Here is a 72,089-nt window from a genome sequence, read left to right on the forward strand (position 1 = left end):
AGATGTGTGTGTGCGCATGTGTGTGTAGATGTGTGTGTGTGCGCATGTGTGTGCATGTGTGTGTAGATGTGTGTGTGCATGTGTGTGTAGATGTGTGTGTAGATGTGTGTGTGCATGTGTGTGTAGATGTGTGTGTAGATGTGTGTGTAGATGTGTGTGTAGATGTGTGTGTAGATGTGTGTGTGCATGTGTGTGTAGATGTGTGTGTAGATGTGTGTGTAGATGTGTGTGTAGATGTGTGTGCATATGTGTGTGTAGATGTGTGTGTGTGCGCATGTGTGTGTAGATGTGTGTGTAGATGTGTGTGTAGATGTGTGTGTGGATGTGTGTGTGCATATGTGTGTGTAGATGTGTGTGTGCATGTGTGTGTAGATGTGTGTGCATGTGTGTGTAGATGTGTGTGTAGATGTGTGTGTAGATGTGTGTGTGCATGTGTGTGTAGATGTGTGTGTAGATGTGTGTGTAGATGTGTGTGTAGATGTGTGTGTGCGCATGTGTGTGTAGATGTGTGTGTGTAGATGTGTGTGTGCATGTGTGTGTAGATGTGTGTGTAGATGTGTGTGTGTGCATGTGTGTGTAGATGTGTGTGTAGATGTGTGTGTAGATGTGTGTGTAGATGTGTGTGTGCATGTGTGTGTAGATGTGTGTGTGCATGTGTGTGTAGATGTGTGTGTAGATGTGTGTGTGCATGTGTGTGTAGATGTGTGTGTAGATGTGTGTGTAGATGTGTGTGTAGATGTGTGTGTGCATGTGTGTGTGCATGTGTGTGTAGATGTGTGTGTGCATGTGTGTGTAGATGTGTGTGTAGATGTGTGTGTGCATGTGTGTGTAGATGTGTGTGTGCATGTGTGTATTTCTTTCTTGTTGTCTTTTTCCTTCACATTTATGCTTCATGGTCTGGCCCACCTTTGCTTACGGCATGCAATGACTTGTCCCTGCAGAGCGCAAATGTTGTTTTCTCTGCATGTGCAAATGTGTGATACTGAGTGGAAGACAACAAAGTAAGAGAACGAGAAATGTGTGTGTGTGAGAGAGAGAGACAGAGAGAGAGAGAGAGAGAGAGAGAGAGAACACTCAGAGGAAACTCTTTCTGCTATCTGAGGTATTTTACTAACTGGAATGCAAAAGACATGAGAAAAGCAGCACTGAACTGAATGTGCAAGCCTGGAAGTAACTTTTTTGTTGTTATTGTTGTGCTGATCTTGGAAAACTATGGCAGGGCCTGACCAGCCGTCTATATCAGTGTTTCTCAAAGTGTGGTCCGGGGACCACTGGTGGTCCGCAAGCTATCCCAAGTGGTCCGTGAGCAGACGTGGTCAAATATAATATAGATGAGTTGTTTGCAATATTAAACCAACTTGTATGTAAATCTAAACAGTTCTACAACACTGTCTATGTAAGATATGCCAGTTTAAATCATAGGAGTCCTCTGACACAATAAGCAAAGTGCAAAGACAATAAGCAAGGTAGTTCAGTGAGTAGGCCTATTGTGAAGGCTTATATACTGTTGAAGTAGGTCTAATTTTTTTTTTTAGGTGGTCCGTGCGTTTCTTTTTTATTGGTTAAGTGGTCCTTCATCTGAAAAGGTTTGAGAAACACTGATCTGACTAATACTACTACTATTAATAATAATACTATGAAACTATGGTTTCGTGTTGTTCAATGTATTTTATTTCATGACATCATATTGTCCACCAAGTGAACTCAAAGTTATAAGTAAAAATGATATGTCAAATCACATGCATTGGACTCAAACATCTATGATCCATCCCACAGGCTTGATAGTACCCATATTGGCTTGTGTTTCTCTGTTACAGGGAAGCTACATCAGGAGTGTAACTGAAGCATTCTGTTTGCAACTCGTAAAAAAAAACATTTTAGAAGACTGGTCTATTTTCTTTTAACATACACGCCGCTATCACGTCTGGTGTAGCTACTTCCATTGATTATAGTGTTGTTAATTCTTGCTGCAGATGCAACGTAACCCGAACGCTTCAGGTACTTCAGACCTGGTGTAGCTTCCCTGTTAGTGCGAATCAGCATTGCATCTGAGCCACTGAACCACAAGAGCTCAGCAAACCCACCAGCAGGCCCCTCATGCCCCCCCCCCCCCCCCGCTCTACCTCAAACCTCAAGCGCCAGTGCTGCAAAGGACAGGAAACACTGTAAAGATGCATTCTAAGAAGAAAGGTAAATTCAACTCACTTACTACTACTGTTTTATATATATTTATTATACGGCTCTTCACAATGCAAGTAGAATGCTGCAATGACTTGAATGGGATTTCCGAAAGTTCTAGCTGTCATTATTTCTTGGGAAAGGACCTCTGAAAACAAGAATGACCGCTGTCAATGGCAACGGAGTTTGTGCTTGGAACTTCATTCAAAAGTGAAAGCAGCCGGTTGATCAGCTGTGTTCTAAAGAATGTTTGATTCAAGTTCAGCGTGTGTTGCGAACTATTTGTTTCTCAGCAAAAGCCACAACGAAACGGTAACAAATAAGTGTAAAGAGACATATCATGGAGTTTATTTTTTCGTTGTGGCAAGTAGCCGTATAATAAGCGGGATAATGTATAGAACGCCGGTCATCATGGGAAAATAAGTCCCTTCAGGGCGAAACAAGACCCCTCCGCTGGCGCGTCGGGGTCCGGTTCGCCCTGTCGGGACTTATTTTCCCCATAATGACCGGCGTTCTATCCCTTACATAAATATATATAACAGTATTATTATAAATATGACTAATACTACTACTAATAATAATAATAATAATAATAATAATAATAGTACATCATCATAGTCAGGTAGTAAGAATAGAGAGAGATAGAGTTTGTGTCTCTGTGTGTGTCACGTCTGTCTGGCCCACTTGCTGAGTGATAAACTTGTGCAGTGTGAGGTCTGCTTGTGATGGAATGTCATTTTTTTTCTCTGCTTGTGACACTATCTGTGAGACAACTAAGTGGGCTTTCCACAGTTAACCTTTTTGGTAAGACACTGTGACATGTAACCACGTTTCCTGAAGTTAAATGTCAAGCTAAAAGGAAATTCAGATTAAAAGAAGTGACTGGTCCTGCTCTCTATTAAGATTATTGCAGAAGCTTGACCAACTGAGAGCTAGTTAATACAAGTAGCCATGGCAGTATTGTATCATATCACTCATCTCTCCTCAAGGGATGAAAAGGAACCATTACAGTTAGTTCATGCTAATTATGTGAGGATGTGGTGTTTTGTTGATATAATTGTTCATCAACATACATGTATGTACTTCCCATTGACTCACAGTCTTGTAAAGTCTTGTACAGTACAGTCTAGCTTGACTTTATGTAAACATTACATGTAGCTTGCAGAACCCAAAAGATAGCCCTTCAGGGAAAAGGCCTAGCAGTGATCAGAGAGCGGCAGCTACAGTCAGATGTCGTGTGGCTGGGTGTAAAATCTAGAGCAGTCAGTGGTCACTCTGGTCACTCAGTTCAGACTGATTATAGATAAATCATCATATATAGATGATTGTAGTTCATTTAGAGAAGTTTTTGTCAGAACATGGTAGCCTTTGCTGAAACACACAAATCCGACTGTTAGATCAATTAAATGACATAGCCTACTGACATAGGCCTTTATTACAGCAGCCTACAGGCAGCTGAAGCAGGGCTGTTCACTTCCTGTTGGCAGGCAAACCACAGGTGTTCCTAAAAACATTAACGAGGCCTCTGGTTGAAGTAACTGTGGCCGAATCTGACACTTAATTAGAAACAACTTTGCTCACACAGAAACAGGGCTGTTCACTTCCTATTTCGGCTGCCATGATAAAGGCCTATTGCAGTTTCTCAATGCCAACCTATTAAAATAATAATAACTAGATGAAAATATGACTGACTAAGTCCTGTACATATGTGACGGGTGGGAAAGGGATAAGCTGTTGATGCACCTGGCGTCATTGCGATCAGTTTAGGGAGTCACGTGACGTTTCAGCTCAGGTGACCAGATGTAATGCAGGTAGAATAGTAGGCCTACCTAGCAGTCACTCTTTCTTTTCAAACCAGATGGTGCGTCTAATGCAGTGGTGAGGGCACTGTTTGTCGCGTTTGAACTTTGCCGGCGGTGATCCAACACGAAGCGGGTAAGGAAAGCGTTTTTGGTTTAATTGTTTGAGGCAGACGTCAACTATTACAGGCCATAAGCTTACAAACTTTTTGATGTGTTTTGATAGATAGTGTTTCAGTCGTCCGGTGCCTGGTCATCATCGGCTGTGGTACATGTAGGGGGCGTCGACATTCAGGTATTAAATGATTTTATTGTCCGTCCATTTAGCGCAGCTTTGCTATAACTAATGTGTATTTATATTGTAGCTTCCTCATTTGTGTTGTGTCCAGACAGGGTGGCTGGCTAGCTGCACGAATGTTTGTTGAATATTCTATTAGCTTAAATGTTATGTATATTAAAGTGTAACCCGTTAATCTTAAGAGGAGAAAAGTACATGCTGTTGTGTGTTGAATATGCACTCATTGTCTTTAGTGTCATGTGGAAATGTTGGTTGAATGTGCATGGATTAAGGTAATCTTTTGTTATTTTCAGGAGCAAGTTGTAGCCACTGTTTTCCCCTTATGTAAAACATGACATGTCAGTGGGTTAAAGTTATGCTGTAGGTAGATGTAGCTTTTATACGTGTGTAAAACCACCTCCAAGTTTGTGTTTATTTATTCTTTTGCTGTGTAGGGCGAGGCCTGCTCTTTTCCTTTTATTCCTTTGTCAGCTGGGGCGGGGAGAACACAGAGGGTAGCATACTCTGCTCTGCCTCCAGCCTAGTCAGTGTTGCTGCAGTGAGGCCTGTACTTAGTCTGTGTGTGTAGTGACATTATTTGTTGTGTTGCAGTTTGTAGTGGATTGTTGCCTGTGCGGGGTATATTTGAACTAATTGTAGCACTCCTAGTAGTATATAGCTACCTGTGTGTAGTGATGCTAATTATATTCTTAGGGATAGTATGTAGCTAACTGCTGTGTGAATGTGGCTAGGCCAGTTACATCCTTGCTAGGGTAGGCTATGAAATTGTCCTCTGGATGATTCCATCCTCAGCTGGCACCTCTTTATCCCTCGCCCTTATTGAAGTGATTGTGCCCTCTTTTGGGGTGATTATATTTATTCTGTTTCTTTTCTTATTTGGTAGCAAGCATAGTAGCCTATCTGCAGTGTGTGCACATTGATATAACGCTATGTATATTGTATGTGGAAATATTTAAGAACACTGGTTATGTAACAACTCCTCCTCTACTTCAACTAAAGTATTTATAAATATCTATATATTTCTGCTACAAACAAATCAGACATTAAAGTGCAGTATTTTTGTACACTGGCTACTCCCTCATTCATTCAATTGAATCCCGATAGTGGGGAACACTGGGTTTCCATATTGATCTATTAACTTTGACCCCTAGTGGTGGTGCTAGTGTGGTTAGGTTACACATTCTCTCCGCAAAAATAAATCACGCTTGTCAATTTGTCTCCATCTACTACTCGATCCCCTACTCTGCATGTGTGTGTTTGCTTTTGTCTATATATGTGTTTCTCTGTGTGTGAGTTTTCACTTGTGAGTGTGTGTGTGGGGAAATGGTGTGTGCGCGTGTGTGTGTGTCTGTGCGCTTGTCTGCTTGCCTGCATTTGTGTGTGTCTGTTTTATATGTCTGTGCATGTGTGGGAGTGTGTGTGTGTGTGTTTGTATGTTCGCTTGTGAGTGGGTGTGTGTGGGGTAATGGTGTGTGTGTGTGTTTGTGTGTGTGTGTGTGTGTGTGTGTGCGCATGTGTGTGTGTGTGTGCGCATGCGTGGGTAATGGCGGACACTGGCCCGACGCTGGCCCACAGTAAACACTAAAAACATATTGCCCGTCGTAACTGTCGCCGGAAACGCCGAAAAAAGATGTTTAATATGCAGCTAAGATTACTCTTCATAATGTGCTTAATAACAACTCTGAAGGTGAACCTGAAAAAAGCCCGAATTGGTAGCCTCTACATATGGAGGCGTAGGTGCCACCTTTACCCCTAATGTGCATAATGGACTGGATATTGGCTGCTGTTGTACACCTTTCTATCAAATTTGGATTATGCCATGATATATGCTTATCTTCTAATCCAAATAAAACATTTAAATGTGTCTGTGTGTGCCTGCTTGCCTGTATTTGTGTGTTTTTATGTGTGTGTGTGTGGTTATGTATGTGTGTTTGCGTGTTTGTGCATGTGTGCATGTACGTGCTTGTGTTTATGTGTGTGTGCGTGTGAGTTGTGCTAGAAGCAACAGAGATAGAGAACGACTTCAACTTCTTAAGCAAGTGTCAACATTGAATGACAAAACAGTAGGTAAATTCCTCTACACTAAATTCGGTTTAATGCTGACGTGCATGGGTAAATGTAAGTTGCTAGCAGACGTCTAGCTTGTTGAAAATATGTTATTTTACCTTCATTTATTAACGTGTTTTGTTCTTTCATAGCTCATATGATGTCTTCATACCTTGAATTAGCGGTTACTTGCCTACTACTTACCCACTGAGGCTAGTAAAGTGGACCTTGGTTAGTTGCGTAAGATAATTCTCTATTTAAATCAAGCTTTACATTGAGGTAAAATCAATTGTAATTTCCAAGGAGATGAACTCCATAGCCTAGGTGTCCATTCTCATTTTATCTTGAATAAATTATTGTGCCCTTTTGAAATTTGTTTGGCATAGATCCTGTGTTGTTTTTATATTATGCACAAGAGGGTCTGATGTAGCTAAGCCTACATAACATCAGTGAAACCTGTGGATGGAAACATAAAAAGAGCCAAGTAGCCTAGGCTAAATAGTACATAGTATTTGAATTTGATTTTAATTGGTTAGTAATTTTTTTACATTCTGTTATTTCATATTTTTGGTTTGATAAATGTAGTTTCATCTGAGAACCCTGATACTACGTATGTTAATGAAACTAGGATTTGATTTTATTCACAGAGACACTATGAGGAAAAGGAAAGGGCACACAGACATCAGGCACTTTTTTGGTGCTAAAAGAGTAAGCAGGAAATATTAGCGCTAAGATCTACAAACAATTACATTAAAGGTGTGTGTGCGTGTGTGTGTGTGTGTGTGTGTATGTACAGTGTATATGTGTGTATCATGTGCGTGTGTTTGCATGTGTTCATGATTGTGTGTGTAGTGTACAGTCACTAAATGTACACATATATTCATTTATTGTATGGTCCCCCATGAATGGAATTCCATGAAACTTGGCATGCATTTAGGGGGTGTCATAATGATCCTACACTTCAAATCCTGTGCAGTTCCGTCAGCCAAAGATACCTGTGATTACAATGCATTGTTTTTGCTTTTTCATTTTTAACTATGTGACGCTATACATCAAATGAGTGGATATGGGATGGATTGACATGGCTCCGGAGGCCAACATGGTCATCCTAGGCCATACGTTTCTTGACATATTCTCAGAAAACTGTGTTCGGCCATCTACAGGCCAGTTGGTGTACAGTCAGTATACACATAAATTAATTTACAAAATTCCATGAAACTTGGCTTGCATTTAGAGGGTATCGTAATGATCCTATACCTCCAATTTCGTGCAGTTTTGACGATGTCAGCCAGAGATATCTGCGATTACAACACCTCATTTTTGCTTTTTTATTTTTAACTTGGTGGCACTATAGAGTGGTTATGGGATGGCTTGACATGGCTTCTTCAGAGCAACATACCAAAAATGGGACTCCTAGGCCCTACGATTCTCGAGATATTCACAGAAAACTGTGTCCACCCTACCCTCCTTTAGGGGATCCAGTCGGGCAGGTGTGTGTGGGGGGGGACGGATCAAAACAAAAAACAATGATTCCGTGTCCTCCTTCTGGGGCTACATGCCCACCAAGTTCCGTGCACCCCGGTCTTTCAGTGTCCCGGGAATCATTGATACGAAATCACTGAAGAAAAAAAACGAAAACGAAAAAAAAAACATCTGACCCCACATTATAACAGCCCTCACATCTGACCCCACATTATAACAGCCCTCACATCTGACCCCACATTATAACAGCCCTCACATCTGACCCCACATTATAACAGTCCTCACATCTGACCCCACATTATAACAGCCCCAAACTCACATCTGACCCCACATTATAACAGTCCTCACATCTGACCCCACATTATAACAGCCCCAAACTCACATCTGACCCCACATTATAACAGTCCTCACATCTGACCCCACATTATAACAGTTCTCACATCTGACCCCACATTATAACAGTCCTCACATCTGACCCCACATTATAACAGCCCCAAACTCACATCTGACCCTACATTATAACAGTCCTCACATCTGACCCCACATTATAACAGTCCTCACATCTGACCCCACATTATAACAGCCCTCACATCTGACCCCACATTATAACAGTCCTCACATCTGACCCCACATTATAACAGCCCCAAACTCACATCTGACCCCACATTATAACAGTCCTCACATCTGACCCCACATTATAACAGTCCTCACATCTGACCCCACATTATAACAGCCCCAAACTCACATCTGACCCCACATTATAACAGTCCTCACATCTGACCCCACATTATAACAGCCCCAAACTCACATCTGACCCCACATTATAACAGCCCCAAACTCACATCTGACCCCACAGTATAACAGTCCTCACATCTGACCCCACATTATAACAGTCCTCACATCTGACCCCACATTATAACAGCCCCAAACTCACATCTGACCCCACATTATAACAGCCCTCACATCTGACCCCACATTATAACAGTCTTCACATCTGACCCCACATTATAACAGCCCCAAACTCACATCTGACCCCACATTATAACAGTCCTCACATCTGACCCCACATTATAACAGTCCTTACATCTGACCCCACATTATAACAGCCCTCACATCTGACCCCACATTATAACAGCCCCAAACTCACATCTGACCCCACATTATAACAGTCCTCACATCTGACCCCACATTATAACGCTCAGGCTCAGTGGCCTGGTGTGGGCACTGACTGGGACTGGAGACTGAGAGAGAAAGAAAAGGAAAGTTGGCTGAAGTTTAGACATGATCTATAAGTGACATACTACTATGGTCCAACCCACAGGCTTGATAGGGCACACTTGTGTTTCTCTATAAGTGACAATCAGCATTGCATCTGAGCCACTGGACCACTAGAGCACTTACCAGCAGGCCCCCTCATGCCCTCCCCCTCTGCTCTACCTCAAACCTCAAGCGCCAGTGCTGTAACAGACAGGAAACACTATAAAGATGCATTCAGAAGCAGTTTAAATTACAACTCACTTATCAACTACTTTTGATAAAAATCCATGTTATAACAAATATGACTAATGCTTAGTAGTAGTAGTAGTAGTAGTTGTAGTAGTAGTAATAATAATAATAATAATAATGATGATAATAATACATCGAGAGAGAGAGAGACAGAGAGAGAGATGGAGAGAGAGAGAGTTTGTGCATGTACGTGCTTGTGTTTATGTGTGTTTGTGCATGTGTGTGTGTACATGCTTGTGTTTATGTGTGTTTGTGCATGTGTGTGTGTACGTGCTTGTGTTTATGTGTGTTTGTGCATGTGTGTGTGTATGTGCTTGTGTTTATGTGTGTGTGTACGTGCATGTGCTTGTGTGCGTGCCTGTGTGTGTTTATGCGTGTGAGTCTGTGCATGCATACCTGTGTGTGTGCATGTGCCTGTATGCGTGTGTCTTTATGTGTGTTTAGACAAGTTTAGACATGTTGAGAAGTTGATCTCTGCATCTGTGAGAAAATGGTTAGTGCTGCATGATAGCAACCTCAGACTCGCCTACTTTTAGGTCACACTAGGCAGAGATGGGTTTTGAAACTGGCCTCGGTTTGTTAAAAAAAAAAAAGTAATGACATCATAGAGTCCACCAATAATACTAATAATAATGCTAATAATTATAATTATAATACATAATTTAGTAACAGTACTCTTTGTCTGTGTGTGTGTATGAGAGAGAGAGGGATAGAGAGAGAAAGAGAGAGAGAGAGAGAGAGAGACAAAGACAAGACCAGCCACCTAACCCTGGGTATAATTAGAATGATAAACCACCCATTTTTCTTTTCCCTTTGGCACTGAACTGGTCAGAACAGATACTATTTGTGCTGTCTCGCAGTGTGTAGAGATAGAGTTTGTGTGTCTGTGTTTCACACACCATGATCAAACCACAAGCGGATGTAACACAGAAACAGGCATTCTATTCTATTTGTGTCCCACCTGTTTTACACAAGATGCTTTCCATGAGTATTGATCTTCTACTCTGGCTACGGAAAATAAAAAGTGTGCTACACTCTGCGAGCATTTTCAAAATCATTCTCCCTTTGCTCATGAACACATGCTTCAGGTTTCTTTTCCCCTGGTCTTCTTCTGGTGGTGAAAACTGATGCTCAGGGTCTTTTGTTATTTCTAGTACGTCCATTCACTTTGAGGATCTGAGTAGTTGTGGTCTCAAAGGCCAGTGGATATGAGAGCACAAACACACACACACACACACACACACACACTGTCTCACTAAATTGCATTATCCACACTCAATTCTCACTGGTACCAAAAAACAAGTACCAAAACATGATTAGTTCATATGTATATCATATTTCACATGTAAAATTAATTTTATACAACCCCACCTCCATCTTGCCTGTTCATAATTCTGAGAAATTCTTGATTGTTTGTGTTATGTTATGTGTGTGGGTGTGTGTGTGTGTGAGTGTGTGTGTGTGTGTGTGTGTGTGTGTGTGTGCGTGCTTGTGTGTGTGCCTGCGTATGTGCCTGTGCATGCAAGCATACATATGTCTACTGTGTGAGTATGTGTCATACGTATGATTACTGTGAATGTATGTGTGTGTGTATCTGTTTGTGCACATGTGTGCACATGAAATGGGTTAACATGACCCCTGGAGGCAAACATACGGAAAAGAACTGTGTCTGCCCTACCCTCCTTTCGGGGGGTCCAGTCCAGCGGGGGGGCTACAGATCAAAATGAAAAACCACGGTTCCATGCTATCCATGTGGGGTTACATGCCCACCAAGTTTTGTGGTCTTTCAGTGTCCCGGGAATCCTTGTTGGTGTACGTCACTAAATGTACACATAAATTATTTTATTGTAAGGCCCCCCATGAACGAAAGTACAGAAAACTTGGCATGCATTCGGAGGGTGTCATAATGATCCTACACTTTTAATTTTGTGCAGTTTTGACCTTGTCAGCCAGAGATATTGTGATGAAAACACCTAATTTTTTGTTTTTTAATTTTTAACTAGGTGGCGCTATACATGAAATAAGTGGTAATGGGATGGGTTGACATGCCCCCTTAAGACCAACATACATAACAAAGGTGGACCTCCTAGGCCCTACGGTTCTCGAGATAGTCACAGAAAACTGTCTTCGGCCACCTACAGGCCAGTTGGTGTATAGTAACATAAATTAATTTATTGTGTGGCCCCCCATGAACCGAATTCCATGAAACTTGGCGTGCATACAGAGGGTGTTATAATGATCCTACACTTCCAATTTCGTGCAGTTTTGACTATGTTAGGTCACAGATACCTACGATTACAACACCTCATTTTTACTTTTTTGTGTTTAACTAGGTGGCGCTATACATGAAATGAGTGGTTATGGAATGGGTTGACATGGCCCCTTGAGATCAACATACAAAAAAATGGTCCTCCTAATGGTTCGGCCATCTACAGGCCAGTTGGTGTACAGTCAGTATACACATAAATTAATTTACAAAATTCCATGAAACTTGGCTTGCATTTAGAGGGTATCGTAATGATCCTATACCTCCAATTTCGTGCAGTTTTGACGATGTCAGCCAGAGATATCTGCGATTACAACACCTCATTTTTGCTTTTTTATTTTTAACTTGGTGGCACTATAGAGTGGTTATGGGATGGCTTGACATGGCTTCTTCAGAGCAACATACCAAAAATGGGACTCCTAGGCCCTACGATTCTCGAGATATTCACAGAAAACTGTGTCCACCCTACCCTCCTTTAGGGGATCCAGTCGGGCAGGTGTGTGTGGGGGGGGACGGATCAAAACAAAAAACAATGATTCCGTGTCCTCCTTCTGGGGCTACATGCCCACCAAGTTCCGTGCACCCCGGTCTTTCAGTGTCCCGGGAATCATTGATACGAAATCACTGAAGAAAAAAAACGAAAACGAAAAAAAAAACATCTGACCCCACATTATAACAGCCCTCACATCTGACCCCACATTATAACAGCCCTCACATCTGACCCCACATTATAACAGCCCTCACATCTGACCCCACATTATAACAGTCCTCACATCTGACCCCACATTATAACAGCCCCAAACTCACATCTGACCCCACATTATAACAGTCCTCACATCTGACCCCACATTATAACAGCCCCAAACTCACATCTGACCCCACATTATAACAGTCCTCACATCTGACCCCACATTATAACAGTTCTCACATCTGACCCCACATTATAACAGTCCTCACATCTGACCCCACATTATAACAGCCCCAAACTCACATCTGACCCTACATTATAACAGTCCTCACATCTGACCCCACATTATAACAGTCCTCACATCTGACCCCACATTATAACAGCCCTCACATCTGACCCCACATTATAACAGTCCTCACATCTGACCCCACATTATAACAGCCCCAAACTCACATCTGACCCCACATTATAACAGTCCTCACATCTGACCCCACATTATAACAGTCCTCACATCTGACCCCACATTATAACAGCCCCAAACTCACATCTGACCCCACATTATAACAGTCCTCACATCTGACCCCACATTATAACAGCCCCAAACTCACATCTGACCCCACATTATAACAGCCCCAAACTCACATCTGACCCCACAGTATAACAGTCCTCACATCTGACCCCACATTATAACAGTCCTCACATCTGACCCCACATTATAACAGCCCCAAACTCACATCTGACCCCACATTATAACAGCCCTCACATCTGACCCCACATTATAACAGTCTTCACATCTGACCCCACATTATAACAGCCCCAAACTCACATCTGACCCCACATTATAACAGTCCTCACATCTGACCCCACATTATAACAGTCCTTACATCTGACCCCACATTATAACAGCCCTCACATCTGACCCCACATTATAACAGCCCCAAACTCACATCTGACCCCACATTATAACAGTCCTCACATCTGACCCCACATTATAACGCTCAGGCTCAGTGGCCTGGTGTGGGCACTGACTGGGACTGGAGACTGAGAGAGAAAGAAAAGGAAAGTTGGCTGAAGTTTAGACATGATCTATAAGTGACATACTACTATGGTCCAACCCACAGGCTTGATAGGGCACACTTGTGTTTCTCTATAAGTGACAATCAGCATTGCATCTGAGCCACTGGACCACTAGAGCACTTACCAGCAGGCCCCCTCATGCCCTCCCCCTCTGCTCTACCTCAAACCTCAAGCGCCAGTGCTGTAACAGACAGGAAACACTATAAAGATGCATTCAGAAGCAGTTTAAATTACAACTCACTTATCAACTACTTTTGATAAAAATCCATGTTATAACAAATATGACTAATGCTTAGTAGTAGTAGTAGTAGTAGTTGTAGTAGTAGTAATAATAATAATAATAATAATGATGATAATAATACATCGAGAGAGAGAGAGACAGAGAGAGAGATGGAGAGAGAGAGAGTTTGTGCATGTACGTGCTTGTGTTTATGTGTGTTTGTGCATGTGTGTGTGTACGTGCTTGTGTTTATGTGTGTTTGTGCATGTGTGTGTGTACGTGCTTGTGTTTATGTGTGTTTGTGCATGTGTGTGTGTATGTGCTTGTGTTTATGTGTGTGTGTACGTGCATGTGCTTGTGTGCGTGCCTGTGTGTGTTTATGCGTGTGAGTCTGTGCATGCATACCTGTGTGTGTGCATGTGCCTGTATGCGTGTGTCTTTATGTGTGTTTAGACAAGTTTAGACATGTTGAGAAGTTGATCTCTGCATCTGTGAGAAAATGGTTAGTGCTGCATGATAGCAACCTCAGACTCGCCTACTTTTAGGTCACACTAGGCAGAGATGGGTTTTGAAACTGGCCTCGGTTTGTTAAAAAAAAAAAAGTAATGACATCATAGAGTCCACCAATAATACTAATAATAATGCTAATAATTATAATTATAATACATAATTTAGTAACAGTACTCTTTGTCTGTGTGTGTGTATGAGAGAGAGAGGGATAGAGAGAGAAAGAGAGAGAGAGAGAGAGAGACAAAGACAAGACCAGCCACCTAACCCTGGGTATAATTAGAATGATAAACCACCCATTTTTCTTTTCCCTTTGGCACTGAACTGGTCAGAACAGATACTATTTGTGCTGTCTCGCAGTGTGTAGAGATAGAGTTTGTGTGTCTGTGTTTCACACACCATGATCAAACCACAAGCGGATGTAACACAGAAACAGGCATTCTATTCTATTTGTGTCCCACCTGTTTTACACAAGATGCTTTCCATGAGTATTGATCTTCTACTCTGGCTACGGAAAATAAAAAGTGTGCTACACTCTGCGAGCATTTTCAAAATCATTCTCCCTTTGCTCATGAACACATGCTTCAGGTTTCTTTTCCCCTGGTCTTCTTCTGGTGGTGAAAACTGATGCTCAGGGTCTTTTGTTATTTCTAGTACGTCCATTCACTTTGAGGATCTGAGTAGTTGTGGTCTCAAAGGCCAGTGGATATGAGAGCACAAACACACACACACACACACACACACACACTGTCTCACTAAATTGCATTATCCACACTCAATTCTCACTGGTACCAAAAAACAAGTACCAAAACATGATTAGTTCATATGTATATCATATTTCACATGTAAAATTAATTTTATACAACCCCACCTCCATCTTGCCTGTTCATAATTCTGAGAAATTCTTGATTGTTTGTGTTATGTTATGTGTGTGGGTGTGTGTGTGTGTGAGTGTGTGTGTGTGTGTGTGTGTGTGTGTGTGCGTGCTTGTGTGTGTGCCTGCGTATGTGCCTGTGCATGCAAGCATACATATGTCTACTGTGTGAGTATGTGTCATACGTATGATTACTGTGAATGTATGTGTGTGTGTATCTGTTTGTGCACATGTGTGCACATGAAATGGGTTAACATGACCCCTGGAGGCAAACATACGGAAAAGAACTGTGTCTGCCCTACCCTCCTTTCGTGGGGTCCAGTCCAGCGGGGGGGCTACAGATCAAAATGAAAAACCACGGTTCCATGCTATCCATGTGGGGTTACATGCCCACCAAGTTTTGTGGTCTTTCAGTGTCCCGGGAATCCTTGTTGGTGTACGTCACTAAATGTACACATAAATTATTTTATTGTAAGGCCCCCCATGAACGAAAGTACAGAAAACTTGGCATGCATTCGGAGGGTGTCATAATGATCCTACACTTTTAATTTTGTGCAGTTTTGACCTTGTCAGCCAGAGATATTGTGATGAAAACACCTAATTTTTTGTTTTTTAATTTTTAACTAGGTGGCGCTATACATGAAATAAGTGGTAATGGGATGGGTTGACATGCCCCCTTAAGACCAACATACATAACAAAGGTGGACCTCCTAGGCCCTACGGTTCTCGAGATAGTCACAGAAAACTGTCTTCGGCCACCTACAGGCCAGTTGGTGTATAGTAACATAAATTAATTTATTGTGTGGCCCCCCATGAACCGAATTCCATGAAACTTGGCGTGCATACAGAGGGTGTTATAATGATCCTACACTTCCAATTTCGTGCAGTTTTGACTATGTTAGGTCACAGATACCTACGATTACAACACCTCATTTTTACTTTTTTGTGTTTAACTAGGTGGCGCTATACATGAAATGAGTGGTTATGGAATGGGTTGACATGGCCCCTTGAGATCAACATACAAAAAAATGGTCCTCCTAAACCCTACGGTTCTCGAGATATTCACAGAAAACTGTGTCTGCCCTACCCTCCTTTCGAGGGGTCCAGTCCAGCGGGGGGGCTACAGATCAAAACGAAAAACGATGGTTCCATGCTATCCATGTGGGGTTACATGCCCACCAAGTTTCGTGTACCCTGGTCTTTCAGTGTCCCGGGAATCATTGACGGAAATTTGGGCATGCGAAAAAAAAAAAGAAAAAAGAAAAAAAAAAAAAAAAATCTGACTAAACCTATATGACCGCCGCTTCGCTGCGCGGCAGTCATAATAATGATTGAACTGGTGGTCATATCATAGTTAGTTTATTTGAAAAAAATAAGAGTTTGAGTGGAAGGTCACAATGCACAACAGGCATAGAAAAAAATAAGGTATTAGAATAAAATATTTCTGCAATAATAAGCGTTTATATGCACATAGGCCAAGTCTACATTAGCAGTACACTGATGATTAGTTTATTTTAGTTTTATTTTAAAATGATCAAATAGAAATTAGCCTTAATATTGAACATATTATGTTAAAATCAATTTCCTCCATTTATTTTTGAAACTGGTTGGTCAGATCGATTTCAATATTGATGTTCTGTTTTTAAGTGACAGCCCTTACAAGCACATAGTCTATATCGGCAGTGCACCGTTGACAACCCTGCAGTTGCAATGTTGATTTTTTTTGTCCTGCTAAAACAACTTTATTGTTTACAAGGGATGGGCCCTGGGATGTCTGGCTGTCTTTCCACTTTGTATTGTCTGTGTGTAGTAATGTATGGCCACCTTTATACGGCCACATTTACATAATGTGGAGGAGCCATTCTTGAGAAATGCCTCCATCTAGTGGTAACTGAGAGCAGGTTCTACATAACAAGTAATCTAATGAATAGAATGGTAATTACATGTAACTGTAACAAGACATATTTTTATTTGAAATCGAAAAATTCATTCATCATACATCCAGGGGAGCTTCACTTCTAATGGTGCCTTGTTGCGTAGCTGAGAAAAACACTTCCGTCAAGACATCTTCAGTTTCACGTATGGCAGGCTTGTACAGGTTAGAAAATTTAGAGCTGTAACAAAGTTGTCAGGGGTGAAAAGCTGTTAGAAGATGATATTGTCACAAACTCAACAAAATATCCTTTCCATTTAAAATTATAATACTAAATCCGTTTAAAAGATGCCAATACTAAATATTTGTTTGAAATGTTTTGGTTAATTACTGTGTACATAGTTGTAACAATATGTTGCCAAGTTTAAATGCACTAATCAATTGAAATGCACTGATTGTTTAACTATACTTAAAGGTATTTCTTGTTGTCTTTGATTTAAGGTACTAAGCTGTCCTTCACGTGACCATGTACAGTACCATCAAAATGAACATGGAGATATTAACATAACTATAAAAGCAGGCATCAAGCGTATTAGTACATCACTGCAAAGTGTTACTTTAATGTCTACATACATATATATGATAAGTGTTTGAGACTAATGATTTTTGCGTATTGCACAGTGGTTCAATTTGTTATCAGTGATTAATGCATCATGGAGGATGATGATAATGGTAGCAGTTTGACAGTTACAGCCCCTCACCTGGAGGGGGTGCTGTAGCCCCCTCAGCACCTCTACTTCCAGCTTCTCTTTCAATAGTACATTTAAAGTGTAGATATTAAAGCAATTAAGCTGTGGTACAAGGCCTATACTGTATAGACCTGACACATTTCCCAGTAAATAAAATACTAATGAATTAAAGAGCACCTATCTGTAAATACATAATATGCTACAGATGATGATGAGGATTGTCCCTGATATGGCAGCAGTGCTGATGTAGATCAATTGGGATGGATCTGGTGAGACTATGAGGGATAAGGCAGGGATCATTACTGATGTTACATCAATGTGCTCAATGTACAGGAATGCATATGGAATGACTAAGAGCAGTTACCTGAAGTAACGGTCAAGTTCCATGTTTCTGTCTTTTGGGCTTGAGAACCTAATACTTCACATGTGTATATTCCCTCATCAGAGACCAGTACGTCGGATATATGCAGCACCGTAGTAGAAGGATCAACACCCATCCTTTCTGAAGTGAAGCTTGTTTTGATTTTGTCTTTTTTGTCTTCCAATACTGGGCTATATACAAACACCTGGATCCCATCCTTTGCCCATTTGATTATTGATATATCCATTCCAGATGTGTTACAGTGCAGCGTGACATTCTCCCCCAGAGGTGTGTTGATGGAAACCACTTTATCTGTAACATCAAAGACAATAGCATTAATAACTATATGTGATAATTATACTAAGATCCTAACAGTTAACAGTGACAATACTGTTGACTAATCTTCAAGAGAGCAGTGTAAAATAGCAGTGTTAGTAATGACTCTTACCTCCACTTGAAAGATGAAGCAGAGGTTCAAGGTTCAAACAAATTGTGTCATTTGACAAATTCCAGATTGACAAGGGAATGGTAGAGTAATGTCTATGCTCAGCTTGACTTTAAGAGCACAACTCCTTACATTTGTAAGGCTTTTGTTTTTAAGTCAGCAAGATCCATGGCCATGTCACATCCATAACGTTTTATAAGAAAAGTTTATGCTACACATACAGTGTTGATGCGACAATGTCCATAGTGTCTGTGCAAAGCTGATTTATATCAATGTAAAGTGTGATGACCAAATTGTGCCCCTTTCTTACTTTTAAAACCTTTAATGGTGCGTTATGGATGTGACTTTATGGATGTTACATAATGTGAATTTACAAGACTGGAGACTTTGTTATACCTCAAAGCCGATAAAACGTCTGTTCTAGTGGCATGTCAGTTTCAACGCATTTGACCTTAGTGTTTAGGCCTACAATTGACATTTCAAAGATTATTAGGTTGATCAAAACCACAAGGAGGCCTTGCCTAACTATTAGCAAAACAAACATAATATTAAAAAATACCTCCAGTGATTAGCCAAGCCATAGCCTATTTTCAAGTGGCCTAATAACGAAAATCTGAGCGATTATCTTCCTGTAACTGTCATACTGTTGTTGTACAGTAACTGGATTATCGTGTTAGCTGGTGAAGATGGCTGACTTTGCAGCTGGAGTTAACATAGCAACCTCCTTCTGTTGCAGATCTGTTCAGCCTGCCGCTCACGTCTGCTTAACACAGTTTAATTTTAAATGTGACGCGATATGCCAGCATTTGAAGCGTCAGGTCCTCTGTAGCTAATACCCACAAAGTAACATTAGTAACGGCAGCAATAAACTAAATGTACCGCACAGCGGTACAAAATATGACCGCCTCTCAGTCCTGCATATTCTCTTCGCAAAAATAAATCACGCTTGTCAATTTGTCTTCATCTCCTACTCTTGCAACTCATGTGCATGTAAATGAGTGTGTGCATATGACAGTTTGCTTTTGTTTATAAGAGTGTGTGTGTGTGTGTGTGTGTGTGTCTGTGCATGTGCGCATGCATGCCTGTGTTTGTGTGTTTATGTGTGCGTGTGTGTGTGCGTGTGTGTGTTTCCATGCGCACATGCGTATGCGTTTGGAGTGCAGGGGACAAGCCGAGATGGGCTATGAGACATACGTTCACACTCGGTATCATGTTTCAATACACTTTAGGTCAATATCACACCGGAATTCCCCTTTAACAATATCTTTGAGAGAAAAATAATTATTGGACTAAATCGGTTACGTTTGACTGGGAACACAACATGAGGGTTAACTACAACAACAGTAAGCTACATCAACTGTCCGTCAAGTCCTCCTTTTCTGTCAGCATATGGCACTGCAGACTCTTCGTTCTCCTGTACTCTCCAAATGCTCAGTGACAGTAGGGTGTGTGACACTTTACTTGACAGTATCGACATAAGAGTGACATGACCCTGTCATGACACTTGAACCCGAACCCTAAACCTAACCCTAACTCTAATTTATGACAAAAACCGAATGTCACTTAATAACAGAAGCATAATGTCATGAACGTTTATGACTTGTTTATGGCACGTTCATGACAGTGTCATTTCACTCTTATATCGATACTGTCAAAGTGTAACCATGTTAACACTTGTGTTAATTAATGGAATGCTGTCCTTTCATCCTGTTGGTTACACATTTGTGTGTGTAGATTTGAATGATCGGTAACACAATAGTTATAGTAACAATCAAAAGTATAATTTTGGACAATAAAGGTACCAACATTGGTGTTCCTACAGAGAACGATGACAATTTTTCCTTTTCCTAGGGGTGTGACTTTCGAAACCGATGTCTCGAATCAGTGTCGAGGCTTTGAAGCAGAAGTGTTTCGAAACACTGCTTCGAAACGTGGTTCAAAACAGCCATGTCATGTGACCACTACTTCGAAACATTGTTCAAAATCCCCATGTCATGTGACCAAAGTTAAGTGAACCTTCGGTGCATTTCACCGGTGTCGGCAGGCGTGCCCGCGCATTCAATTAACAGCGTAGACTATTCTTAAGCAATAACCATGATGGTGTAGTGGTTAGTGAGGGCGTTTTTTGCACGTTAGGCCTAGCCCAGGTTGCTCAAATGTGGTTCGATCCCCGTTTGATTTAAGGTAGTGTTTCAGATCGTATCTGTTTATGTTTTCTTACTTCATCATTAACCACACAGTAGAGTGGACGAGATCAACGAGACAATAACGGGGAACAGGTGTGGAAGCAGAAACGGAGGGAAAACTAACAAGACAGGAAGCACAGACCAAATAAGGAGATGGGGCGGAGACAAAGACAGGTGACAGGCAGGTAACACAAAGCACATGGGGAACCAGGCAAACACAGCACACACAGGACACTACACAAAGTGGCCACCAGGGTGGCACAAAGTCACTCCATCCAGGCAGGATCCTGACACACTGTACTGTACATACAACACTTCTGAAAAGAAGCATTCTCAACTGTCACTCAGTCTCACCATGTTTGACGGGCACAACAGACTCGTCAATTTAGCCACCTACAGGTGCTCATCATCATACCTACCTACAAGCCTCTTTCCAACCTTTATCCCCTCTCCTCCTCAAGCTAAGATGTCAGTGGAACATTCTCACTCCCTCTCTCTCTCTGACTTGCCACAGATAGAAACGAGTGGGGGGTGGTATAACGTATGACTTTTCAGTGTGGGACTTTCCTCTCTCTCTCTCTCTCTCTGTTTTTTTTCTCTCATCAGTCCAATGTAGGTGAGAGTTCTGAAGAATAACAAGACTTATTGTTATCAGCCAACATTCACATCACTAGACTCCTGCATTAGAACCCGTAGGTGGACCCATTGTCCCCCAAAAGTCAAATAAGTACAAGTACTGTGTAAGCCATGACTGGATGGTCAGAAGCGCAAAGTTTATAAACATTAAAGGTGTTGCCAGTCCATATTCAATAATTTAATGGCATGATTTTGTGATTTTTATGTTAATCAGACATGGGTGTTTTGTTGGGCGTGACATACTTTAAACCAGGGGTGGGCAAACTTTTTGGCTCAAGGGCCACATTGGGTTTTGAAAATTGGCAGGCTGCACAACAACCATACAACAAAAAGGAGAGTGAAAAGCAGTTTGCAGTAAAGCTAACCAACGTCGTCTCTATTGCAGGAAAAAAATAGCGAGCAGCCTGATAACCAAATGAAATGCTCAGCGAGCCGGATGAAAGTGCTTGGCGGGCCACAGTTTGCCCACCCCTGCTATAAACCAATGAGAATGACATCTGTCATTCCCTTTAAGAGCAAGCAGCGCAACTTCAAACAGCGCATCGGTATTTTAATAGTCAACAGTTACCCAATAATAATAATAATAATAACACATTTTATTTAAAGCGCCTTTCATGACACCCAAGGTCACTTCACAAACAAAAAAGTTGTTAAAATTATATTCATCTCATAATATGAAAATAAAAGTCAGTCAGTCAGTCAGTCCATAAGCCATCTTGGTTTCAGATGGCCCTTACTGTAATATTGCGCCCTCTCTCCCAGGGTGCTGAGGTTCACACTGGGGACTTGCAGTAGACCTGCTGAGGAGAATCTAAGTGAGCGGGCAGGGGTGTAAACTTCCAGGAGGTCAGTGAGGTAAGTGGGGGTATAATTGTGTAGAGCCTTGTATGCCAGGAGCTGGATTTTAAAACGTATTCTGTAGGCAACTGGAAGCCAGTGCAGTTGCATAAGCAATGGTGTTACATGGCTAGTGGATTTGGAGCCTATTATAATCCTAGCTGCAGAATTCTGAAAGAGTTCATGCAAGCTGGCACGAACTGCATCTTTTCAGCACCACTAGATGGTGACTGTGAGTCACAAAATAACTTGTAGAAACACAGGGCCTCTCCAAAACTAATCCCTACCTACTCCCCCTTGGTTATGGAGTTAACTCGGGTGGGAAGCACTCTCACAGCTAAATGAAGTTCCCTTCATTAGCGCGTAAGGTATAATACCGCATTCAGCTTTGGAACAAACTTCACTGTGCTGAGCGGAAACTGGTTCTGACGCAGCCTATGCATGGATTTGTTGTAGCCAACTCACACAGAACTCGACATGCAAGGGGGCATCGGTGTTCACTCAGCATTGAAGGGTTTATAACTCACTACCACTTAACAGTAATTGGTTTTGGATGGCTCTCAATATGGCAGACCCTTCCTAGACCACTATTAATATAGGCCTAGAGACGTCCAGATAAAGATTTCTGATGAATCGAGGGGTTATTTACACATAAGAACACACCATGTTATTCAAGCAAAGGGTAAAAGATGTAGTGAATCAGTATCATGTGTTGTGTTGCACTGTTAGGGCCCCTTTCTGCCACCGAATGAACAGGAGGCCTACAGTATGTCCCAGAGGAGGTCAGAAGTGAGAGCGACAGCTGAGACATTTAATGTACTCTATGCAGTGGGTTATAGACACTGATAGCACAAAGATCTTCTTACAGTAGGTTGTTGAATGTTTTTGGCCATTTCAATGTATGGAATTTCCATAATGCTTATAATGGAGTCAAACAGGTTTAAACAGGCTTAAGCAGGTATTCAGAATGACTTTTATATAGCTTTAATCCATTATTGCTTTTCTGAAAACATTCAACAAACAGTCAAAACTTCCACACCAGCACTGATAATGGAAAAACATTGTGTTTGCATTTGAAAGAAAATCCATGATCCATGAGGAGTGACCTACTGTATTCAGTGTTGACTGTTTTATGTTTTTTTTTTTATAAAATACAAGAAATGTACCTGTATTCCCCTAACTGATATTGTGTGATAAATGTTATGTTTTATGCCACTAAGCTAAAACTACAGGATATGGAATCAGTGGATATTTCACTTCACTAAACTAACTGACAGCACTGCATGAAACTTACATTCTAATCAAACTAGGTGAATCACGGAAACAATAACAACAGCCAAAGCAATTAGAAGTAATTTTAATGAAATGAGATTGGTTTGCAAATGAAAAAAAAAAACTCCTCAGACTATAAGGCCCATTATAAGTAATGGTTGTAGAAAACCCTGATGTCCTGTCTGGATCTTCGGTTTTGTGTCCCTCAGCTGCTGGTCTTGCTACTGTAACATATACAGTGCTGGCCAAAAGTATTGGCACCCATGCTAAAGTTGACTGAAAAGAGGAATATAAAATCATCTTTTGGAAATTGATCTTAATGCCTTAAGTGAAAAATGAGGAAATATCTAACCTTTAAGGACACCAATTTTCTTAGTGAATGAATAATGTATCATAAATAAATAAATGTTCTTCCTTAAAATACAGGGGTCATGTAGTATTGGCACCCCTATGTTAAATTCCCATAGAGACAGGCAGATTTTTATTTTTAAAGGCCAGTTATTTCATGGATCCAGAATACTGTGCACCCTGATAAAGTTACCTTGGCCTTTGGAATTAAAATAGCCCCACATCATCACATACCCTTCACCATACCTAGAGATTGGCATGGGTGTTATTTCAGTTAGCCTATTAGCTGGTTTGATTTGCATTGAGCTCAATGAACATCAAACCAGCTAACAGGGAATTTAACATAGGGGTGCCAATACTTATGACCCCTGTATTTTAAGGAAGAACATTTATTTATTTATGATACATTATTCATTCACTAAGAAAATTGGTGTCCTTAAAGGTTAGATATTTCCTCATTTTTCACTTAAGGCATTAAGATCAATTTCCAAAAGATGATTTTATATTCCTCTTTTCAGCCAACTTTAGCATGGGTGCCAATACTTTTGGCCAGCACTGTAAGACCAGTGGTGGAGAGAGTTGGTCTGGGACGGGAGTCCATGTACAACTCAAATGTGTTGACCTCTCAGTTTTAACACCATCAGGTGAAAGCAACGACAACAATAACAACAACAGCATGCGTCTTGGTGATGCACTATGATATAGCAACCTATGTGGAACTAGTCAAATATTGGCAAAATGGCATATATAGTATGACATTGAACCACCACCACTAGACTGTATTTTAATCTACTAAGCATTAAACAATGTCAGAAAATGACTGAGTAAAACTATAGCTGAGTATAACTATAAAACTATGACTGTAACTGAGGAATGAGCCCAAATAGAATGTACTCACCTATAATTAAATTAATACCGTAAATACGATGATGACAATTATCCCTGATATGGCAGCAGACATGATGAACTGTTGAAATGGTGAGAGGCTGTCATCTGTGGTTTTACAAGGAAGTATCAAGTCGAGTGTTACAACCAAGCATCATATTTTCAAATTTCTGCGACTAACATAGAAGAAAAATACCTGTTTAGATGGTCTGGTTAAATGTTTGTGTTAGTTTGTGTTTAAGAGTTATTGTCTCACAGATGTATATTCCCTCATCATACACATGTACGTGAGATATGTAAAGAGTTCTGGGAGTAGCAGGGTAAACACTGCATGCAACATATTGCATGAACTGTCAGTGAGTCCAAAGTCAGGGTTATTATGACCGCCGCGCAGCAAAGTGGCGGTCATATAGGTTTAGTCAGATTTTTTATTTTTTTTATTTTTCGCATGTCCAAATTTCCGTCAAGGATTCCCGGGACACTGTAAGACACGAAACTTGGTGGGCATGTAACCCCACATGGATAGCATGGAACCATCGCTTTTCGTTATGACACCCTCTGAATGCACGCCAAGTTTCGTGGAATTCCGCTCATGGGGTGCCACACAATAAATTAATTTATGTTACTATACACCAACTGGCCTGTAGGTGGCCGGAGACAGTTTTCTGTGAATATCTCGAGAACCGTAGGGCCTAGGAGGTCCACATTTTTTTGTATGTTGGTTTTAAGGGGACATGTAAACCCATCCCATTACCACTTATTTCATGTATAGCGCCATCTAATTAAAAATGAAAAAGCAAAGAATTAGGTGTTTTCATCACAATATCTCTGGCTGACATGGTAAAAACTGCACAAAATTGAAAGTGTAGGATCATTATGACACCCTCCGAATGCATGCCAAGTTTTGTGAACTTTCGTTCATGGGGGGCCTTACAATAAAATAATTTATGTGTACATTTAGTGACCGTACACCAACAAGGATTCCCGGGACACTGAAAGACCGGGGTACACGAAACTTGGTGGGCATTGAACCCCACATGGATAGCATGGAGCATGGTACCAATATCTTGAGAACCGTAGGGCCTAGGATGACCAATTTTTTCCGTATGTTTGCCTCCAGGGGTCATCTTAACCCATTCCATGTGCACACATGTGCATAAACAGATACACACGCACACACATACATTCACAGTAATCATACGTATGACACACACATACTGCGGTTTGACACCCAAACGAGGCCATGACACCTTCGGATTGCTTGTTTACATGTTTATTACTGCTACTACTGTGTCCATGTGAAATGGTCCAAATGTAACTATTATAGCACAGATTTGTGAGAATGTGTGTTGTGTGTGTTTCTCTCTCTCTCTCTGTCTGTCTGTGCTGGTGGGTGTGCGTGAGTGTCTCTCTCTAGCTACTCACACATCCTCAGGGATTAAAGTGAAAAAAAATCGTTTGACTGAACTTTTTTCAGGCCATAAGTCATACGTTGTTCTTATCTACCTATAGAGATAGCACCCCTTTTGCGATCGCGACCTATTGGTTTTTAATGTACAAAAAGATGCAAACAGCAAAGTAAAGGGAGTATTCGCCTTATTCACACGGCGGCCATTGTTTAAACCAAAACGAGGCTACAGGGTACACTTACTATATAATTAATGCCACCTACAGGTGAATGCATAGAACATAACAATCTTATGGTTTGTGTACCCTGTAGCCTCGTTTTAGCCGCCAATGGCCGCCATGTGAATAAGGCAAATTGAGAGTGTTCTTGATTGAGATAGAGTTTTCCTGATGAACAAAAATATATTTTAGTACCATCCCTGACCATTGCTGATTAGCCATTGCTGTTCTTTTCTACTGCAGCAATATTGTAGAAAGGCTTTAACGCACTCTTATTTAATTACTTCAGGCCAAAAGTGTTTATTTCCTCATCAAAGTAACGAACCAGAACATTCTAGATATTGTTCATATTTCCATTTGTTGCCTCATCCGCATTTAATGAAAACATGGTAATTTTGACAACTCAGTTTTTGACAACTCAGTTTTCCAAGATAACGACAATCTGGAGACGGTGCTTTTGTCTTCAGCAACAGATTGTATAAGGTTGACAAGAGGTTGCGATATGGTGAGGGACAGGTCGTGTTGCGCTATGAAAGAACATGCGTAGCCTACTTTCTAAACGTAAAAACGGTCAGCCATAGATAAACGTAGCCTACCTCTGTCGTGGTGGCTAGTTGCACCAGGTAGGTAAGATGTCCTGAAGTGCACAAACGTTAACCTTATGGCGGTCTTCTGATTGGTGGCGTGCTAAAACGTTTTCCTATTGCATCCATAAACAATTTTCTTGCAGCGAACCGCGCAAAAGCAAACCCCTGGCACTTTAATTTCTTTACACCATGGCTTGTTAGTTCTCCCCCGTTTCCAACAGCTGCCCATCTCCATTTATTTTTTAACTTTTGACACCTGCCTTCCTTTAGCAACAACGCATCCATGACAGCTAGTGGCCTTGCCAAATAGACGCACACAAATCATGACGCTAATATGCGAGGTTCTGGGAGGCTTATTGGTTATGGTTTTGTGCTATAAATTAATAATATTTTATAGCAAAGTTTTAAGTTGACTATTTTAATTGTATTTTAATCTAAAAGGCTGTCTGTGCGTCACAAACAGACTGACCCCCTTACTCAACAGTTCGCAATGATGACAGTGATATTATTTTTTATGCCAACACGCTCAGTCAAAACCTTCCGTCGCAAATTGTGAAAAACATTGTTGTACATGTCATAACAGACGGGATAATAAATTGCATAGGCTACGGTCCTAGTATATATGTTTGTGTGTGCAGGTTAGATTCTTACCAGAACTCTCGCTCAGCAGGGTCGATAGAGTTCCACTCCGAGGAGCTGGCATGAAGGTGCACACACACACTCTCGTGAAGTTGTCAACTGCAAAATAGTAAGACTTGCATAAATTAATACCAAATATATATTTTTTAGGCAAAGAATTTGCATTTTGAAAACAATAAGCTTCTTGAGGGTGGTATTAAAGGACAAATGTCCAACAGCACAAAGTACAAGGAGGTCCGACAGTACATGTCGGACCAGCACAAAGTTCCCTTCCATTTTTCGCTTCCATCAAGAATACAAGACTTACAACAGTATATTCTGAGCATGTGCAGAGATGCACTGACTTACGTTTGTTGTTCAAATGGATGCATGGGAAATCTATCCACATCCATTCCAAAAGTTGGGATGTGCACACGCCAAGATCATAAACATAACAAGAAAACAAGATGTGATACTCGGAAAGTGTTGCTAACACCACTGGACGGACAGAAGCAGACATTAAAAGCCAGACAAGCAAGGCAAGGGTGCTGTTCAACACTCTCTGGAGCAGAAAAAGCATCTTAATCAACACAAAAAAACTATGGCATTTACAATTACTATCAGAAACATGGCTGCAAACATCCATAAAGCAAGGCCTGTTTAGTGGAATGCCCACTCACCACGTCAAGATACAGGCCATGAGTGGGATGTTAGTAAGACGAGACAAGACGGAAGTGTTAATGGGAAAATGAACATTCCCTTGTTTGTTAAGACAATTACTGACAATAACAAACACATTTTCAAGGACATGATGGAAGACCGTGTTAATGAGAATATTAACATTCCCTTGTTTGTTAAGACAATTACTGACAACAAACACATTTTCAAGGACAAATTGGACATTCTCAGCAAATGGTGCCATTTGAGGGTGGTAACCTCGTCAAAAACAATTATCGCTCAGACCCAGTGTTGGGGGTGACGCGTTAGAAAGTAACGCATTACTGTCATTTCGTTACTTTATTGGGTAGCCATTACTTTGAGAGAGAGAGAGAGATACGGCGAGCCAGCGATTCTGGAGTGTGACAGCAGTGTAACCAGTGGCCATCAACCTGCCAAGCCGGTGGATTGCATGCTTTTGGATACATCATACAGATAAGATTTATGAGATCTCCAACGTTCTTACACACTGCCTGGGTAGTTAAACAAGGCCTTTTATTCAACAATTCCATTTTTGAGTTCAACAACCCCACAGGAACTGAACTGAAACTCAATTGAGTTGAACACTGAACTAATTGACTGGACTAATTTTTCTTTTTTTTACTGACTGCTTTGGGGGAAATTCTAATTTCTAATTCTGTTTTCTATGTGCGATTCACCTTGTGGAATGTAAATAAATGTTTTGATAAGCTTTTCTATTCAAACAGTGGTTGTAGCCCATTCACTCTAAGAGCCGAACCTTAACCCCGATTTCTGTTGTTTAAATATAATCAATATAGGTTATTGCTATATCTTAATTGATGCTTTAAGTTACGTTAGTTACATCTAGTGGTGCAATTGCAGCAGTAGATTAGAAAATCGGTAGATAAGCAAACAAAATCATATCAAATATCTCCGACTGTTTTTTTAAATTGTCAAGGACATAACAGAAATAGCAAAGTAACATAAAATGCACATAGTATTGAATCATTAGGATAGCTTATCTTTTTGTTTTGAATCAACTAACATGGCAGGCTAGCAAGGAATTTCCCTCCTGTTGTACTCACCGGAGATTCTTAAACTTATCCAAAAGAAAACAAAAGTGTAAAAGGCTGTTCACGATAACTAAGGCTTCTAGACACTTTTACTAGCTAATTTCAGTATTGAACGACTTTTTCCTGTGTTCTAAATGGTCAGTTTCATAATGTTTATTTCACTCGTTTCTTCATATGACGATTGACTTGACGAGAGGGAAAAAGGGAAAAGGATAGTTAATCTTCCCTAGCTACACTACATAGGGTGGCTCAGCCAACAAAGATTAAGCAGCGCCATCTAGGGGAATGGAGAATTGCAGCAATTACAATACTTTGGCCCTGTGCATTTTAGGTGGGCTACATCCTCCCCCCCTGAATGTGCATGCGTCCTGCATGTACCTATACATACTTAAATAGTAGTCATTTGATCTGTTCCTAAAGGTGTAAACTTCAGTGTGGGATGTAAGTCCAAAGCTTTTGTAAAAGCCTGATCAAGACCCTTCAACAAGGAGTGCATAACTAAAGTCAAGGGGTTTCCTAACGTCTGGTAAGTCAGCCGGTCAGGCTCTACCCTATGTCTAACTGATCTTCGCATTTCTGCATCTTCCTGTTGTTGGACATCATTCACACTTAAATCCTCCGGTTCATGTCGCTCTGATTGTACATCATGGTTTTCTTTCCCTACAGGTTCCTCTTGGTCTCCATGTTCTTTTTCAGGTCATTAGGCAAGTCATCACCCTCTTCCACTTCCTGAAGCTCTTCTTGCCAGTTCTCTGTTGGCAGAAATACCTCAGCTTCGGGTCTCAGACTTGATTCCCCAGGGCTTGCGTTGAGATTTTCCTCTCCTGAAAAAGGCCTAAGGTCAGTCTGAGGGATTTCATGGACAACAGTGACAGGTGGGTAAGTTGTCACCAGCATTTCCCCTGGGTATTCGTAATCGACTTCCTCCTCACTCTCGTATGATTCCAGCTGTTCTTCAATAACAAAGTAAGTTAACGCATTACAATTTTAATTTCAGTAATTCGTTAATTACTGAATAACTGTAACGTCCATTCCTGCGTTACTCACAACATCTGTAATGCGTTATATTGACTTATTTTTTCCATGATTGCTTATTTAAAATATAGATTAGCCTACATTATTTAATAGAGGTGTGCGTAGTGTAGCACGGGGACTGTTCAGAGGTATTGATGGCATAGTTTAACAAGTAATCACATTTGCCATTATGTGATTCATTTTCTTTAATAATGTTAAATGTTCCACCACTTTTTTTTTCTTGCAGAGCTCTCACAAAGCTGGTGGGCAACAAGCCTGAGACGTGGGACCTCCACCTCAAGTCTACATTGTTTGCACTGCGAACTAAAAACACTTTTCAACACAGTTCTCGCCCTATTTTTTAATGTTTGGAAGAGAGGCGCGTTGGAAGCAAGGTGTTGGAAAACTATTAAGTGACACAGCTATTGGACTGTGTTTGATGAATACTGTGTATACTGAAAGAAAGATTTTTGGAGTGTGGTGTATACAAAGACTTGGTTATGCTTTTGCAAAAGGACAACTACCTGACTGCATCTCAGTGCAGTGACTTTGAAAAGGGTCCCAAACCAAGAGTCCAGATGACATTTATGTAATACGGAACAAGTACACCTGCCGTGCCAAGTACAGGCCGTACTGAGACCCTTCTGCATTCTTTCTCAAACATATGTCCATGAAAACTATAATTGTGCCCAAATCCGCTAGATTATGGGATACAGAACCTCGCAGAGCAAAGAGAAGACCGAAGAGTGCAATTTTCACATACATGTTTTTTTCTTGAGGGTATTAAAGAACAAATGTCCAACAGCACAAAGTACAAGGAGGTCCGACAGTACAAGTACCGGATCATTTACGATGTTGCAACAGTCGGGTTACTTTGTTTCGAAAGCGCCGAAAGAGCTCGGCAGTTTACAATTGCTGGGCTAACGTTAGAGGTTCTTCAGAGTTGAAGAACAACAACCACGTTACGAACAAACAAGCCAGCCAGCTTCTCCTCTTTTCTAGTTCAGCGTGGGGTATACAAAGATCTTGTTCTGCTGTTACAAAAGGACAACTACTTGGCTGCATCGCAACTAAAGACCAAGGTAGGTCTTGAATCACGGATCACAGATCATCTGTGGTCAGGGCAAGGCTAAGATAAAGGGAGAGGGGAGAGTAGAGTGGATTATGCGAAATCCCTGACTGTACATCTAGTGGGTATATGTGGTGATTTATGAAAAAAATGTAAAGGCTATAAAAAATGTAGGCTCAGCTGGAGAAGTTTGGAGAGAAACAAACACTCTCCCGGGGAAGGAAGTGCAATGGGCCCTGATAAGGCTGCGGAGACATGGCTGAGCAGGAAGCCAGGGGGAGAGAGGGGGCGAGGGCTGCCCGACAATACAGTTCAGACCACCACCAAGTTCGCTTTTATTTTATCACACGCATATATTCTGAATATGTACAGAGAATTTTGGAGGACGTTGAAAAAGGTTCCAAACCGGATTTATTTTTAAGAAGAGGATATCTCAAGATATCTTTTTTTCATATTACTTTATTCATATTATTTTGAATATTATCATATTATCTATTGACATCTATTTGCTGTACAAAATGTGTATGTAGATGTGAATGCTTGTAATGTAAACATGAAAAGAGAGTAAAGAGTGTGTGCTCTTTGATGTTAAAACATCAACATCATATGGTGGTTTTTCATATAAGGATTTTCATATAAGACCATGACTGGACTACCTTCACATCTGCTTTTTATAGATATTGGGACAAAGAAACGCTAAAAATAGGGGTTAAAAAATGCTATATTTTAGAAACCAATGAAGCTAGAGATATCAGACTGGTACCAAAAGATGCGCAATAGCCACATTTATATTCAACTTTCATTGACACTGTAGGCCCACTGTAGGCCTAAATGCATTATTTACGAAAAACTGATTTTTCCAGAGCGGGGATACAGGCTCTGCTAAGAAGCAACTTTAGAGGCTTGGTGGACCCCTTAGATACTATTCAATCCAGCTAATATTCTACACATTTTATTTTCATTAGTATTGTCACATTTTAAAATTGGGTACAAGTTGAATTTCCAAAATTGGGGCAAATGATGCACCCTAATATAGACAGAGAGAGAGAGAGAGAAGCAACATTTCTCACTCTGACCCACATGTGTGGCCCCAACACACACATGGTCAGATGGAGAAGTCTCGGGACCCCGCAGCACACCTGCCGTGCCCAGTACAGGCCGTACTGAGACCCTTCTGCCTTCCCTCCGATTACATTTTAAGATTAAGGTTTTTTTTTTTTTTAAGAGTTTTACGCACCAACAAGCCAGCCAGCTTCTTAAAAGTGAAAGAAATACCGATACCAGTATATCAGTAAATACTGATACCAAAACTGAAAGACATACTGATACCATAGTGGTATTTTAATGTAGGGACATGACGGGTCGTCTAAGCGTTTTTCTTCGACATAAATTGTGTATATTGTATATATATATATACATTTTTGTAAATATTGTTTTAAAGTCTAGACTAAAACCAGAGTAGTTACTTTACATGATGAGCAGCAAAGGCGATGCACCTGATCCTGTCACAGGATGAGGCTATAAATCCTTCATACAGGATTTCCCCCAATAATGTCAACCCACCTCAAACGCCAGAGGCAGACGCCTGATCTGTCAGTATATGGAGCCTTTCAGGAGAGTTCCATTATCAGCATCATAGTTGGCCCCACAAGACTTCCGTTTTAACATTCCATATGTTATCTTAATGCAGAGGAAGTAGATTGGGGCCCAAATAGAACGTTCAAGCATTGTTTTTGTTTACCTTGTTGAAAGGGTCCATATAGACAGAGAGAGAGAGAGAAGCAACATTTGGTGAGAATGACCCAGATATAAGGAATTAGTAATTCACATTAAATCAGACATAAAATGTAGTCTTAACCCTTCAAGGTGTACCGACGGAAATGTTTACAAATGAATGTCCTAAAGAATATCTGTGTTCTTACTGTAATGGATACTTGTTTATGCTGACTATCTTTGATAAAAAAAAATCAGTTAAAAAAAAGGTTATCTGGGTTCATTGAATTCAAACACACTTGTTTATCCTTCAATTGTTGTGGAACAGAATGTTCAAAAACCCACACCTTTGAGGGTTAAAATACTGCAACAAACATGAATTAATATTTTTTGTGCAGGGTGTGAAAGACACATCAGAACATGATCTGTCAGTGAAAACAACAGTAGAACACTGCAGTAGAACACTGCAGTAGAACACATAGACATAACCTTCAACCATGCTCCTTGGAGGCCCGTGCGGAAGCCTATGCTGTGAGGAGTCGTCAATGAAGGTGGTTACTATGACACTTCAAGTCACACAAAATGCACAACCTTGGAGTCTGAGTTCCTGAGTTCAACCTGGGAAACCTACAAATACTAACAAACTCTTCAAGTCAATCGTCAGTTTAAGTGATTACTATGAAAGTCTTCAAGTCAATGCTCTTCAAGTCAATGCTTTCGCTGCTGTGGCCGTTTATGATCCAATCAGCAGCATATGCACACAAAATGCAAAACCCTTATGTAGCACCAACCAGCAAATTCCTTTGTCAATCCTCTCCTAACTTACTGTTTCTCCCTGTCTTTTGTTAGTTACTTGACATGACGAGCAAAGGCGATCCAGCCGATCCTGTCATAGAGATTGGGCGCCTCAGGCCCATTCGTTTTCCGGCTGAGGGCTATAAATCTTTCACACAGGATTTCTCCCAAACCCCGATAATGTCAACACCCCTCAAGGGCCAGAGGCAGATGCCTGATCTGTCAGTCGCTCTGGATGACTCTGGCCTCAGCAGGAGGCTATCCCTATGTTTGTGGAGGATAGCTAAAACACAAGCACAGGCTGACCTTTTCTGCTTCAATGAATGCTCTACAGCAACTTCCGCACCTTTCTCCTTTACCCTGCTAAGCTGAAAGCAACGCGTGGAGGAGCAAGCCACTTTTTCAACACTCCACAAGAGGCTAAAGATTTCATTGAGTCTCTTAATGAGTAACACTTTTATTTACTTTTTTACATCGGGGGAGTGGGGGGGAATGGGGGGGGGGGGGGGGGGGGGTAGTCCGTGCTACGTATATTTTCCTTTTTCTTTTACCTTTGCCAATCACACCCCTGTAATACTCCAGTGGCTGTTTACGATCTAATACTACTGTATTACCATATCGTTAAGAATTATTTTGCGCATTTCCTCAGAATTGCCTGTGATATTATTTGTTCTTAAAATAACTTGTTTGGCAAACAGACATACATACAATCCGCAACTTCCATCTCTCTGTTTAATAAACTCAATGCACTCATTGACATTTCTTTGAATAAATCGAACATTAACTACTTCTCCATAACACGCTAAGTACTGACAGACTAGATACCTTTGCAAAGAACTAAGATGTTCTCTAATTGTGCTACTGCGTGTAGTCAAAGAGTCCATTACATCAATGTGTAGATCCACAACCCCATCTACTTGCTCTTTTTTACTAATATAAATAGCTGCACATACCCAGTGATTACCATTAACATTAATAGGAATAACAATGGTATGATAACCCCACCAGTTCCTGCCACTTCTGGGTGTTGAAGGCATCCAATCATAATTGCTAACATATAAACTACCAAGACCTTGGGTAACAAATGTTGCTGGTACCCCAAGAATGTTTGCATGTCCAACTTCATTTATCAAAGAGCGTATGTAATTATCAATAAAGGAGTCATTTAACCAACTGGAGCCAACAGTTAAACACCTCAAGTTCGCTGCACTTAAATTACATAAAACTCTCTGGACATCGGAATTTGCTATCATTGAATTATATTGGGTGACCTGACATGTTTGTGTACAAACATGGTTCTCTGTAAATACATTACAATCTAACACACATTCTTCTGAATTTCTATCAAAAATTGTAAAAATTGAGCTGCTACCAGCTATCAATTCCGAAAGTTGTTCCCATGAAATATTTTCACTTGAATCAACTCCAATATATAATCTTCCAGTCTGCCTATCCAGTCTAACTAACATCAAATGTGGCATCTTCTCTAGACACAATATCATGCCAGATAGTGTATATGTATATTTCTTAAAAATTGTGCTAACTGTAAAACTATCTTCAAAAGAACTACATGGACTATCGATTCCCACTATAAGACTCTCTGGCAAAATGGATAACAAATACTTCCTCACTTAATCCATTGCCACTACATACTTTTTACATCTACTTTGTTCACTAATGGCAGCACTACTTAAAACAGTTTGAACATCCTGAAGATCAACAGTAGTTCTGACTAATAACACTACACTGTCTTTCACATTAGCCACTGCTCTATGTCCACACACTGCACAACGGAACACATGCATCTTTTGCACCTCAAAATAATTTCTAAGAAGGTTTGTGGCTTTGAATGTTTCCTGACATAATTCCCTCTTCAAAATGCACTGTCATGTTACACTCTTCAATAACCTGACTATTACAATTCAACAGTGCATTATATGTTTCAGTCAGAGCAGCTGACACCATCAGTTTGCTCGCTCTATCTAAGTCTTCCACTGATCTATGGTAACCTGAACAGGAAGACATTAACAGCTGAAATAGGCAACTAAGAACTGTGGTGGTCTTGACATGGCTTTGAGGTGCTTCAATGCTTTCATCCCTGGTGGTCCTAACATGACTTTGAGGTGCTTCAATGCTTTCATCCCTGTCATATGCACTACTTTCAACTGCACTGTCAACTGCACTGTTGTCTTCACAAACTGAATTCTTCTCGAAAATGTACACCACTCCACTTTTCCCGACTATGGCTGAGTTCAGAGACTCCTTGGTTATAGAGGTGTCATTCACCTTTGTACAGCTAGTACCATCATATATACCACAGTCCAATAATGCCCACTATTACACTGGCCTCTGTGACAGATAACAGACTTCTTTGTATACACCACAGAATTATTCTCGTTTACACCTACAGTTAAATACTGTCCACATGAAAATGACTTTCTTAATACTGACTTAAGCTGAGCTTTTGGAAGAGTTATAATTAAAATGTCTGGTGTCATGCCAAGTACTACCCTGCTGCTACTACTACACACACTACAAAGCAACGCTCTCAATTGTTCTTCTAATTTATTTTGCACTAGTTCATCTATGCTTCCTGCCTCATGCATGTTTACAGTAAGAGCACAGGAAATACTTAAGTCCTTGCATAGATTGCATTCACCTGTGAATGTAAAGTCGTTCACTAGACCCAAGTCACTACACCAGCCTACAACTGGATACACTAAGTCCATTACATCATTTTGTTTGTAAAATTGTAGTTGCGTGAAACACTTTGATAGGTCCTCTAAGACTGGAATTATCTCTGACATTCGCACTACTCTACCTGTATTTTTTATTATTGTACTAAGAAGATTAACATATGACCAAGGTATATTACTTTGTATGGGTTGCTCTGCATTTCTGAGTACTGCTTTCTGAAAGCATTGTAGATGCAAGAACGCCTGTGTTACAGCATTGAACCAACCATTACTAGCTGAATTTTCTATTTTTGACACTACGCTCACTAACTCTGTCTGCACTGTTTGAGGACAATTGTTATTAGTTTTACTGTTTAAGAACATAAATTTACCTTTTGGGGGGCTTTGGAACGACTTTTTTAGTTTATCGGGCATTTGATCTTTCGTATTCCAACCTTCTGTTGGCGGAGGGATGGTCACTTGTGTTTTTTTACATACATTTATTCTTAACTTATCACAAAAATCTTGCTCACGAGCCCTGTACATCACAAATAATTTCTCAACAGCTTAATCTGTTCTGAACTTCTCATTTTTAAAATATAACACCTTTGTTTTCTTAAATGATACCTCACACACAGACGTCGTGTCGGTTTTGACACATTGTGAAGATTTACATTTACATAGATTTCTTTGCAAAATATTGGACCAGATTGGTATTGAGGGGATAAAATTATCAAACATCTTCTCCAACAGAAGAGGGGCAAAATATTGATTCTTGCACTGTTTTTCACTACGCTCTACATCATTCATGGCCTGGGTTCTAATTTTATTAAAATATTAGGCCCACATCTCAAATTCACATCAGCAGCCAAGATCTCTCCATCCACTCCATCCACTCCAAATGACAACTCCTTGACACTACTCATAAAACCTGTCTGACCAGTGTCAATGTCAATGTCACTTTCCCTGCCTCCGTCACTTAGACCACCACTTTTCCGACACCGTCTCCCACTACGGACACACACACACAAACCTCCACTTGGCCTTTCCCCCACGCCACCACGTCGGACACGTTTACCACGACGCACACGCCCACGCACACCATCACCAGACACAGCCCCTTCTGAATCTGGACCTCTGGACCGCGGGGTAGCAGAGGACATCAACACCTTCAATATGGCACCTCACACCTCCACTCAGTCCCTGAAAATTCCAGCAGATTTGAGTTAGAAACTGTACAGCATTTACAAAATTAATTTAATTAAGTTAATTAAGAACAGCACTTACAAAAGTAAAGCTAATAAAGTTGTTGCACTTACACCACACATCTCCTTGAACTGATACTCTGCCGACTCCTTCACACCGTGTTTAACCTACATAATTCATATTTCAGCAGATAATGCATCATATACATCATATACACATTTATACACCCTGTTTAACCTACATGATTCATATCTTGGCAGATAATGTATGATATACACATCTCTGTTCTGTTCAACTTTTGTTATATATAGCCTACATCTTAACGGCCAACCTTAAGCCAACCTTTGTGTACTTGTAACACTTAGTGCTGCTTCCACAACTGCTATGACTCAATGTTTAGGAACATTCACTTACCACTGACCAGGCAGATGGATCACAATGCCTCATGGTCCGTGAAGTCCCTGACACAAGCACCCTTGGAGTCACACGAACCGTGGACATTCGCGGAGCTGGTTCAGGACTGGTCAACGGTTCAGTGACAGAGTAGAGGCGAAGATATGATGCGCACCACAGCAGGTCAACAAAGCGTGGCATGCCATAATCATTATTCAGGTGGATGCCATCCCTGCACCAAAGCTGACTGTTGTTAGGATGGAAGTGCTCGGCAATGGAGAGGTAGCGCACCCCAAGGCGAACAGCTACGCGGTGGAACTCCTGCCGCATTAAGTCCTGATAGTCGGGTTCCTCACATAGGAGTGGGGGGAAATCTAGCACAAATACCTGTAAAGTAAACAAGACAAAAAAAACAGACAATTCATAGCAACACAGCATTAATTCTGTAACAGGTTTTAACAATAGTTGTAATAGATCAGCCATAACAACAGTTGTAGTACCTAGTTGTAATATGTAAAAATAGACATTAAATTAGTTCCAATCATTTACATTACGCTGCGGTCCACAGGGAAACACTGATTTACATTATGCAGCTGTAATTGTAGTTTACCTCGGCCCAACGGTCCAGCGCGCTTCTGATGAAGCCCGCAAATTCTTTTCCAGCTTCCTCGACCGTTCGACTACCGGTAACATTATTACCTGGGGCCAACAAGCAGACTAGATCGGGTGAAGATGGGAGCTGCACATTCCTCAGCTCCATCGTCAACCCTTTAGCTGTTGCCCCAGGTGTGCAGCAGAAGCCGAAGGACAAACATCCCTTTGGCATCTCCATGATCCCATCAACAAGGCTACGGAGATGTGAGTCCCCAAACACCATTACAGACTACAAAAAAGGGAAAACAGTGAAAGGTGTTTTTGCTAGGGTACTTGAGGTGGTTGCTAAGGTCTTGCTATGGTAATTATAGTGGTTACTATGCTATAAACGTATAGCAAGCTCAACCTTTTTTTCCCCAAGTTTTCAGGAAGCACGTGAGAAACACACGAAGAAGACGTGCATTTCCTCCATAACGCGGAAGGAGAATATCTGCCTTTTGGAGAATATGATCGATCGTCTATTAGGTGATGATAGTGTCCGTAATGAACGTGATATAGACAGCAGGGGTTGTAAAAATAGGGCTCTGAAGAACTACAAAGTCACCCGCGATAGGAACTGATTTGACCAGGCTACTTTATTGTATAGTAGCATAGGGTTTGTGATTATAGTAATAGTTTACTATTGTTGGTTTACATGTGACTGTTTTCCTGTTCATTTGTTATGTGGGTGAAATGACAAAAAAGAAAGTAAAACTGCTCAAATATGTTCAACATCTAGTATTTACTGAAATGTGCATAATTCACGGTGGTTACCATCCAGTGACGTCATAATATGCAAATTAGATGAGTACATGTACCCCCTTCATAAACTTCTGTTCATACTCAATGATTTTCACATTTACAGTAGGACTTTATCTCTGACCACTTGCAAGCCATGGCCTTTTTAAAATTTGATGTAAAAATCCAATTTAATCCAATAGTAAATAGAAAAAAGGGGGTCCAAGGCACTCTTCTTCAAAAATATAAAAAGCTTTATTTAACTGGCTAATTTATCATAGAAAGTTTAAAAACATAAGGAGAAGCTTATGTTTTTAAACTTTCTATGATGAATTAGCCAGTTAAATAAAGCTTTTTATATTTTTGAAGAAGAGTGCCTTGGACCCCCTTTTTTCTATTTACTATTGGATTCCCCAACCCAAAGAGCACCTTTAAATTTCTGATTGGAACTTCCTGAGCACCCTGGACTTTTTTGTCTCTCCAATTTAATCCAGTTCCCACTACTGACCATTTAAAAACTGTGAGAGGGCACAGCACTAGCCATAGCGGAGCAGGCAGAAGATCATTGAGAAATAAACATGAATTAGTGAATTTAAAAACGTTGCTAGGCTGTTGCTAGGGTAATTATAATGGTTGTGCGTTTGCATGCACTGTAATAAGTCAGAAGAAGTCAAAGGAATAACAATACAGTGCATTTGCATGCATAAGTTAGAAGAAGCCAAAGGAATAACAGTGCATTTGCATGCACTGTAATAAGAAGTCTAGAAAGAACATTACAGTGCATTTTCATTATCCAATTTTATCCAGTTGCTTTTTGGTAACTGTCTGCAACGCAACCGACACGCTCAGGCCATGCTCAGGCCACGCTCACGCCATGCATATGCAAGCTGCGCCGAAAATATATGCATGCTACAAATAGGACCGAGGCAGGCAAAGTCAAAGACATTTCTGGTGTGCGAAGATTAAGACATAATGTAAATATAACATCTACATAGGTTCATAAATTTGATTATCTCACCTTCATCCCTGGAGATGCCTCGGGGAAAATGGTACAGTACATGTACCCTGTGAATTCAGACCTCGACCAGCTCTTCACCAAGTGACTCTCTCCATATTTCTGTCACGAGAAGTTGCCTATTTCATTTAGTGCATAGACGTATTATTTTTTTTTTAAACATTCCATGAAAAACAATTACATGACACAACAGCCTTTGCAGATAAATTACAGTGCCATTTTCCTGCTGATGGTATAATAACGTGACCTGCCAAATAACGTTAGCTCAGTCTCCCACAGAAAAACCTACCGAAACTTGATCAAATGCATGTACAAAGTAATATGTTGGCTACTTGTGCGATTTGTGTTAGGAAGCAGTATAGATGTTAAATGGAAAAAACATCACAAACTACAACTTCATCTGTGCATTTTTGCATAATTTAGTGTATCACATCAGCAACCACGTTAATTTAGTTAGCTAGCCTGCCGTGCGTTGAATCCTAACAAGCTAACAGTTAACGTTACACAAAATCGCATCGCATAGAATAGGTCTGTAGCCTATCACGTACAAATAGAATAGACATGCAAAACAAACCCTTTTTTAGCTCAGAAGATCAAACGCATTTTTCAAAATGAACGCAACAATCGCTGTATGACTGTATCAACAAGCAATGATTGCATGCAAGGACTGATTGCGTGTCATGCATGGGTTTATTTATCAAAACGAGATGTCCTGTGATTGGTCAATTCATGTAAAGTTTCCCAGGCTCATTTTAATCATATTAGTACTACAATTTCCAAATTCTTTTTCATTAAAATTATGTTGTCTCTTCAGCACAACAAATGTAAATACTGATAAATAATTTAATGAGTAGTCTACATAATAATGAACTTCAACTTGTGCTTCAGTGAACTACAAATTGCAGCGAACTCGTGGTAAGCACGATTGAAATGAACGGTGTACGTCATGGGAAATGTAGTCAAATTACATAAATAGCTATATTTTGCAAATCACGTAATAACATTATATATAACACAACAAAATGGCTAATATTACTAACATTTGTCACCTGAATATGAAGTGAAAAGCTTGCAACTTTTGGGTTCGATTAATTGTAATTTTTCAGTGGTCATCAGGATCAATATGACAGAGAAATTTGGTAGGCCTAATGCTTGATTGTGGTTTAGGTACATTAAACCATGTTAAGCATTTTCATAATTTTCACACATCAAACAACTAACTGATTAATTGGAGACTTGGATTCTTTAAGGATGGAGAGTTGGGGCAAGGTGGGTTCACCCTCTATTTGAAGCGCTTAAGTCATCCGTTGTCATCTCTCCTTTTTCCAGCTCCATCCCTATCCATCCCATTCCATCTCTCTCTCTCTGTATTTCTCAACCTGCTTTGTTCACTGAAGAGCTCACGTCCCTTCAACTCCATAAATACAAATCTTGACCCTTAACCTCCAGGTCAGGGCTTTGAGGCCTGTGCCACGCAGGCATGCACACACACACACACACACACACACACACACACACACACACACAAACACATACACACAAACACATCCCACAAAGTGAATGAGGGTCCTTACTAAACAAAATCTACAAGTCTACAAGGTTTTTTTTCCTAAACAGAAAGGTCAACATTGTCTCTTTTTGTTTTCTGTGGTTGTGTTGCTGGAGAGGAAGAGGGATTTTTTAGGTTTCTTTCTTCTTTGTCTGTCTTCTCTCCTCTCCACCCACGCCTCTGTCTCTCTCTGTCTCTCTCTCTCTCTCTCCCTGTCTTCCACCACCTCTCCGTCTCAGGGCTTCTTAGTGTTCTTGCCAAACTTGTCACTGAGTTGTTGGATCAGGTCGGCCAGTTCGCCTGTGGCCTGAGATTTCTCCTCCAGGAGCTCGTAGTGCAGGCTGGAGATGTCCTGCTTGATCTCCTTCAGCTCGCCTGTGAACACGGAGGCAGGGAGAAATCAGCACTGTTACTCACACGAACACGCGCATAAACATACACACACGCACATACACACAAAATACAAAACAAATATGCAAAAACACAGATACAGAGATGTACACACAAATACCCAGACACCAAGACACATATGCACACACACACTTACACACACACACACACCCAACCACCCAGCCACCCACCCAAACACACACACACTGAACAAGAGCATGTGGTATTTGATATTTCCAAAATGAGGTTATAGATTGTTTTTATGTTAGGACTTTGTAGGACTATGTGGGAACAAGCAATAAAAGACAACTAAAATACAATTTCAAACCATATTTTAAAAGCTGTCTGTACTAGGGATGTATTCTCCACAAAAAGTATACACACACACACACACACACACACACACACACACATACAGACACACACTCACACATCATAAAATGTGCATTGTGGATATAAAAGTGATGGATTTTTACCTTCAGTGACTTCATCATTCTCCCTGTCTACCTGAGCTTTCAGAACATAACGTTTAATGAGGCGCTTCATGATTTTCTGTTAAGAAAGAGCAGGAGAAGGGGAGGGAAGCAGGAGGAGAGGAAAGGAGGAGGGGAGGAGGAGGAGAGGAGAGGAGGAGGGGAGGAGGAGGAGGAGAGGAGGGAAAAAGGAGGAAGAGAGGGGGAGAGGTGGAGGAGGGGAGGGAAAAGGGAGGAAGAGAGGGACGAGAGGAGAGAAAAGAGAGGATATTACTAGTTGACTAGAGAAGTGAGGTGTCTTTAATCACATGTGCAGGCCAACAGGCACTTCTTTAAGGCAGAGCAACACACTGTGCAGACCGTCACTGATAGCATCTCTGGTCCAGGGAACATGAATTTATACCCCTGCTATCTCACACTTTCATTCCTACTCGCATGCAGAAACGCTCGATGGTGTTTTAAGCCCCCACCGTCGACTTCAAGGCAGCGCTGCGACCGTCGACTTCAAGGCACCTAACCCTAACCTTAACCCTTGCCTAACCCTAGTGCCTTCCATGCAGCGCTGTCTGGAAGACGACGTTGGGGGCTTATATATGCAAATATAGGCAAATATGCTCTCTAAACAGCGATTTCTGAGGATTTCTTGTGCCTCAAAATTCCTACAGCATCTAAGATAAGTAAAATTGTGTTTATTTCAGCACAGCACACCTATGTGTATCATAATCAATCAAACAATGGATGTTTTGATGGTTTGTGTATGATTTAAGAACTTTTGTTGATCAACATTTGTCAAAAATATGCTCTCTAAACGGCGGTTTCTGAAGCTTTTTTGTCCATCAAAATTCCCACAGCATCTAAGATAAGTGAAATTGTGTTTATTTCAGCACAGCACACCTCTGTGTATCATAATCAATTAAACTATGGATGTTTTGATGGTTTGTGTATGATTTAAGAACTTTTGTTGATCAACATTTGTAAAAAATATGCTCTGTAAACGGCGGTTTCTGAAGCTTTTTTGTCCATCAAAATTCCCACAGCATCTAAGATAAGTGAAATTGGGTTTATTTCAGCACAACACACCTCTGTGTATCACAATCAATGAAAATATGGATGTTTTAATGGTTTGTGTATGATTTAAGAACTTTTGTTGGTCAACATCGGTCACAAATATGTCAATAGTAATTGCAGTGTGCCAATACAGGTCAATAGGTCATTCGGTTTGAGGCCTGCTGGTGCCACGCGGACGACAATCCCCCCAAATTTTTTTTCAGAATGCGGTTCCCCTCCCTCTGATGAATAGATGACACCGATATGGGAGATAGAAATTTTTTAGTTTTCTTAGCCTAACAACTTTTGCATTGACAGTGTAATTGCATTGTGCCAATACAGGTCAATAGGTCATTCGGTTTGAGGCCTGCTGGTGCCACACGGACGACAATCCCCCCAATTTTTTTTCAGAATGCGGTTCACCTACCTCTGATGAACAGATGACACCGATATGGCTCTTTGAACTTGAATGTGATTGGCTCATTCACAAAACTTTAAGAAAAAAAAATAAATTCACAAAACATTTGAGTAACACTCTTTTCCTATTCTTACAGGCATTTTTAAAGCATTTTAACATATTATTAAACAACAAATATTTAACATTTCAAATGCTATTTTCAGTAAACATGAACATTACCCAATATGCATTTCTCTTATTGAGCAAATGTCACAGTCAGGAGGGGTTTTATTATTATTATTATTATGTATAAATGTCTGATGCTGGGGGAAAATGCTTATTTGTGCACAATGAACAATTCCCTGTGATGGACGTTTTCCTGCTTTCTCATGTGGAACACTGTGATTGGTGGATGGACTAATTGGACTGGGGTGTGTGAGGGTTTGCGATTGGGAGAATGGGGAGGTAAATCCTTTTTATAGGGAAAGGAGAGGTTGTAGTGACGACGGGGGGAACCCAGGGCTGGCCTGATGACGCGACCCTGAAGCAACAGCTGATGCGAGGTGGACTGCTGGATGACTGACCGCTGACGGGTTGATTAAGAGGACGCAAACTAGCGATCCATGAAGGAAAGTAACTTTTGCTTATCTGCTGTCTTGCTGTGTGAGTGGGCCATCGGTCATCTGTCTAAGTTTTAAGAACTGTCCTTTTCCCGAGGGGTGCTGACTTCCTGGAGCTGTGCAGCCTGACTGAAGAGAGGAGACAGCTGATATGCGCGATCGTACGTCTGCTAAAGGAAAGTTAAACAATCATTCTGTCTTAGTGTGGATGAGCCAGCTCAAGGTTTACGAAGTATTAAAACATTGTTCTCTCCCCGAGGGCGATTGCTGCGTGGAAGAGCGCGCCTGCCGACAAGGAAGTCTTCTGCGCGTTTTGGACAGCAGTCTGAGCGTGCCCTAACGTCACTGGCTGCAGGGAGGCGGACTCCACGGAGACAGCGCTGCTACACCACCCAGTGCATTGTGGGATTTGTTGTTTTCTTGGTCGGCGAGGAGGGTGCCGCCGACCAATGTTATTTCTCTGATTGGGGGCCAGCAATGCGCGACAGCGGAGGGGGCGTGGACTGTGTCATGGTGAGCCCTCCCTCCTTATAACTGCTTGGGCCTATTGCACAATTGTCTACCTGTGTGGCAATTAAGAACAAACTGGACTGAAGTGATTTATTGTGTGCTTATTCCTATGTGGCTTTATTGGTGTTAAACGTATTGCTATGCAATTCTGAATGGTACATTCTGGAGTGCTGTGAATAATATTGTGTTTCTACTAGTGCTAGCCTGTGTGTTGGTAATGCTATTCCCTTTGCTGTGATTGTGTGTGTGGGCTATTTTATCTTAAGAGTCCTGTGATGTTCTTCTTGTTGCTCAGAGTTAGGCTTCTAGTGGCTTAACTGGTATTGCGGGCATTGTGTGGGTGATATCCTGGGCTTTAACAGAGGGTGGGCTCGGGCCTGACACTGTACACTTAACATCTTCTGCCGGCTCTGCATGTATGCTTGCTGCTGCTGCTCCCTTGTAATAAATAACTGTAAATTTATTCAGTGTGGTGGTTGTGTCTCAGAGAGGTTCGAATCTGCATTGTTAAGAGTGGCACGACAATTTTGGCGTAGTCGGCAGGATCTCTCTTAAGACACAGCACCATGTCTGAAGATCAGCAGGCCGGTGGAGCAGCTGGACCTGTAATCAACAACATGATGATGGTACCATGGTTTTTAGGGGGTCCATGGGTGCCCAAGTATGGGGAAAAGAATGGTCCCCCGCTAGCAGAATGGCGTAGCCAAATGGAAATTTACTTGAGAGCCCAGACTTTGTCAGCAGAACAGGAAGTTGATTTTATTCTAAGTTCACTTCAAGGTGAGGCTAAGAGAGAGGTGTTATTGTTGCCCCCTGCAGAGAAAGACACAGCTGATCATATCTTTGAGGCCCTAGGAAGAATATATGGGGATGCTGTAACAGTAAGCCAGTTAAGGGCACAGTTTTTTAAGTGTCAACAACAAGCAGGGGAAGGGGTGGGGCCTTTCATACTGCGTCTCCCAGGTGCCGTGCGAAAGCCCTGCTCTCTCATTCCAGGTGGCGTGCGAAAGAGCCGACTGTGGGATCCGATGATGAGATGCTTCGAAGCCAGTTGGTGCTTGGACTACAGCCTGGCCCTGTACAGATGGAACTGCAGAGACGAGCACGCAGGGAACCCACACTGGCTTTTGACGAGGCATGCAAGGAGGCAAAGGCTATGGAGAAAGAAACGCAACAGGCTCATGCACCAATGGATGTGGAGACCCGCCGCACGTATAACAGTCCGACTCAGCCCCAGCCCAGCCATGGATCGAAGTCCTCAACCGACCCGCTGCAAGACTGGGGTAGCCTCAAGGAGGCAATGCGCACTGAACTGGTGGAGGAGTTACGTGCTCAAGTAAACGACATGAAGACCTCTCTCTTAGCAGAACTGCGCACTCAACGAACAGCTCCCGGGCCAACACCTCGACAACCTGACCCGGCTAGCAATAACAGTAGCCATCCACAAGGGACCCGCCCCCGCCGGAGAGATAGAACACCTCAATGGGACGACCAGGGACGGCCCATATGCCTCCGGTGTGGCCAAGCTGGCCACATGCAGCGCAATTGTGTTTCTCAGGGACCAGTCGACCATCGCAGAGTGGCGTCCTCTGCAGACGGCAGTAGCCCCGCGGAAGCCCCAATGAAGATGGCCCTCGTAGGACAGTGCCCTGAGGTCGAGGTCCTGGTCCAAGGTAAGCGGTTCCCTTGCATCCTTGACACTGGGTCCCAAGTAACCTTATTTAGCCGTGGTCTCCTCAAACAGTATCTGGGAGATATTGAAATGAAAGATACTAAAGATGTCCCATGGCTAACTCTTAAAGCAGCAAATGGACTAGCTCTCCCATATGTGGGCTATGCTTTATTAGATTTTGAAGTGGGTGGCATTGCAGTCCGGGGGAAAGGCGTGGTGGTGGTAGAAGATCACTACCTTCCCCCCACTTATGGGGTGCTTGGCATGAATGTCATTCAGTACTGTTGGGAGGGCCTGCGACAGCAGGGGGGGCATCAATTTACTTTGTTTAAGTCCACTCTCCCCAGGGCAGCCACAGTAGCATGGGATCGGGCATTCGCAGCTTGCCGCCGGCTGCGGGCAGAAGAATGCCGAGGTCCAAGTCTGGGGGTAGCCCGCCTCCGCACGGCCGAGCCAGTGCGGTTGGCTCCACAGACAGAGACTGTGGTGTGGGCTCATGTCCCTGAGATGCCGAGAGCCAACCAGGAGAGTGTGCTTCTAGAAGACTGTTACCATGGGGCGCAGGAATGGTGTGTGGGGCGCGCGGTGGCCAACCTTCAGGATGGACGGGTCCTCCTCCGAGTGTGCAACCCCCATCCATATCCGGTCGAACTGCCTCCTCGACGCCCCTTGGCGAGGGTCTTGCGGCTGTCTCAGGAGGACATCCAGGTGCCCAACCAGCTGGTGCTCCGGAGGGAAGATGAGACTGTGGTGGAGGTGGATGTTCGCCCTGTAAGCAGTGCCCTCCCTGACCACTTAGCCTCTCTGGTCCATCAGGCGGAAGACCTGGCCCCTCTACAGCGGCGACAGCTCGAGGGTCTACTGGGCCGATGGCAAGGTACATTCGCACAGAGTGAGGAAGATTATGGCTGCACTGATGTAGTATATCATACTATCCCGACGGGAGATGCTGCCCCCATACGTCAGCGCTACCGACCCGTGCCACCCAGCCTCTACGCCGAATTGAGGACTCTACTACAGGGCATGTTGGAGGGGGGTGTTATTCGGGAAAGCTCCTCTCCCTGGGCCTCGCCGGTGGTACTTGTGAGGAAGAAGGACCAGTCCTGGCGGTTTTGCGTAGACTACCGCAAGCTGAACGAGGTCACGCACAAGGATACCTTTCCTCTTCCTCGCGTGGAGGAGACATTGACTTGCCTGAAACGAGCTGAGTGGTATTCCACCCTCGACCTGGCCTGTGGCTACTGGCAGGTTGAAGTCCACCCATCAGATAAGGAAAAGACTGCCTTTGCCACACCCGTGGGCTTGTATCAATTCGAAAGAATGCCATTTGGGCTATGTAATGCCCCCGCTACGTTCCAGCGTTTAATGCAGCGGTGTTTGGGAGGGCAGGTTCACAATTTTCTACTCATTTATTTAGACGATGTGATCATATACTCACCTGATTTTGATTCCCATTTAGAACATCTGGGACAAGTTTTCTTGAAGCTGCAGGACCACGGGCTGAAGTTGCAGCCTTCCAAGTGTCGTCTCCTACAGAAGTCAGTAAAGTACCTGGGCCATGTGGTTGGAGGGGGTGGGGTGGCGACCGATCCCAGCAAGACCCAAGCAGTGCAACAATGGCCAGTCCCAACAACGGTGCGTGAGGTCCGTTCATTCCTTGGGTTCGTTGGATACTATCGCCGCTTTATCCCTGCCTTTGCCCAGAAAGCCGCTCCCTTGCATGCTTTGCTGAGGGGTACAGGGGGGCATAAGACTCGGTCCATCAAGTGGACCTCTGATTGTGAACAGGCCTTTAGCCAGTTGAAGCAGGCGCTCGTGAAGGCTCCTGTGTTGGCGTATGCCGATTTTACTCTGCCCTTCCGACTTTATACCGACGCTAGTTTACATGGGTTGGGGGCTGTACTAGCTCAGGTTCAGGGAGGGAGGGAGCGTGTTATCGCTTATGGGAGCCGCAGCCTGCACAATGCTGAAAAACAAGACCAAAATTACAGCGCATTTAAGTTGGAGCTCCTCGCTCTTAAGTGGGCAGTGACTGACAAATTTAAAGATTACCTCTGGGGGGCAACCTTCCAAGTGTTTATTGACCACCGGCCTCTGCTCCACTTGCGGACTGCAAAATTGGGGGCTGTGGAGCAGAGGTGGGTGGCCCAACTGGATAATTTTGATTTCTCGTTGTGTCATAAACCAGGGTCAGAGCACCTGAATGCAGATGCGCTGTCCAGGCTTCCAGAGGCCCTGCTGGCAGGACGTGTCGAGGCCCCAACTAATGGAGGTACGCAGGAGGTATGGGCAGAGCGGCAGGGAAGTGATCCGGACCTCACACTTATACGTCGGTGGCAGCAGCAGGGGCATGAACCATCTGCAGTGGAGCGGCAGACCCTCCAGTTGGCTGGTCGACAGCTGTTAAGAGAATGGCCTAACCTAACTGTAATGGAAGGGGTATTGCTGTGTAAAAGGCCGGCCTCAGGTGCACTGGGAGAGGTGACTGCGGTGGTGGTGCCGGTGGCAGACAGAAGGCAGGTTTGGACTCGCTACCATGAGGCCCTGGGTCATGCCAAGGGGTACCGACTGCTGGCTGCACTGAGGGAGAGGGTGTTTTGGAATGGTATGAACCGAGACAACCGCAGGTGGGTAAGGGAATGCACCCAGTGCTGCCTCAATAGCAACGTGGAGGGGCCAAGGGCACTGCTATGCTCGATCGACAGCAGCTACCCGTGGGAGACACTAGCCCTGGACTACCTGTCGCTGAACCGGGCTGGTGACCGGTATCCATACATATTGGTCATTGTAGATCTCTTCTCCAGATTTGCATTCGCAGTGCCTACAAAGGACCAGACAGCACCGACGACAGCTAGAGTCTTGTGGACCACGGTTTTCCAATCATTCGGGTGCCCAGAGAGGATTCTGACCGACCAGGGACCTGCGTTTGAGGCTGAGTTGACCCAGCAGTTGTGTGGACTCTACGGCTGCCACAAGGTGAGGACCACGCCATATCACCCACAGGGCAATGGAGCCTGTGAGCGTATGAACCAGACCATCTTGGGGTTGCTCAACACCCTCAGCCAACGTGAACAGGGCCGATGGATGGAGCATCTACCGGAGCTGACGCATGCCTATAATAACACGCCCCACAGTGTTACTGGGTTGGCCCCCTTCTTTGTCTTGTTTGGTAGGCATGCGCGGCTGCGGGTCGACCAGCTGATTGGAGTACACCGATCGGAGTGGAGGGGTAACACCCTCGAGTGGATCGGTGAGCATCATGGCCGCCTAACCTCGGCGTACCAGCTAGCGCGCCAGGGGACTCAACAGCGGCAACAGCAGGATCAGCGGCGCCATAATCGGGGCCGGAGGGCCCTGCCGCTGCTTCCAGGAGAGCGGGTCTTGGTCCGGGATTTCCGCCGCCGTGGCCGGGGGAAACTAGGATACCATTGGGATCCTAGGCCCTATGTGGTGCTGAACCAACCCTCAGCGGACCGTCCAGTCTACACCCTGCGCCCAGAAGGCCGGGAGGGGCCCACCCGCACTATTCACCGCAACCACCTGCGCGTTCAGCCTGCTGACTGGGGGGACCGGAGTGGGACTCGTGGAGATGCAGGTGAGGTGGCAGGGGAGCGTAGAGTAGAGGGTTCAGAGCTGGGGTGGTGGCCAGTGGGTTTACCTGTCCTGGGAGGGGAGCCCGGGTCAGGGGGAACCACAATGATGAGGGAGGGCATGGCCCCTGAGCTTGAGGAGGGGGCTCTGTCTGAGGAGGAGGCGGGCTCTGTCTCTGGAGCCCGTCGGTCACAGCGACCCAACTTGGGAGTTCGGCCAGCTAGGTACCGTGAGTGATGGTCGGGACGACCATTGATTTAGTGGGGGGGAATGTCACAGTCAGGAGGGGTTTTATTATTATTATTATTATTATTATGTATAAATGTCTGATGCTGGGGGAAAATGCTTATTTGTGCACAATGAACAATTCCCTGTGATGGACGTTTTCCTGCTTTCTCATGTGGAACACTGTGATTGGTGGATGGACTAATTGGACTGGGGTGTGTGAGGGTTTGCGATTGGGAGAATGGGGAGGTAAATCCTTTTTATAGGGAAAGGAGAGGTTGTAGTGACGACGGGGGGAACCCAGGGCTGGCCTGATGACGCGACCCTGAAGCAACAGCTGATGCGAGGTGGACTGCTGGATGACTGACCGCTGACGGGTTGATTAAGAGGACGCAAACTAGCGATCCATGAAGGAAAGTAACTTTTGCTTATCTGCTGTCTTGCTGTGTGAGTGGGCCATCGGTCATCTGTCTAAGTTTTAAGAACTGTCCTTTTCCCGAGGGGTGCTGACTTCCTGGAGCTGTGCAGCCTGACTGAAGAGAGGAGACAGCTGATATGCGCGATCGTACGTCTGCTAAAGGAAAGTTAAACAATCATTCTGTCTTAGTGTGGATGGGCCAGCTCAAGGTTTACGAAGTATTAAAACATTGTTCTCTCCCCGAGGGCGATTGCTGCGTGGAAGAGCGCGCCTGCCGACAAGGAAGTCTTCTGCGCGTTTTGGACAGCAGTCTGAGCGTGCCCTAACGTCACTGGCTGCAGGGAGGCGGACTCCACGGAGACAGCGCTGCTACACCACCCAGTGCATTGTGGGATTTGTTGTTTTCTTGGTCGGCGAGGAGGGTGCCGCCGACCAATGTTATTTCTCTGATTGGGGGCCAGCAATGCGCGACAGCGGAGGGGGCGTGGACTGTGTCATGGTGAGCCCTCCCTCCTTATAACTGCTTGGGCCTATTGCACAATTGTCTACCTGTGTGGCAATTAAGAACAAACTGGACTGAAGTGATTTATTGTGTGCTTATTCCTATGTGGCTTTATTGGTGTTAAACGTATTGCTATGCAATTCTGAATGGTACATTCTGGAGTGCTGTGAATAATATTGTGTTTCTACTAGTGCTAGCCTGTGTGTTGGTAATGCTATTCCCTTTGCTGTGATTGAGTGTGTGTGGGCTATTTATCTTAAGAGTCCTGTGATGTTCTTCTTGTTGCTCAGAGTTAGGCTTCTAGTGGCTTAACTGGTATTGCGGGCATTGTGTGGGTGATATCCTGGGCTTTAACAGAGGGTGGGCTCGGGCCTGACACTGTACACTTAACATCTTCTGCCGGCTCTGCATGTATGCTTGCTGCTGCTGCTCCCTTGTAATAAATAACTGTAAATTTATTCAGTGTGGTGGTTGTGTCTCAGAGGTTCGAATCTGCATTGTTAAGAGTGGCACGACACAAACTCATAACGTCATTGCTGGTCAATGAATCTTAACCTTTTAACCTTACATTCTATTTATTAAACTATGAAATTATGTATTCAAATCTTATATTAATGTATACATTTTCAACCGGATTACATGTATATGGGGGAATAAAGCTGTCAAATGCTTCGTAGCGGAGAAGCAATCTGTTCAAGACCATGGCTCACTGAGTAACCTATGTTCATGGACTTAGTAAAAAGCTAAGCAGCAATATCCTTGGTCAGTTGCTAGATGGGAGATCACATCAAAAGACACTTGTAGCTTATTACTGTTGCTAGTGTTCTCTAAGTCATTTTCTTCTCATTTAAATGTTGCATTGCTTCATTTTTGAGCATTCTGAGAGTTTAGTTGAAACTGTGTGTTTAGTGATAAAATAAGAAGCTGACCATATAAACAGATATCATCTGAAACTATACTTTACAAACCAAACGGGGAGCGAACCACATTTGAGCAGCCTAGGCTCCCATGCAAAAACACCCATGCTAACCACTACACCATCATGGCTATGGATTAAATCTAATTGTAATTAACAGTCTAACAGTCTAAGTAAATGCATGGGCACATAGCAGCTTGCTGCCGAGACTGGTGAAATGCACCAAAGGTTCACTTGGTCTTGGTCACATGACATGAGCGCTTTGAACAATGTTTCAAAGCAGTGGTCACATGACATGACTGTTTTGAACCACGTTTTAAAGCAGTGTTTCCAAACACTTGTGCTTCGAAAGCTTTGAAAGCTCCAAACTGATTCGAGAAGTCAGTTTCAAGCGTCACATCCCTACTAAGAGCCAGACTCGTTAGTTTGGCAGTGATCTATAGAGAAGTTACTATGTGTCAGGGAATCACTCGAGAGAAAAAAGCCGAACAGGGAATTAGTTGCAAGGACCAGGCTTATATTTGCACAGGGTTGACGAGGGCAGATCCACACAGAAGTCGAAGCCCTAACCAGTAGGCCACGGCTGCCCCCCCTGGTGTAAAGTGCAAAGCAAGGCTTGTTCCTATCTTAATCCCAATTCAGTGATGAATTTTTTGCCATGCGTTCCAATTCAAATGAACATTGCGCCCAGGCATGTCAATTAAAAATCAGAAAAACCTGGTCTAAAGCGAAAGGTGCATATAAAGCACAGCTGAAGACGTAGGCCTACTGTGACACAGCCCTTAGCAACGAGTCCCAAATGACTCTGCAGGATTATTTTTTTTTATTAAGTCATTTATTGGGGTAAGCGTTGCTTTTTTTCAGGCTATGTTTTTGATTGTAACCCCTTGTCAGTCAATAGTTAAAGTAAATAACTGTTTTGTCGTTGCCTATGAGACCACAGTGAAGTTAGTTTAACTTTGCCTATGAGTTCAAATACGGTAATAGGCGAGTGCAGCTGCATGTAGGCTATCTTCTCTTACCAACCAAAAAGCCTGATAGGACGCGCATTGGCTTGTGTCTCTCTATTAGTGAAAAACTGGCATTTTGCTAGTACCGGCAGTACTCAGTGACCTAGAACAACAAAATTGGCAAATTGGCGGAATTCTCCTTTAAGTTCTTTTGAATAATACACATTTTGAACTCCCATTTGCTACATGGCCTGCAGGCCTCGTTGATCCCATACAACTCAGAGGGAGAGAGATTATATTGAGGACTGCCATAGAAGCAGTCAGAGTTAAGGTGCCATAGAAGAGTCAGAGTGAAGGTGTGTGTGTGTGTGTGTGTGTGTGTTTGTGTGTGTGTGTGTGTGTGTGTGTATGTGAAGGTACACAAGCACAAATACTGTCAATCTGACCAATAGGTATGTGAGTTGAGAGGAAAATATTTATAAATCGGTTACATTTGACCAGGAACACAACAGGAGGGTTAACTACAACAACAGTGACTGTATGAGCTGTAGCTTGCACTTAGCCTCTTGAGTTCTGTCTCTTAACGTGTGTGTGTGTGTGTGGGGGGGGATTGCTGCCCAGATCCCCTGTGTGGCTGATTAGCAGATCTTTAAACACACTACTGTACAGTCTGAATGCTTTAACTCACCTTTAAATACTTTTTCAGGAATTGCGAACACGCCAGATATTGTTATTATCTCTAAGAAAAGCAAAACAGTTAAAATATTTGAGGTATCATTGAGGTTCATTTGACTTGTTTATGGAGGACTCTTAGTGCACTAAGATTCTAAAATACCAGTCATTGATATCCAAGAAGCTTGGCTACAAATGGCAGCTCACTGTGCTAGTGTTTGGTAGTCTAGTCTTAGTCTGTGTTGTCTTGTCTGCATGTTTATTTGGAAAATATGTTTTCTATATCCTTGAAGTTGTAAATAACATAACAATGTGCTGTGTTGTCTTACTGTATTTGTTGGATCATTCAGAACATTTGATTCCTAAATGAAATTTGACTTGTAATGTTGGATCAAATAAAGTAAAATATGTGTGTGTGGTCGTGAGTGTTAATGTTATGTGTAGGACGGATATGTTATTTCAATTAGTAACTGTATTTCTGTTAAGGTGTTTAACCAGCTCACCTTCTCAATGTTCTGTAGTATTGTGTTGTGTTATTTCTTTCTTATTGATTTGTCACTGGCAGGAGGCCCTTCCCAGGGCTGCGGATAACCAGTGTCCCTGTATTTGTTACTTTATGAACTATTTTGTTATTCTGTGTATTTAGTTTTGTTTGTTTGCATTTCACTGGCAGGAAGCCATTTTGACAGCTGCAGGGGTGCCTGCAGGGTGCATTGCGCTGCAATTGCAATGGAGGGGGCTACTCATTGACCCATTTCAACACTTTTCAAAGGAATGGATACCCGTTTAGTGTCATCTTGCATCATGTTGCTTTAAAAGTTTAGTGCATTATGGATGGAGATATTTGAGGAAAACTCTGAAATTGTTCAGAATAGTTTTGAATGAATATATTCATGACTATACCGCAAGCTGGCACAGACATGCTCCATCTTCTCAGCACCACTAGACGGTGACTGTGAGTCACAAAATAACTTGTATGGGTAGAAATACAGCGACACACACACACACACAGTATGTCATGTGTCATGTCAAATAATATGGTCAACATTGAAGGACAAGTAATTAATATAGGCCTAAAGACTGAAGGTTGAGTGACCAGATGAATCGAGGGGTACATGTAGAGACGCATCATGTCATTCAAGCAAATGGTAGAAGACGTACGATTTCAATGGGCATCAGTATCATGTGTTGTGTTACACTGTTAGGGCCCCTTTCAGCCACTGTAGAACAGGCCAGAAATAAAAGCTACAGAGATTTAATGTTGGTCCAGTGGAATATAGGCACTGATTGGACGAAGATCTTCTCAGTATATTGTCAAATGTCTTTGGCCATTTCAATGTATGGAATTACCATATGCATTTAATGGAGTCTTTTATATATGCAGACCTACCGTATTCTGCATCAACTTTTGTTTTATAAAAACAGGAAATGTACTGTACACGTATACTCTTAACTGATGAATGACGGGTTGAGTGCTTTTATGCCACTAAGTTAAAACCATGGGATATGAATTATGAAATCAACTATGAAACTATGGATATGTCACTTCACTAAACTAACAGACAGCACTGTATGAAATGTACATTCTATTCTAACAAAGTGAACCACAGAAACAATAACAACAGCAAAAGCAAAGTATAAGTAGAAGTTCTTTTAATTAAAAGAGATTGGCTTGTAAAAAAAGGAACTCCTCAGACTATAAGGCCCACAAAATCAATGGTTGTGGAAAACCCTGATGTCCTGTCTGGATCTTCGGTTTCGTGTCCCTCAGCTGCTCTTGCTACTGTAACATATAAGACCAGTGGTGGAGAGAGTGGGTCTGGGACGGGAGTCCATGTACAACTCAAATGTGTTGACCTCTCAGTTTTAACACCATCAGGTGAAAGCAACGACAACAATAACAACAACAGCATGCATCTCGGTAATGTGTCACTGTGTAACTAGTCAAATATTGGCAAAAGCATACAGTATGATATTATTGTGCCACCACCACCACATTGCCTTTCCATCTACTAATCAATGTCGGGAAATTACTGGGTAAAACTATGACTGTAACTGATAGACAAATAGAATTTACTCACCTATAAATACATATTATCGCACATACAATAATTTTAATTATCCCTGATATGGCAGCAGACATGATGATCTGTTGAAATGGTGAGAGGCTGTCATCTGTGAGTTACAAGAAAGTATTGAGTCGAGTGTTACAACCAAGCATTCACCAAGTTAAACCAAGTTTTCCAAATTTCTGAGACTAACATAGGAACAAAAATACCTGTGTAGCTGGTCAGGTTCCATGTTTGTGTTAGTTTGTGTTTAAGAGTTATTGCCTCACAGATGTATATTCCCTTATCATACGCATGTACGTGAGATATATAAAGAGTTCTCGGAGTAGCAGGGTCAACACTCATCCTGGCTGAGGTGAAGTTCTCCTTTGTTGTATTTATCAATGGACTATAGGCAAAAATCAGGGTGTCCTCCTTTTTCCACCTGATGAGAGTAAGATCACCAGACGTGTTACAGAAAAGAGAAACATTTACTCCTTCAGATGTGTGGAGGTTTGTTGTCATATTTATATCTGTGTGGCAAAACAGAGGACAGGTTCATTAGTATTACTTACACATTTAACATATTTGGCAGTATGATTGTAAGAGACCCGAGTAAAGCATCACATTTGAAGCATTATGTTTTTACCTCTGCAGCAGAGTGAGTGGAAAGCTAAGCAGAAACCGAGACCCATCAGGAACGCTGTGGATCCTCGCATATCAACCAGCCCTGCACCGTCTGTGAAAGGAAGGGGTTACTTGCGTATGGAAGAGAACCCATAGGGAGATTTGATCTTTGCATCACTAGGGCCTCATATGGCTGCTTATGATTCAGTATTGCCTGGTTTATAATATCCTACACAATGGATGAACTTTCAAAGAATGCATGAATGCATTTCTGAGAGGAAGCACAAATTCATATTCCATGCATATGAAAAAATGTATTTGTGACCTTACTCTGAAATATAAACATTCTTATGTCTCACTGCATTAGAACAACATTTCAGTCAAACTGTTATGTTACAAAAAAGTTGTCTATTAGCAGTCAATTTAGAGGCTCATATACTTGCAGTATCTTGTAGCAGAGATGTTTAGGGTCACACTCACATTGTTTGCTGTAGAGACCACCAAGACACCAACACCATTCAGAGCAGCAACACCTTACCTTATCTGATGGTTTCATGATGACGGAGACCTCTAAAGTGCTTCAAGAGGGCTGGGAGCAATTTTGAGACAGGAAGTGGCCAGCCGACCAGCTGAAGAGGTGATAATCACATGCATTTACACATCAGTTTGTGCATACATATCAACAGGCCTCTGGTACGTTGGGTACACAACACAAACAGACTTCTGGTCACAACTACTGAGTAACTGTTCATGAGGAAAAAACTGTTCAGGAGAAGTGCCACAAAGTCTTGGTTTAGTAGTGCATGAACTGTCAGTGAGTCCAAAGTAGGGGTTGTTTTTGTGATACTAATCGGTTCCTGTCACCGCTCCTTCAATTTTGAACTACACTGCTATCATTTACCATTTATCAATACTATTATATTATACTAGCCTGGAAGCCAGCCCAAATTTACCCCGCCCACAAAATAGAACTGAGTCTGGCTACGTCAGGCTAATAGTATACTATACAATGGCCTACAATTGGCCAAATTAACTTTATTTGTTAGTCCTTGATGAGAGATTATTTCAACTTAGAGTTGAACTGCTCTTTCACAGAGCAACTCAGTAACACAGTTTGCAGATATGAGCCTTTGTGGTCAGGTGAACTCAGTGAGATCAGTCTTCCGTGGGCACTTGCTTGGACCTGCGGTTTGACACCCAGACAAGGCCATAACACCTTCGGGTTGTTTTTTACATACTGTTTATTACTGCTACTTTTGAAATGTGTCCATGTGACGTGTTTGAAAGCAGCTCATGTGAAATAGTCCAAAGGTAACCATTTTAGATAGGTAGGACAGATGTGTGAGAATGTGTGTGTGTGTCTGTCTCTCTCTCTCTCTGTGTGTGGTGGGTCTCTCTCTATCTCTCTCTCTCTCTCTCTCTCTCTCTCTCTCTCTCTCTGTAGCTACTCACACATCCTGTGTCGGTCATAAGGTGCAATAATTCAGCAGTGGAAAGTTCTAGTTTTAAAAACAAATACTGAGTGCTATGCGTCATCATGTCTGAATAGAGCTCTGTGACATGTCCACCTTAACATCTTTGCATTATTCACTGTGTTTGCTCTACCTAAAGCAGTGTTTCTCAAACTTTTTCAGACCAAGGACCACTTAATCAATAAAAAAAAGCCTCACGGACCACCTAACCTAGCCTGAAGTAGACCTACTTCAACAGAAGCCTAAATTACACAATAGACCTACTCACTGAACCACCTTGATTGTCTTTGCACCTTGCTTATTGTGTCAGAGAATTCATATGATTTAAACTACATAGGCAGTGTTGCAGAAATGTTTGGATTTACATACAAGTTGGTTCAATATTGCAAACAACTCATCTATATTCTATTTTACCACGTCTGCTCACGGACCACTTGGGCTAGCTTGCGGACCACCAGTGGTCCCCGGACCACACTTTGAGAAACACTGACCTAAAGCGACGCAGGTCCCCAGGTCTACACTCCACCGGTAATACAGATAGGTGCAGGGTGAGACGTGGCTCAACTAGTTATAGTGCCGCACCATATTCCACATGCCCACCACGTGCATGCTGGGTTCCCGCCCCATCTCTCTCTCCCACTCGCTTGCTGTCACTCTCTTCACTGTCCTTTAATGTATTGATATATAAAACAAGGATGGAATAATTGGGAGTGGAAGTTAAGTTTTGAATATTTGGAAGTGAAAAGTTTTGCCAGAGCCCATGGTTAAGCTGAGGTGGCTCAATTCTTATTTTCTGTCAGTAGATGTCACTAGTCTCCCAGCACCACTCAACAAACTAGGTGACAGTAGGGAGTGTGTGTATATAACTATAGGTCTGGGGTTGGGGGTTGAATAAGGCATTCGTTATGGGTATAGGGTGTGTACTGTATGTGTAGCCATCCAGTCTCAGACTTGGGTCTTGTTGAAAACACCTACATGTAAGAGCCAGACTTGTTGGTTTAGTTCAGCAGTGGTATTTATAGAGAAGTTACTATGTGACATGTTACATGTAGTACTCCACATGAAATATTGAGTTTGCTTGGATAAGCATTCATCCATAGAATACAAATTGGGGTGAACCTAGCTAAAGAAACGCATAACAAAATAGACTCAGATTGATTGATGGCATTACCTTTGAGAACTCAAGCCCCTTTTAGCCTATGTAGGTTGAACTACTGACAGGCAAATCATTTGTGCACATGTTTCCATGGTGATCTGGAACAAATGAGTCAGTATGGACATTCACTTAAGGAACAAATTATATTAAAGGGCTGACCAATCAGGGACGACAGAATGCTTCGTGACTGCTGTGGATCTCAGGACTGAACTCTTGAGAACAATGCAATGCTACTAACATGCATTTCCAAATCCTTATCCACTGTATTAAAACAACATGGTGCAGGAATTCCCCTTTATGCTAATTTCCAACGCTACCCAGTTAGCATTAAGAAAATCTCTAACTAATCTGAAATGGGTGAAAACTGTCCTCCTCCCACCCTCGACAGTGTTACATAGTGCAACACCAGGCCTTCCTGGTGTGTGTCGACAGTGTCAGAGACTCCATTCTCCATACCCCAAACTCCAAAATGAGTTTGAAGCCATTATTTTAAGGTGAAAGGATTACTTATATACCTTCTTTGTGCTTATAAGTTACAGTTTTTTTTTACAGCTGTTTACATACATTTTCAGAACTTTGTGTCTATTTTTCAAAATTCTACACACACATCCAGCTGCTCACACCAAATGCAAAATGCCTCAAATCTCCAGCAAAATGGCACACAACATTTATAATGTCACATCTCTAAAGCAAAGATTCGCCTCACATTATAAACACTTTTGTCATAATATGACATTTTGAATATATCACGTACACACTGTTGCTCAAAACCTAAAACTCTTCTGTCTTTCATTGGCTTCTTTGTAAACACTGAGAATTAGTATATGGTTTTGCAGATTTGGTGTGGGGTTATTTTGTTTGAAAGACATGTTTAGAAACTTATGTGACAAGCAAAGATTTATTGTGTAAACAGTTGAAACAACTGTAAAAGTCACTTGAGGGTTTGGTAAATGAATAATAATAATAATAATAATAATAATAATAATAATAATAATACATTATGTGTCAATGATGGATACATTCTATGCTCATACTGAGAATTACTCTCATTTGTCTGTCTGGTGACATCTTTACACCAAATATCTTGTGCCTTGAAGGCAGCTCAGCATCTCCTGTGCTGTCAGGTTGTTTTTTTTTTTTATAAATTGTGAGTTCTTTCACGGTTGTGGTCTTCTACCAAAATCAACAGCTTCTTTTTCATTCTTTTGCTGTGTTCATTGAGGTTGGGAACTCCACTGGATTCAAATTGGTCCTGAATTGTAGCTAATGAATGTTGATCCAGATCATATTGAAAGTGACTGAAGCTGCTGGAAGGTCACCTCATGACTGCTGAGTCGACAGCAACCAGAGACAGGAAATCAAACTCAACAAATAGCAGGGGAAAGATAAGGCCTAACAGCTTGGCATTAGAGTAAGACTGTCAATATGGGACATCAGTTCAGTTTTCTGCTAAAAAGTTGAATTCCATTCATAACTTAAATACATTAATGTCTCTCTCTCCCTCTCTCTCTCTCTCTCTCTCTCTCTCTCTCTCTTTCTCTCTTTCTCTCTGTGTGATATAAATACATACATATTACTTGTAGAAAGATTGTCATTACTAGTTAACAATCACAGCTTACAGTAATTATGGACTATGGAGTTGTGATTATGGAGTCGTGTCACATTTTGTAAGGTAAACAATGATGTTGGGAAATATCTGAAGCCAAATATCCGTCATACCAAATATGAAGCATTTTAACAGTTTTTTTACAACTGTTTACACACATTTTCAAAGCTCTGTGTCTATTTTTCAAAACTCCACACACAAAATCCTATTGCTCACACAAAATGCAATTTGCCTCAAATCTCCTCATACAACATTCAAAATGTCACAAACATCTTTAAAGCAAACATTCGCCTCACATACACATAGACACTTTTGTCATAATATGACATTTTGGATCCATCATATATCACTGTTGCTCAAAACCTAAAGCTCTTCTGTCTTTCATGGGCTTCTGTGTACTGGTATATTTTCATACAATAATGAAAGTCATCTACAGAGAGAAGTTGAAATACACAGTAAACATGTCATTTTGATGTGTATGTATTCAAATTCCTATAGAATCTTTCAACTGCAGAAACAAACATTTGCGTCCTAAGGCATTTCCAAAAGCACAGAAAACAATATTGAATTACTGTGGTAACTTTGGGACATCAAAACTAAAATGTTTAACATGAAGTCGACTTTTTGTAGAACATTACGCTAAAGTCTGATTCATTTTCAGTTCAAAGTACCTACATTGGTTCTGAACATTTCAACCGGAAATCCGTTGAAATGGTGTTCAGTAATGAGTGTTTGTACATTGAGGACTGAGAGTGAATAAGTGGCAAATAATTGTGGCATTTTGATAGGTTGTGTTTGAAAAACGAAGTCAAGTTACTTCCTGCTAGATTTTTGTGTGTTAGGTAGAGAATTGTGTGTGGTCTTATGCAAAATGTGTTTTAGGAAATTGAAAACAGAGTCAAACACTGAAAATTAGTTCATGATTTTGCAGATTTGCTGTAGGGTTATGGGGTTTGAAAGACATGTTTAGAAAATTGTGTGTTGAAGCTGTTGAAATAAAACTGTATTTTATATGTCAGAGCTCAGTCAAGTCAAGACTCAACACATTTCTACATCTAGTGTTTGTGACAGTCCTCTATGTGGCAAATCTAATACATTAGAGTGGTCACTAATTATCATAAACTATCCCAGACTTCAATCAGAGGGACTGCACTCGTCAAACTGAATCTTAACTTGCACCCCACATCCAGTGCATGTCAGTGTCTTGGACCACGTTTCTAATGATATGCGCTGCAGCCTAAAGATCCCCCTAATGGCCTCGTAACATCAGAGATACCACTCAGAAATGTGGATGCAATTCAGGGTGCCCAGCCTGATTTCACTTTTGGGCCAAGCTATCTCTGGCCAGGCCTGGCAGAGTCTGATCTGGAGCAGTGTGTGTGTGTGTGTGTATGTGTGTGTGTGCTTGTGTGTGTGCGTGTGCGTGTATGTGTGTGTGTGTGTGTGTATGAATGTGAGTGGGTGTGTGCATCTCTGTGTGTGTGTGTGTGTGTGTGTGTGTGTGTGTGTGTGTGTGTGTGTGTGTGTGTGTATGAATGTGAGTGGGTGTGTGCATCTGTGTGTGTGTGTGAGTGGGTGTGTGCATCTGTGTGTGTGTGTGTGTGTGTGTGTGTGTGTGTGTGTGTGTGTGTGTATGAATGTGAGTGGGTGTGTGCATCTGTGTGTGTGTGTGTGTATGAATGTGAGTGGGTGTGTGCATCTGTGTGTGTGCGTGTGTGTGTGTGTGTGTGTATGAATGTGAGTGGGTGTGTGCATCTGTGTGTGTGCGTGTGTGTGTGTGTGTGTGTGTGTGTGTGTGTGTGTGTGTGTGTGTGTGTGTATGAATGTGAGTGGGTATGTGCATCTGTGTGTGTGTGTGTGTGTGTGTGTGCGTGGGTGTGTGCATCTGTGTGTGTGTGTGTGTATGAATGTGAGTGGGTGTGTGCATCTGTGTGTGTGCGTGGGTGTGTGTGTGTGTGTGTGTGTGTGGGTGCGTGGGTGTGTGCACCTGTGTGTGTGTGTGTGTATGTGTGTGTGTTTCTCTCTCTAATAAAAGCGCTCGCTGGCTGATAGCTTCTGGCTACACGAGCATGCTGCTTTGCCAGCCCCTGTCTCTCTGCCCTTGTGGGTGCGAACGCTTTGTTTTATGTGTCAGTTTATTAATAAATGACATTGCAGCCGAGATGATGATGCTCTTGCCCTTGAACACTTTCAATACAGCATCACAGGAAGAGTTTTAAACTCCCATCTCTCTCTCTCTCTCTCTCTCTCTCTCTCTCTCTCTCTCACACACACACACACACACACACACACACACACATGCATGCACAGCAGAGCACTCCACAGAAAGGACTCTTTGCTGAAACAATTTGAATTAAACTTAACTGAATATCCACAGTTACCAATAAACTGAGAATTAACTTGAAGTGACTTTGCAATGACACTCTACAGATGAAGGAAAAACAAGAATGGGTCAGCTCTGTCGAAATTAAACGAATGAACGTTGGCCATTGCCATAGATTTTCAATTAAGTTTAGCAAATATGTGCTGCCCAGAAGCCATAACTGGCATTTCAGTCTTTTGTAATTACTTACACATTTAAATGGAAAGTCAGTAAAATGCTTTTGAAAAGATAAATAGACTGTTTAGCTAACTGGGTTACTGCCTTCCACACTGCACATAGTAAACTGCTAATTCTCTTCTCAAACGCTAATTTGGCTTAGCCTCTCTCCGTTTGATCACGTATGTGTGGTAACTGTCATTGAAGGAGCCCCTTTGGAAGACTGCCTGATTATATATGTGCTCCCTGTGGTTGCTTTGATGATATGGAGGTGGGGGGGTTGCATACATTTGCTGCTTTATCAAAGTAATGGGCTACATCACTCTCTCAAATGCTGTGGAAATGCTTGGCAGAGGTGTGGGATTATGAATATATGCATGTGTGCTATATGAACCGATTCCGTATACGACTGATCCACATGGCACATGGACAATAAGGAATGGAAGCCATTTCAATATGGGCATTTAAGGGGTCCTTAGTTGGTCCAAGAAGAAAAAAAAATACATCATTATTGTCAGGGAACAAATATTGACCACAGCTATGGCTTGCCTATGCTGCAATAAAGGGCTTTTGTGAAGGTGTTGAAATCTGTTAAGCCAGACTCTTAAGCAGGCTGTGAAAAGCACTGCTGTCATTTCCCCATTTCATTGCTTCCATTTAGCACTTCAGCACCATTTTGAGAGCCTGTCCGGGAGACAATGCACCTAACCAGTGTAATGCACTTTAATGTGACTGTGCTTTTTCCATGTGAAAATTGCTATCTCATTTAAAGCAGTGCCATTACTGCGACGTTAATGGTACTCTATATTAGGGCATGGGGGAATTGTCTGCAGCAAACGATGGAGGGCTATCGTTATTGGCAGTTGGATGGTTCTGACAAGATATGACTGACTTGACCTGTCGGTGTGTGTGTTTGTGTGTTTGTGAAAGAGAGAGAGAGAGAGAGAGAGAGAGAGAGAGATAGAGAGTTTGTGTGTATGTCGGTCTGTATGATTGATATTGTGTATGTATGGCCATATGTCTGTGTGTCTGGACCAAAGACTTAGATAGATTGGAAAAAAAAGATAAAGAATTGAAGAAAGCCTGAGAACATGTGCACTGGATAGACAATTAAATGACTGACAGATGTAGGGCTTATCCACACGGATACACTTAAAATGATACTGCCCTGGCCAAGTTGGCATGTACATCAGTCATGGTTCATACAGTATGGACAGGGAAAAGACCCTACCCCAAAGCGGGAGCTCAAATAGTTATAGGTACTGCTAAGGAACTCAATAGTCACCAGTTCCATTCTGTCCAAATGAACGAAAAAAGGGGTTCTAGAAACTGCAAAAAGTGTGGACAAGTACAAACTGGACAAGGATAAGTAGAAGCTGTTCACACAGCACTCTTATGTGTTCGTCTAGATGGCCGATACGATAGAAACGATGGAAATGCTGACGAAACAGCCCCAACCCCAACCTACATGGCAAGGACATCCCAAACAGTGTTTGTCAGTCAGGTTGTCACAATAAAATGCGTCATGATTTCTGTGCAAGCATCAGACTTTCCTAGGCAGCAGAGTGATTACATTAGGCCAGGTTTGCTTGCCTCTACATCCCTAATGTAACACACTTTATCAGATAGTATGGCAAATATGAAACTACCAAAACATTTTCACATATATACAGTCTTCACAAACCTTGAACTTGAAAAATGTATTTTATTAATCAAATTCCAAAAATCAAAAACCGAATTTTCTGTAGGGAAACTATTGTACTGTACACATTTCACTCCCATGTGGATGAGGCCTTGACAAAGTAAGAGGGAGAGAAACAGGAACTTAATGATTGTGAGTTACAAGCTTTCTCCCCCACTCATGTGCTGATAGATCATGATATGATGAATGATGTAGGATTTGTATGATGTAGGATTCTTCAGGATAGACTTTTTATGTTCAAAACTTGTGGTACAAGGGGCATGTTACTGTGAAGTCCTACAGACTTTTGTGCCTGCCATGTAGTTACCTGCCCACAAGATGTCGCCATTCTGCCTTTGTGTGTTTTGTTTACTTGCTCCCCTTTCTTTGGTTAATGGAAACCCTTCTGTGATTGGAGGATTGGATAATTGGGGTTGATGTACCAGCCTATTTAAGATCCTGGGTTTTATTAGTCTTTGCTGAGTTTTCCTGAGAGACACAGTGTGAGTACCCGTTCTTTGTCTGTGCTACTAATTCTTGAGCTCTTGTTTTTGATTTTGACTTCTGCCTGCATTTTTGAGAATTTGAAAAGCCTATTTTTTGTGCTGAAATACCTTTTGTTGGAACTTTGATTTTTGACTGAAGACTTTTTGTTGTCATTGGACTGCTGGCTGTGAACTTTTGTTTTCGGGACGCTGGGAGCTTCCACTGAACTGAACTGAACGGAAGAACTGCATTTGTTGTATCCTGTGTTTTTGAAAGTAAAGACTTATCACAACTCATTGCTTCTCTGCATGTCTGTCCAAGATCCACCACCCCACAAAGTTCGTGACAGAAAAACTCAGCCAAGAATGGACGGAGCGGAGAAAGTACCACTCCCTGAACCGGATTCTATGGACATATCGGAGCCAGTGATCGCCTCTGCCCCAGCACAGAACTTTGAAATCACCTTCCAGCACCTGGTGACAGCTGTCAACAGCCAAGAAGACACCATGCGCCGCCATGAAGAAGCCCTATCCCAGTGGGGGGCACAAATGCAAAGACATGCCGGTATGCTGAATGAAATCCACCAGGCCCTTCAACTGGCTCGGCCAACACCACCAGCCGCATCCTCCACCGAGCAACCAGCTTCCCACCCCACACCCAGCCGTGAACCCCGCCTGCCAACTCCAGAGAGGTTCAATGGAGATCCCAAGGGATGCAAAGGTTTCCTGACCCAGTGCCGCTTGTCCTTTGACCTCCAGCCTGCCGCCTATCCAACTGATCATTCCCGAGTGGCCTACATCATAACTCTTTTGACCGGAAGAGCCCTGTCCTGGGCCACCGCACTCTATGAGAACAACAGTCCTGTTTGCAGCTCTTTCACGGCTTTCTCCAAGGAGATGATGAAAGTCTTCGCACCTGACGTCAGCGGTCGCACAGCAGCCAACAAGCTCCTGCAACTTCGCCAGGGTCGCCAGTCAGCAACTGACTATGCCATCCAGTTCCGCACCCTAGCAGCTGAAAGTGGTTGGGGAGAGCAGGCCTTGCTCACAACATTTTACCATGGACTATCAGACCGTATTAAGGACGAGCTAGCCTCATGGGAAGAGGCTGAGAACCTTGAAGTGTTGATTGCCCGGGTTATTCGTCTGGACCACCGACTCCAGGAGCGTACCAAGGCCTCAAGAAGATTCCCCTCCTATGCGGTCCCAATCAATGACACCCCTGTTCCACAGTCCTCTGATGGTGGGCCAGAGCCCATGCAGCTGGGTGGCACTCGGCTGTCCCAAACTGAACGTGACCGGCGTATGAGGGAACGCTGTTGCATTTACTGTGGAAACCCGGGACACTTTCGGAATGCCTGCCCTGAACTAATGGGAAAAGCCAAGCCCCGTCCAGCACCAGGGGATCTGTGACGGGGGTGAACTCCTCTCCTGAGCTTTCAGCCTCTGGGTTTTTAACTCCTCTCACCATATCCTGGGGTCACCGGACACATTCTCTACAGGCACTCATTGACTCTGGCTCAGCTGGCAACTTTATGGATCTCTCCCTCGCACAACACCTGGAGATTCCGACATCTGCGCTCGATCCTCCTCTTTCTGTTACCGCTCTGGATGGACGGCCTTTAGGAGCAGGCCTGGTTGAATTGACCACCTCTACCATTCATCTGCAGATCGGTGACCACGAGGAGAATATTTCATTCCACTTGATCCAGTCTCCTGAGTTTCCGGTAGTCCTGGGATTCCCCTGGCTTACTCGCCACGACCCACATCTCGATTGGAGTTCCTGCACTATCCGCGGATGGGGATCTACGTGCCACACCACCTGCCTTGTCTCAAGCTCCTGTGCATCATCTGTTCGTTCTCCCGAGTCAACCCGAGCTCCTCCCGAGTCAACCCAGACGGCTTCTGAGTCAACCCGAGCACCGCCCGAACTGTCCAGAGTACCCCCAGAGTACCATCATCTGAAGGAGGTATTCAGCAAAAAGAAAGCAGCGACTCTACCGCCTCACAGGTCTTATGACTGCACCATTGATCTGCTGCCAGGCACCTGTCCTCCAAGGGGGCGCATCTTTTCCCTCTCTGCGCCAGAACGCATTGCCATGGAGGAGTACATCAAAGAGGCGCTGTCCACAGGCTTTATCCGACCCTCTTCTTCACCGGCTGGGGCAGGTTTCTTCTTCGTGGGCAAGAAGGATGGAGGTCTGAGGCCATGTATTGACTACAGGGGCCTCAACAAGATCACTGTGCGAAATCGTTACCCTCTCCCCCTCATGTCTTCAGCCTACGAACTTTTGCAGGATGCAACAATATTCACCAAACTGGATCTCCGTAATGCATACCATCTTGTCCGTGTCCGTGAAGGAGACGAATGGAAAACTGCTTTCAACACCCCTAATGGCCACTACGAGTATCAGGTCATGCCGTTTGGTCTCACAAATGCCCCAGCTGTATTCCAAGCTCTCATCAATGATGTCCTTCGTGACATGCTGGACAAATTCGTCTTCGTTTATTTAGACGACATTTTGATCTTTTCCAAGAGCCTTCCGGAGCACATCCAACATGTCCAATCAGTTCTCAATCAACTCCTCAACAATCATCTTTTCGCTAAGGCCGAGAAGTGTGAGTTCCATGTCCCTAAGGTCTCCTTCCTTGGCTACATCATTTCCGAGGGCAGAATCATGATGGATCCTAAGAAGGTGGAAGCTGTCAGGGATTGGTCAGTACCCAGTTCCATCAAAGAGACACAGAGATTCCTGGGGTTTGCCAATTTCTATAGGAGATTCATACGCAATTTCAGTTCAATCGCTGCCCCCATCTCTGCAGCCACTCGAAAAGACAATTCCCCCTTCTCATGGTGCCCTGAAGCCAACAAGGCTTTTGAAGACCTCAAGCAGCGCTTCACTTCAGCCCCTATCCTCTGTCAGCCAGATCCCACTCGAGCCTTCATTGTTGAAGTCGATGCCTCTAATGTTGGAGTTGGAGCGGTCCTGTCCCAGAGGTCCCCTGATGGCAAAGTGCACCCTTGTGCATTCTTCTCGAGGAAGTTGTCTTCATCTGAAGAGAATTATGACATCGGCAACCGGGAACTCCTTGCTGTTAAACTGGCTTTGGAGGAGTGGCGGCACTGGCTCGAGGGGGCTCATCACCCTTTTGTTGTCTGGACCGACCATAAGAACTTGGAATATATCCAACAGGCTAAACGGATAAACCCCCGGCAGGCACGATGGGCCCTCTTTTTCAACCGCTTCAGTTTCACAATCTCCTACCGGCCAGGTTCCAAGAACATCAAACCTGATGCACTGTCTCGCCTATTCCAGCCAGCCAACCAAGACAGCCCCCCGGAGACAATCATTCCAAGATCCCAACTTGTTGCACCTGTCCGCTGGGAAATTACCTCTGTTGTCCAGCAAGCCTTAAACAACGATCCTGGCCCTCACACTCCCCCTGCAGGCCTCCTGTTTGTTCCTCTCGCTGCACGTGGGCAAGTCCTTCAATGGGGCCATGCCTCCCGTCTCACCGCCCATCCTGGATCCTCTAGGACACTTGAGTTCATTCAACGTCGCTTCTGGTGGCCGAATATGAAAAAAGACGTACAGACCTATGTGGCCAGCTGCCCAAACTGTGTCCAGGGAAAGGATCCACGTCAGAGACCCCAGGGTCTTCACCCACTGTGCATTCCTCGTAGACCTTGGTCACACATCTCTCTAGACTTCATCACTGGCCTACCAGCCTCAGAAGGTAACACCACTATTTTGGTCATAATTGATAGATTTTCTAAAGCATGTCGTTTCTTGCCCTTGCCTAAATTGCCTTCGGCCAGTGAAACTGCTAGACTTGTGTGTGACCATGTTTTTCGAGTTTTTGGTCTCCCCCAGGATGTTGTCTCTGATCGCGGACCCCAGTTTACCTCCTGCTTCTGGCGAGCCTTCTGCAAACTCCTGGGTGCTACTGTGAGCCTGTCCTCTGGCTTCCACCCCCAATCTAATGGGCAGACCGAAAGGCTGAACCAGGACCTGGAAGCAACCCTGAGATGTGTAGTATCTGCCAATCCATCCTCCTGGTGTTCCCAGCTTCCTTGGGCGGAATATGCTCACAACACCTTGAAGTGCTCTGCCATTGGTATGTCACCTTTTGAATGTCAATTCGGCTACCAACCGTCTTTGTTTCCCGAGCAGGAGGTGGATGCAGGGGTGCCGTCAGCCCAGCAGTTTATGCGACGATGCCGGCGCACCTGGAGAATGGCCAGACGGGCTCTACTGAAAGCTTCCCAGCAATACCAGCAGCAGTCCAATCGGCACCGGAGGTTGGTCACCTTCAGGCCTGGCCAAAGGGTCTGGCTCTCCACTCGAGACCTTCCGCTGAGGGTGGAGAATCGCAAACTTGCACCCCGCTTCATCGGCCCTTTCAAGGTGGTTCGCCGGGTCAATCCCGTGGCCTACACCCTCCTCCTTCCCCGCTCCATGAAGGTCCACCCGACCTTCCACGTCTCCCGTCTCCGTCCGGTGGTCACTTCGCCGCTGCTTCCTGCCCCCAGGCCGCCGCCTCCTCCCCGGCTCGTCGACGGCCAGACCACCTACACTGTCAACCGGCTCCTTGATTCCCGCCGTGTCAGGGGGGGTCTTCAATACCTCATAGACTGGGAGGGGTACGGTCCGGAGGAGCAGTCCTGGGTGCCGTCCAGGGACGTACTTGACCGCGCTTTGGTGAGGGACTTTCATTGTCTGCACCCCGACCGCCCTGGGATCGTCAGGAGACGATCTTAGGCGGGGGGGTACTGTGAAGTCCTACAGACTTTTGTGCCTGCCATGTAGTTACCTGCCCACAAGATGTCGCCATTCTGCCTTTGTGTGTTTTGTTTACTTGCTCCCCTTTCTTTGGTTAATGGAAACCCTTCTGTGATTGGAGGATTGGATAATTGGGGTTGATGTACCAGCCTATTTAAGATCCTGGGTTTTCTTAGTCTTTGCTGAGTTTTCCTGAGAGACACAGTGTGAGTACCCGTTCTTTGTCTGTGCTACTAATTCTTGAGCTCTTGTTTTTGATTTTGACTTCTGCCTGCATTTTTGAGAATTTGAAAAGCCTATTTTTTGTGCTGAAATACCTTTTGTTGGAACTTTGATTTTTGACTGAAGACTTTTTGTTGTCATTGGACTGCTGGCTGTGAACTTTTGTTTTCGGGACGCTGGGAGCTTCCACTGAACTGAACTGAACGGAAGAACTGCATTTGTTGTATCCTGTGTTTTTGAAAGTAAAGACTTATCACAACTCATTGCTTCTCTGCATGTCTGTCCAAGATCCACCACCCCACAAAGTTCGTGACAGTTACACTTGGGTAACCTTGGGTCTTCATTATTGACTGTTTCAAGAGAGTTCCATTATCAGCATCATAGTTGTTCCCACAAGGTTTCCGTTTTAACATTCCATATGTTACGAATTCTAAAACTGATAGTTCCGGTCCTTGATTGTGATTGGCTGAATCGTGTTCGATGCCGTTGTAAAATCCAGCATAAACATACAAACATACGCATTTTGTTCTATATTACTGTATTACCATAACTTGATAGTAGCTGCGTCTTGACGTTGCTTGGCAACCATTCAGATAGAGGAAATATATTTCTTGGCGGAAGAATAATTATCTAGGAATAACTCATTATATTTGTTTAGGAGACATTATACTAGTTGCTGTGCCTTTACTTTATGAAACTTTACCAGGTATTTATAGTAACAGTTTTAGAAAAGCAATAAGCCACTCGAGTCCGTAGGTTACACTGATTCTACAAAAGTTAAGGGGGTTTTAGGCACTCCGCTAGCGCGTCATGCCTAACAACGCCCCTTAGCTGTTGTAGAATCAGCGTAACCTACGGCCTCTCGGGGCTTATTGCTTAAGAAAACACCTTCTACCCATTGCTAACTGAAACTTTACTTGCTGAGAAACGCAAAATCGAACTGTTCTGACTGACTGTGAAATCATCTGATGATGCTGTCTCATTTACTCCCAGCTAAAGTACGAGGTTACGTCACCTCGTACCGGAACTAAAATAAAGCAACGGCTGGAATTTGCATCGAGGCGTTTCTAGGCAGCACAGTAGTCCGTCTTTGCGATATTCATTTACTTCCCCCTAGTGGTTACTTTTGATATTGTGTATTTGCCGACCATTTACGTACACAAAAAGCTAT

At 42.8% G+C, this 72,089-nt stretch overlaps 2 protein-coding genes and 5 long non-coding RNA genes across 9 annotated transcripts; 3 read left to right on the top strand and 4 right to left on the bottom strand.

The window, feature by feature from the left end:
* Positions 1–17,745: 17,745 nt before the first annotated feature.
* LOC121699681 lies at positions 17,746–32,951 on the bottom strand. Of its 2 annotated transcripts, none has more exons than XR_006027012.1 (3): positions 32,940–32,951; positions 17,928–17,966; positions 17,746–17,838 (listed from the first exon to the last, which is right to left on the bottom strand). It is a non-coding gene; the product is annotated as an uncharacterized LOC121699681 (long non-coding RNA). The 2 variants fall into 2 exon arrangements; XR_006027011.1 differs by lacking the exon at positions 32,940–32,951 and adding an exon at positions 18,373–18,395 and having other exon boundaries at positions 17,928–18,236.
* On the top strand, positions 20,122–27,448 carry LOC121699697. Its single transcript, XR_006027016.1, has 3 exons — positions 20,122–20,133; positions 23,935–23,937; positions 27,364–27,448. It is a non-coding gene; the product is annotated as an uncharacterized LOC121699697 (long non-coding RNA).
* Positions 23,371–24,855, bottom strand: LOC121699685. Its single transcript, XR_006027013.1, has 3 exons — positions 24,730–24,855; positions 24,547–24,641; positions 23,371–23,524 (listed from the first exon to the last, which is right to left on the bottom strand). It is a non-coding gene; the product is annotated as an uncharacterized LOC121699685 (long non-coding RNA).
* Positions 29,097–30,324, top strand: LOC121699691. Its single transcript, XR_006027015.1, has 3 exons — positions 29,097–29,164; positions 29,387–29,641; positions 29,782–30,324. It is a non-coding gene; the product is annotated as an uncharacterized LOC121699691 (long non-coding RNA).
* A 4,409-nt stretch (positions 32,952–37,360) lies between the features above and the next one.
* On the bottom strand, positions 37,361–41,044 carry LOC121697246. Its single transcript, XM_042078681.1, has 5 exons — positions 40,941–41,044; positions 40,370–40,468; positions 38,002–38,367; positions 37,703–37,754; positions 37,361–37,518 (listed from the first exon to the last, which is right to left on the bottom strand). Exons 2-5 carry the CDS (start codon positions 40,409–40,411, stop codon positions 37,361–37,363), a joined length of 618 nt encoding a protein of 205 aa, XP_041934615.1. The 5' UTR covers positions 40,412–40,468; positions 40,941–41,044.
* Positions 41,045–46,347: 5,303 nt separating this feature from the next.
* On the top strand, positions 46,348–47,439 carry LOC121699652. Its single transcript, XM_042081959.1, has 2 exons — positions 46,348–47,025; positions 47,372–47,439. Exons 1-2 carry the CDS (start codon positions 46,389–46,391, stop codon positions 47,383–47,385), a joined length of 651 nt encoding a protein of 216 aa, XP_041937893.1. The 5' UTR covers positions 46,348–46,388; the 3' UTR covers positions 47,386–47,439.
* An 8,497-nt stretch (positions 47,440–55,936) lies between these two features.
* Positions 55,937–57,554, bottom strand: LOC121699663. Of its 2 annotated transcripts, none has more exons than XR_006027007.1 (5): positions 57,454–57,554; positions 56,996–57,085; positions 56,577–56,879; positions 56,380–56,473; positions 55,937–56,081 (listed from the first exon to the last, which is right to left on the bottom strand). It is a non-coding gene; the product is annotated as an uncharacterized LOC121699663 (long non-coding RNA). The 2 variants fall into 2 exon arrangements; XR_006027005.1 differs by having other exon boundaries at positions 56,577–56,791; positions 57,454–57,549.
* Positions 57,555–72,089: the final 14,535 nt, after the last annotated feature.

This window comes from Alosa sapidissima, chromosome 2, assembly GCF_018492685.1.
Source record: "Alosa sapidissima isolate fAloSap1 chromosome 2, fAloSap1.pri, whole genome shotgun sequence".
NCBI lineage: Eukaryota > Metazoa > Chordata > Actinopteri > Clupeiformes > Clupeidae > Alosa > Alosa sapidissima.

Bases quoted from the DNA above. Each gene is read 5' to 3' on its own strand.
- LOC121697246 (XM_042078681.1), bottom strand. From the start codon at position 40,411: ATGTACTGTACCATTTTCCCCGAGGCATCTCCAGGGATGAAG. The intron at 37,755-38,001 runs GTAAGTGAATGT...TGAATTATGTAG, and splicing joins ATCCATCTGCCTGGTCAGTG to GTTAAACACGGTGTGAAGGA. The intron at 37,519-37,702 runs GTGTAAGTGCAA...CCCGCGGTCCAG, and splicing joins TCAGTTCAAGGAGATGTGTG to AGGTCCAGATTCAGAAGGGG.
- LOC121699652 (XM_042081959.1), top strand. From the start codon at position 46,389: ATGCTTCGAAGCCAGTTGGTGCTTGGACTACAGCCTGGCCCTGTACAG.